Consider the following 71,219-nt stretch of genomic DNA (forward strand, 5'->3'; position numbering starts at 1 on the left):
GGCCTAGTCGTATGCTTGGCATCTTTTAGTAGAGGTGCCATATGGGGAGCACCTGCGATGCTGCTGCCATTATTTTGGGTGGTAATTTTTGCTATCTTAAGTTGTTATATAACAATCCCATGAAATAGCCTTCGTCAACAGAGGATAAAACTTGGAGAGGGAAAATGACTTACTTAAGGTCATGCAGCTTGTGCTAGAGCAAGCATTGCTACAGGGATCTGCTACCAAGCTTACATCACTTCCATGCAGACTCAGTGGGTAAGGCAAGTTCTAGTTCCCCTCTGGGCAACCCTTTCCGTTGCATTGCCTACAAAGCAGGAGATGCAGCATTTCCCTTCCTCACCCCTAGAGGGCGGTGGAGGGCAGACCAATGGTTGGCTCCCCACTCAGGGCGTTTCTCTTAAACAACATAATTTAAGGTGCCTGGAGGGATGACAGTGGGTGTTGCTAAGGCATTTCACTGAGAGCATTCATTTGCTTCTTGGGGTTCTTAGAAGCTTGACATTTTAAGGTAGGAGTTAGAATGTCCACCCAGAATAACTGGTGGAATAAGTATTTTACCAAAATCATTGGCTGGAGAATTCACCCATCTGGCCTCAGCAATCTGGCTTCCTAGACAACTGCAGAAATAAATAAAACCAAATAAGCGAATGAGAATAACAACCACTACTATTTATTGATCTCCATATGCTGAGCACTGCTGAGCAGATATATGTATACCTAAAACTAGACAGCATTCTCTCCCCGCTCTGCAGAGAAAGGGAATTGAGAGAGTGCTTCCCCCAGCCCCACAAGACCTTGAAGTCGTTTTGGTATAGAGGCAGATGAATAAGGTGGGCGATGGACCTGAATCACAGCTGTATTTATGCAAAAGGAAACAGATGACTTCAGAATAATGAGACCAATTTCCTATGTGCTTTAGAAACTAAATCTGAGGCGTGCTGAAGAGAAAGCTCTGGGAAATTTTGAACAGTGGCAGCCCTCCAAAAGAGTATTTGTAGTTAAGGAGGTGCTCCCCCCCCCCCCCGCACCTTTGCAAAATGCTGCCTTTGTTTGTTTTCTGAATTACAGAGGCTATTTATCCTTACTGTAGAAGGTAGAAAATAGAAAAAAAAATCAAAGCAAAAAAATTAATACTGTCCTCTCGCTGCAATTCTTGTGTCCAATTTTGTTGCGATTAAAATTAGGCTACAATGAATATTTTCTTAGTTATATATTTCTTGTAGACCTTTGAGTATTTCCTTAACACAAGGCTCAAGAAATAGAATGTCAAAGGGTATGTATATTTTTGGCAAAGCTTTGAAAATGCATCATCGATCTGGCTAGGTGACAAATCTTATCAAATTTTAAAGTGAGTATTTTGATTATTTATAAGCCAGAACTTGTAGTGTTTATGAATATTTTCTTGTTTATGGGTTGCTGGTTCATGATTTCTGCTTATTTCCATTAAAAATATTTTGGACTGGGCTGGAGAAATGGTTCAGAGGTTAAGAGCATTGCCTGCTCTTCCAAAGGTCCTGAGTTCAACTCCTAGCAACCACATGGTGGCTCATAACCATCTAGAATGGGGTCTGGTGCCCTCTTCTGGCCTGCAGGCATACACACAGACAGAATATTATATACATAATTAATAAATAAATATTAAAAAATATTTTGGACTGGGCTTAGTGGCATATGTCTTTAATCCCAGCACTTGGGAGGCAGACGAAGGTGGATCTCTCAGTTGAAGTCCAGCCTGATCTACAGAGAGAGTTTCAGGACAGCCAGGGCTACACAGAGACATACTGTCTTGAAAACATATATTTTTTTCATATATGCCTGATGTGGATATCTGGGAATTCAACTCAGGACCTCTGAAAGAGAAGAACGTGTTCTGTTGACCTCGGAGCCATCTCTCCAGTCCCCTTGTGCATTCTTCAGAGGCCTTTCCCACACAGAGATACATAGTCACTAGGGTGACTGTATTGTATGGAACGTGTTTTTGAGATGTAGAGTCTGAACAGTTACATTGTTTCTAAACTCTCATATGTTCAGGGTTATACTTTTCAGTTCATTCATTTGCTCTCCCCTGCCCCCATTCATTAAATCCTCATTGACATCTGGTGAGCCCCTGGTCCTAGTTCGGTGTCCATTGATGCCATAAACACCATAACCAAACACGACCTAGGGGAGAAAGGGTTTATTTCAGCTAACAGTTGTAACTCATCATAAAAGGAAGTCAAGGCAGAAACTGAAGCAGAGGTGGGTGGGTGGGTGGGTGAATGGGAGAGTGGGTAGATGGATACAGACCATGCTCTTTGTTCTCCATAACCATTGCTGTGGCCAATAAAAGCCCACACTATTCATTGCCTTACCATCACCCATTTGCTTACCTATGACCAGTTTATTAACCCTTCTCTCTTCCAAGACAAGAATGACTCATCCCTAGAAATCATTTGCTTATAGTTGAGACATGTGTTCTTTAATTGGTGCCCCAACTCCTAAGATGGAATCAGAAATGACAGATAACCTAAGAATAAATTGGTTTCATTTCTGATATCATTACAAACTAACCCATGCTTTCTGGGCATAGGAGATTTGAAAAGAAAGCAGCCTACATTTTTCTTTCCCTTTGTCTCCCTTTGTCCACTGTCTAAAGTGAAATTGCTTTTAGAAAATTGCAGACATTTTCCCCCTCAAGTGAAAGAGGAGGAGGAAGAGCTTGAAAGAATTCGGCCCAGAGGCTTGAGCCTGGGAAGGGTGTTTCTCAGCGGCAGAGCACTTGCCTAGCAGGTGCAAGATCCTGGGTTTAATCCCCAGCACTGCCAGAGAGAACAGAAGTCTCATAAATCCTATTCAAAGGCTCCCTTTTAGCCCTAGCATTGTTTTTTTTTAAATCAGGTTATAAAACAGTCAATATTATGAAACACGGCATTGCTTGTGACTTAGATTTTCTTCATTCTGTTTTTCTACATTTTCCAAATCTCTTCACGAACATGTGCTGCTTTTTAATCAGAAAGGAAACATTGCTGTTTTAAAAGTCAATCTGTACATTACAATCTCCTATTGGTAAAATCAAAGCTATAAAACATACAAGTGTATCTACACACACACACGCATGCATGCACACACATACACATCTTGTAAGTATGTTATATATGTCAACAGTTACATAACCACAAGAAAAACACTAAAATACTCAACACTAAAGTATTAGTAGGGATTGTCTTTGTGTCTAAATGGTGTTTGTATAACAGACACAGTTTAAGTGATGGCTAATGTCAGTTGTCAGCTTGAGAGTCACCTGGACATGGGCTGATGGGCGTGCCTGAGAGGAATTATCTGATTATGTTAACTGATGAAGACCCATGTTTACTATGGGTGGGACCATTCCCAGAGCAGGAATCCTCGAATCTCTAAAATGGAGAGGGCTTCTTAGGCAGTCACTTTCATTGTACTCTGCCTCCAAACTATGGATATATGTCACCAACTATGTCCAGTTCCTGTTGCTGTGACTTCCTGCCACGGTGGGCTGCAACTTAAAACGGTGAGTCAAAAAACAAGCAAACAAAAAGCCCTTTGTCCCTTGAGTTGATTCCATCAGGATAGTTTATCACCACAACAGGAAGGTGAGATTTTTAATAATCAGTATAATATTAGTTTTAGTAATTTAAGGATTTTTATCTTCAGCATCAGAATTATAGAAAACTGTCAGTGAGCTGGGCTGAGGTGGTGCATGGGAGCCACCACTTGGGAGGCAGAAGTAGGTGCATCTCTGTGAGTTCAAGGCCAGCCTGGTCTACAAAGCAAGTCCCAGGACAGCCAGGGCTGTTACAAAAAGAAACCCTGTCTCAACACACCGAGAGAGAGAGAGAGAGAGAGAGAGAGAGAGAGAGAGAGAGAGAGAGAGAACAGTCAGTGTTTTTTAAAGGCATATTTCTACTTTATTTCACACCACACAAAGCTACCCTTGTTTTTCTGTCGTGAGAGGCATACTAAATCACTCATGGAGGAGTGAAAGCTGGGGGGCTTCCTGAAGAACTGCCTGGTGAAGCCTCGGCTTCGGGGTTTGCCTGCAATCATGTTCTGAGTAAAGACTAGAAACATGTGCTCTTCTCTCTAAATTACCACTAAGTGCACTAGAACCTCTTCTCCTTCTTGGCTGCTATGGTTCAAATGTGAAAAGTCTCAAGGTCCCCAGCTCCTGGAAGTTATTTAGGGGGTGTTCTGGACACTTTAGGAGGTGGGGCCTGGCTGGAGGAACTAGGTCGTTAGGGACTGGTCCTTAGGGTATCATGTCCCTGGTTTCTTCTGTCTCCCTCTCTCTGCTTCCTGTCTTCCATAAGGTGAGGAAAATCTTTTGCCCACATGCTTGCTGCCACAGTGTTTTGCCAAAGTTCGTGGGGGCCAAGCATAGGAATTGGGGTGTCTGAAACTGGGAGCCAAACTGGTCAGTGTGAGAAGAAACCAATGAGAACTGGAGAGATGGCTAGGTGGTTAAGAACACCGACTGCTCTTCTAGAACAGCCCCAGGGTGTCTCACAACTGTCTGTAACCCCAGTTCCAGAGGTTCTGATGCCCTTTTCTGACCTCTGATGGCACTACCTGCCCATGGTGCACAGAGATACATTTGTAGAAAACACCCATACACATACAATAAGCATTTTAAAGGAGAACCGGTGAGGTGAAGCTGAGGAAAACTCCTGGGTAGTGAACACAAACACTTTCAGCACCAGCTCTTTCCTTCTCAGAGATCCGTGCTTTTAAAGGGTTATCCGCTGTTTAGCCTCCATTTCCTCATTTGTCCTGTGAGGGTGTATCCTCTCGCCTTCATGCTGACGTAGTGAATACGGAGATGAACGACCCAGATGCCCTTCAAGGAGAGGCCTGTCCCTGCTGCCAGCTCCTCTGCTTGGAGGCAAACCCTCACCAAAGACTGAACTAAGGAACTAAGGCTTAGCCTGCCCAGTCACTGCAGTGCACCTCGGCAGGCATCAGCCAAGGGTCTGTTTTGTCTGCATCATAGCAACTTCTCTCTCTTTCCAGCCCTCTCCCTCCCCAACTATTGATCTCTGATCAATATCCCACATAGGCAACTCCATCTCAGCAGCAGTTCAGAGAGCCTGACTGGTGATAGTTAGTGTTCAGATGAGTCTGATAAAGCAGGCAATGGGGAGAGAGGGGGCGCTTGAATCCGGGTGACTAACCATGAGGTGTGGATAGATAGGCCTAAGCATGAGAGGACCCTGGCTTGAGTGAGTGTCACACGCCCACCTGTGGGGACTTGGGGCCGGGTGTACGTGTGGAAAAGATTCACTAGCTGGCATGCTGTACAAAGCATGGGAGATATGCAGGCAAGCTGTTGCCATAGAGACAATACAGTTAGATGGAGGGTTAGTTTCCTGACTGCCATAATAAATTATCACAAAGTTGGCAGCTTATAAGAGCAGGAAAATGTTCTACAGACCAGAGTCCAAAGTCAAGGTACTACCACCCTGCCTGCTCTTCTGGGAGCTCTGAGACAGAGTCTGCTCAGAGCCTCTCTCCTCATGGCTCCCAAGAAAGCCTGGGGCTTCAGACTCTAGGTCTGAATCCAACTCCATTTGGGGTTGTTTCCAATATCCTCTGGGTCTCAGCACTTCTTCCTCCCTTCTCTGGTGAAGAAAGACATCGCCCACCTGAAAGAAAGCTCCCTTGGAGTATGCGCTCTTGCTGCAGGCTTGAGTCATATCTGCAACGCCCCCATTTTCACCCTCGGATGTCTGAGAGCCACGTGTGTTAGAGGAGCCACAGCTGAACCCACTGCAGATGCCTACTGAATAATATAGCACTATCAGCGCCTGCTACTCCAGTTACTCCAGAAGCTGAGGCAGGGGGATGGCTTGTGCTCAGGAGCTTAAGGCCAACCTGGGCAAAAGAGTGATGCTTTGCTGGGTAGAAAACTGACATTAACAGCTACCTGGGAAAGTCAAAGGACCCTCCCATCCCACCAGGAGCATACAAAAAGGCTGGACTAAGGAGCCAGGTGACATCCTGGCTTCATACTTAGAATGGCCACACTCCAGAGAACATGAAGTATCCAATCAAGGCAGATCCATATGCGTGGGCTTGGCCCTGGCTAGAAACCTGACACTTGAGCTGGGGCCGTCTGCTCTGGAGTGTCTGTCTGAGGAGTTCTAGGCCAGCAGCAGCAGCTGCCCAGCCTTTCCCCGCCAGCCCTTGCTTGACAAGAATGGAGTGACTTCTCCCCAACAGGACAAGAGCTGTCTGTCTCTCAGGATCTGATCCTTCTGCCTACCTGGCCATGAGGCCCACGTCTAGATGGGCATGGTGAGGAAAGACAGAGATGACACCCCAAAAGACAGACCTGGACAGCCTGCATCAATACTCAGATACAAGGATGTCTGTTTAGCAGGCCTGGGCGGGGAGAGGAGGGGGGAGATAAGACAGGATTCTGGAGGGTTTAGTAACTTCTAAGCACACTACCAAGAAACAAGAATTAACACCCTGGAAAGAACATCCAGGAATGGAGCAAAGTCCGTGGTATGTTTATCCCCAAAAGCACAGAGGAGCAGTGGCTCATGCTGAGTTGGCATTGCCAAGGAAGGCTGCAGACACGATGAGAACACTCAAAGGTGATCTGGGAAGATGGCTCAACGGTGTTCAGCATTTCCACAAATGCCAGGTGGGCGCTGTGGCCTGCCTGTAACCACAGTGTTTGGGGGATGGATACAGGACCATTGGGAGCAAGCTGGCTAGTTAGACCAGGCAAACCAGCAACGCTCTGGGTTCAAGTAAAAGTTCCTGCCTTAAAATATAAGGTGGAGAGTGATTGAGGAAGACACCCAATGTTAACCTCTGGCTCCATGTACGTGCACACTAATGCACACGTGGGCACACACATGTGAACATGTCTATGTGTGTGCACATATATCATGCACACATAGATAAACAAAATCATTATTTTGTTAATGCTCAAGGAAGATGATGTGTGTCCGAGTCGGCAGAGAAACAGAAGCAACAAAATACACACACCACGAACCGGCTCACAGCACTATGGAAGCTGACAGGCTCTAAGATCTGCACTTGGCAAGCAGAGGACCTAAGGGAGATGTTACTGTAGCAAGATCCAGGAAAAAAGCCTTTCGGTCTGAGTGTTAAGGCAGGAAAACCTGCCCGTGGTAACAGACAGAAAGCTGAGGCAGGTGGATTATGTGATGCTTGGGATTTGAGGCCAGGCGAGGCTCCAGAGTAAGACCCACAAAACAAAACTGCAAGAGCAGGTCTGCCCTGCAGCCAGCACTGCTGAGAGTCAGGGCTGTTAGCAGTCCGGATGACTGGACTCCAGAACAATGGCAGCCAGGTGGCGGAAACCATTGCCAGAAGCCAGGTGGAGATGATCACACCTGGAACGATGCCCAAAGAGGAATGACTCAGAGAACGGCTCGGCAGTGCACGACATCAGAAGGCAGCACAGACGACACAAGTCTGCTACCCGAGGAAAGAAAATAGAGATGATCTGCAGGCTTAGTACAAGGGACAGCACAGCCCTGGTCCCTCGTCCGAACGTGAGCCAGTTTGGAGACCTATAATTCCACAGATGGTGTCTGAGCTAGGATCCCTGCACCTCTACATTAACCAACACGGTGGTGACTACCTGCATCCTGCCCTGAATGTACCCATAGCAACCATTCCCATCACTGTTCTCTGGAGAAAGGTGGATGCTCTTAGAAGGCTTAGAAGACATGAGGACACATCTGCAATAATATCCTGGCCTCTGACAGCGTAGGGACATATGGGGACAAAGTCATAAAAGGATTCCTGGCTTCAGATACCAGGAAAGTTACTCTCCACTCTCTCCCCACTGCCCTTCGTCTCCACTTCCGCTCCCCATCTCTCTCCTCCTCTCTTCGAGCTTAAATCTCTACCCCTCTCCTTCCATCCATGTCTCCATGGTACTTCTGTCTATCAGCTTCACTTCTGGGAACTTAAAGCAGGAACGTGAAAGGTTTTCTGTTCACTATCTCCATCACAGGGCCGTTCACAGTGACCAAAGTGATCCAGCAATCCCCGTGTCTATCCCCTGAAGGGCTGTAAGATGTCCGTTCAGGCAAAGGAATGTTACCTGGTTCTTTTTATGACGCTTTATTTATTTGTTGTGTGTGCACAGGCACGCACAACATGATGCATGTGCGGAGAGGTCGGGGGACAGTTTGAAGGAGTCGCTTCTTTCCTTCCACCATGTGGGCTCCAGGGATTGAGTTCATGTTGTCAGACTTGGTGACAAACATCTTTACCTTCTAAGCCCACTTTGTCCCATACTAAGCCTTCAAAAGGAAGGGGAGGGGCTGGGGAGATGGCTCAGTGATGAAAGTACTTGTTACTCAAACATGAGGTCCCAAATTTGGATCCCAGAACCCATGCTGTGGGTGTGGAGGCCCATCTGCAATTCCAGCTTCAGAAAGTGGAGACAGAGGATACCCAGAGCAAGATGACGAGCAAGACTGGCCGTATCGATGAGATCTGGGTTTAATTCAAAAACAACAGTGGAATAACATGGAACAGGGCTAGAGGGCAATTCTCAGCATCAACCTCAGGCCCCTGAGGAACTTGCACACTTTCCTATGCAGCCGCACCCACATGTGGAAAACACACTTGCACAAAAAAAGAAGAAGAAGAAGAAGACGATTCTGGCACGGGCCACCACATGGATGAAATTTAAGGACACCATGCTGAGTAAAATAAGCCAACCAGGATAAAAGATAAATGCCAAATGGCTCCATGATAACAGCGCCTAACATCATAACACTGGTCAAGTAGGCAATTGCCCAGGCTGGCGGGGAGAGGATGGGGTATTCATAATCAATGGGTAAAGAATCGCGTTTAGGATGAAGTTGGTTTTGGCAATGGATGGCGACAGCTGAACAGCATCGTGAGTTTACTTTACGCCCCTCAATTGTGAGCTTAAAATGGAAACTTTTGTGTTAGATGTGTTCTGCTACAAAATTAAATGAAGAAATTTTATAGTTGCCTAACCTTAACCATGCCGTTCAAAACTAAAAGGGAGCCGGGGCGGTGGTGGCGCACGCCTTTAATCCCAGCACTTGGGAGGCAGAGGCAGGCAGATCTCTGTGAGTTCGAGGCCAGCCTGGTCTAGAAGAGCTAGTTCCAGGACAGGAACCAAAAAGCTACGGAGAAACCCTGTCTTGAAAATCAAAAAAAAAAAAAAAAAAAAAAAAACTAAAAGGGGCTGAGAGTAGGCTCAGAAGAGTAAACATGGAAAAAGCCTGGGATTTTATCCCCAGCATGCCCAACCCTGAGCATGTAAAATGCCTGGCAGGCCACCCCTACCTAGCATGCCCATCACTGTACTGCACATGACTAAAAGTCAAAAAAATGTGAAAATAATGGGAAGAGCCATGGATGGAGTCCTGCTCCCAGCTTGGAGTCTCGGGAAACTTGTGGCCTTCAAGTGTAATTTTAAAATGTCCTCTAATCACTTTAAATCCTTACAAACACAACCTGATAAAACATTTTCTTGCCTCTCAAAAGGCTGCCCAGAACAATAAAGAACATTGGTTTCTTCCCTGTGGACTGGGATTATATGACTTCAGGGTGGACCCGCAGTTATTAGTTATAATTTCTGTGGAGAAGGGAGGGATGAGCCCGCGTGCTTACATAACAAGCTGCTGTAAGAGACAGGAGCAGACCATGAGCCGTAGACATCCTGGGGAGGCGGGTAAGAGCCAGCAAAGGTACAGCAATTGGAGCTAAGGTCACTGCAGCCACAGCCTGAGGAGGTGAGGAAGGGTGTCACCCCTGAACAGGCAGAGTACCCGAGTTACAAAAATGTCCTCACAGTGGCACCAGTCCTATCACAGCCAGGAGAGGGATGAAGAAACAGCTCCTCCCACACAGCAGCTGAGACAGAGAGCTGTTCCCAGGACTGTCGATTCCCTGCCAGTGGCTCTCACAGGAGTAGTAAAAGCACAGAGCCCCCCAGAGATGCTGCTTAGCAGGCTGGAGCAGAGAGAGTGTGCACCCGGCAAGGTCCCAGGCAAGGCCCCTGGTGTTGCTGCGGTGAGGAGCACGGGCTGAAAACCCTGCCAGCCGTGTTGATGCAGACAGGGTGTGGTGTGCTACGGGAACAGAGTACCAAAGTCCAGAGGGTTGACAGACGCCGTGCAAGCTTATCTCGGACTCACATCACCGTCCAGTGCAGCCGGGAGGATCTTTCAGATTAGAAAAGAGAGTACTGGAAAAGAACGTGTGGAGTTTGGAAAGACAATGCCAGACAAAACTCAGAACTTCCTGCTTCCCACTGGTCAGACCTCAGCCTCCCTGGGATACAGTCTTCTGGAGGCCCAAGACAAAGGAAGCCGGTTGACCATGCAACGTTATCTTCACCACACTAACTCACGCTGCTCTCCAGCCATTGTTCCTTTCTCCTCCTACTTCTGCCTAACAGACTTCTAGACTATCTAGACTAAGATGAACACCCTAACAGCAATGCCACCGGGAACCCAGGTTCAAGCCAATCAGAGCCTGTTTCCCTCATCTGTCATTGGTCCGGGGGTGATCATGTGACTGAATTCAGCTATAGCTAGTCCATGAAGGAATAACCTAGTTACTTGAGTGAGGACGTTCCTGCTTTTGTTGTCACTAGCAACCATGTCTGGCCAACCCAGAGGATGGCGGGACCAAGAGAAGAGTGGAAAAAATGGAAGCAAAGCCCTGTTGTCTACCTGAAGCCTACCTGACCTCTGAGTTTATTTTAAGATATCAAAGTCCAGATCTGTTCCAGGCAGCAGGAAATGAGTATCCATTTCTTAAAGCATCAGGGCAAGAACAGTGATCACTCATTTCCCAAACCTATGCCTTAGTTTCTGCAGTCTCTTACAGATGAAGAAATGAAGTCATGTTCAGTAAAGAGCCAGCATTATTATGGGACCAGGATCTTGTGATAGCTATAGCGCTAAGAGAAAAACCTGTCAGGGCAGGAGAGATGACTCATTGGATAAAGGCACTGGCTACTCTTCAGAGGTCCTCAGTTCAATTCCCAGCACCCACACGGTGACTCACAACCATCTATAAAGGGTTCTGCTGCCCTCTTCTGTCTGATATCCTCCTCCATCATGCATGTATACATGTAACCAGAGCACTTATATACACAAAATACATAAGTAAACATTTAAAAATGGGGAAAACTGTCAATATAAAGTTTTATATGTGGCAAAAACAAAAAAAAAATCCCCAGAAATGAAGAAATCAAGACAACCTCAAGCAGAGGAACTTGATGAGAACTCATGACCAGCAGACCTGGGCTGAAGGAAGTACTTCAAGTGATTTCTTCAGCTGTAAAAATCAAGATGACACAGAGAGGAACTTTGAATTCAGGATGAGGAAAAAACATAATAAATGTATGGGGGGGGGTGTGTAACAAAATACAATATCCATTCATGACCTGAATTTTCAGCATCCTCAACCTGCTAATATTTACTCTAAAAACAGGGGAGGGGAGTAGTCTGTCCTTGATATCGTGTAGATGATGAAGGACAGCAGGACAAACCAAAGGATGTCCACTTTCAGCATTCCCACTCAGCTGAAGATCAGTGGACGCGATAAGACAAGCAAAGAAATAGAAATCAAAGATACCAGGAAAGAAGAAACTATATTGTCCACAGTTGCAGACAACATGGTTTTCTCTGGAGAAAAACTGCAAGGAATCTACAATAACTTATGGGACTAATAAATAAGTTTAGCAAGATTAGAGGCTATCAGACAAATATAAAAAATATTTTTGGTAGTTTTTTGAGACAAGGTTTGTAGGGTTTATTTATTGTTGTTTTGTTTTTTCTCTTTGCTTTTTGGGAGTTGCCACTCAGTTCCCAAATAAACACATGTGGACTTATTCTTACTTATGAATGCCCGGCCTTAGCTTGGCTTGTTTCCAGTCAGCTTTTCTTAAGTTATCCCATCTATCTTTGCCTCTCAGCTTTGGCCTTTCTCTATTCTGCATTCCTTTCTTTACTTCTTACTCTGTGTCTAGCTGTGTGGCTGGGGGGCCCTGGTGTCCACTCTCCTTCTCCTTCCTCCCTCCTCTTCTCTCCTGTTTATTCTCTCTGCATGGCAGCCCTGCCTTCCCTCTCTCTCCTGCCTTGCTATTGGCCATTCAGCTCTTTATTAGGCCAATCAGGTGTTTTAGGCAGGCACAGTAACACAGCTTCACAGATAAATGCAACATAAAAGAATGCAACACCTCTTTGCCTCATTAAACAAATATTCCACAGCATAAACAAATGTAACACATCTTCAACTAAATATCCCACAACAAGGGCTTCTCTTCATAGCACTGGCTGTCTTGGAACTTGCTTTGTAGACCAGGCTGGTCTCAAACTCATAGAGATCCGCCTGCTTCTGCTTCCTGAGTGCTGGGATTAAAGTCTTGTGCTACCACCACCTGGAGAATAAAAGTATTTTTAGACAGCAGTGAACAATTGAAAATGAAAACTTGTAAATATGTGCTATGTTCTAGAGCTCAAAAATCTCTGAGGTAGGACTGGAGAGATGGCTCAGAGGTTAAGAGCACTGACTGCTCTTCCAGAGGTCCTGAGTTCAATTCCCAGCAACCACATGGTGGCTTACAGCCATCTATAATGAGACCTGGCGCCCCCTTCTGGCTTGCAGGCACACGTGGAAGGAATGCTATACACATAATATAATAAATAAATAAATATTTAAAAAAATCTCTGAGGTAGTAATCTAACATACCACATACACAATCTATAGGCTGAAGATTACAAATGAGAATTCTGCTTCAGCTCCAGGTGGAAAGCTTGGATGCCATGGTGACCTTTCATAGAGGAAAAGGCTTGGCAGCTTGAAAAATGATGGCATTTTCTGAGCCCACTGAAGAAGGAGGAAAGAGCTTCTGCTCCCTGAGGTCTAGGGAGACACACAAATCCAGAGAAGCAACCCTGATCTACTTGCCTGAAGTAGAAGCTTCTGGAATTAGAAGACCACAGGATCCCGTTAAATGCTAACAACTGTTAGCATGTGTGAGGAGCCCCTGGGAGCACAGTCTAAGAGCTGGGTACTTTCGTGGAGCTCACCAGACGTTCTTAGCTATGAAACCTAACAGGCTCTGGTCCTGGTTTGATAAGGGAAAGGGGGAAGTGACCACTGTGAAAGAGCCCAAAGCACCCTCTGCTTCTAAGTACCACACTCCTGGACCCTTCAGAGTCCTGGTCCATCTGCGAAAGAGCATCTCCCTGATTCTGGCACCCCCTGGCCTTCCTGTGTCACTGTACTGCATCAGGGGACAAACGCAGAAGGTCACAGAGGTGTTCTCAGCTCTGAGACCTAGCGTTGATCAATTGATCCCCTTCCTACCTTCTCAGATTGACAGCAGTGCCCAGCAATGACAATAAGTGACAGCCATGGAGACTGGACCAGCAGTGCCCCAGGGCAATGACAGCAGGTGAAATAGGTGACAGCCACAGAGCTGGACCAGCAGTGTCTCAGTACAACAAAAGCAGGTGACAGCCACAGAGCCTGGACCAGCAGTGTGTCTCAGTGCAATGACAGGTGACAGCCACAGAGCCTGGACCAGCAGTGTGTCTCAGTGCAATGACAGGTGACAGCCACAGAGTCTCGACCAGCAGTGTGTCTCAGTGCAATGACAGGTGACAGCCACAGAGCCTGGACCAGCAGTGTGTCTCAGTGCAATGACAGGTGACAGCCACAGAGCCTGGACCAGCAGCGTCCCAGTACAACAAAAGCAGGTGACAGCCACAGAGCCTGGACCAGCAGTGTGTCTCAGTGCAATGACAGGTGACAGCCACAGAGCCTGGACCAGCAGTGTCCCAGTACAACAAAAGCAGGTGACAGCCACAGAGCCTGGACCAGCAGTGTGTCTCAGTGCAATGACAGGTGACAGCCACAGAGTCTGGACCAGCAGAGCCCCAGTACAACAACAGCAGGTGACAGCCACAGAGCCTAGAAAGGCACAGACTTGGTCTGAGGAGGAAAAGCTAGGGAGGTCAAGACAACAAGAAAGACAGAAAAAAAGACTTTAGAGGAGCAAGAAGCTTCAGCCCATTCTGCTTTAGCAAACATTATAAGACCTAAACCCAGAGAAACCCTGTCTCGAAATAAAACAAACAAAAAAAAAAAGACCTAAACCACAGCTGGGTCAACATGGAAACCTCACTCTGAAGAGCTACACACTTGGCACTCAGAGGGTAGAGATGAGTGAATCTGAGTTCAAGGCCAGTCTGGAATATATAGTGAGTTCCAAGCCAGTCAAGGCTAGAGAGTGATAACCTGTCTTAAGAGAAAAAAAGGAAAGAAAGAAAGAGAGAAAGAGAAAAGAAATAGAAAGACATACTTCAGCTCCCATTTTCTGACACCCGTGTACCACTTTCAGCAAACTATTGCAAGGCATGCTAATAAGCAAGAGAAAGCAACAGTCCAGGGGCTGGGGGATGGCTCCATCAAGCATTCTCCGCATGAACACAAAGACCTCAGTTTGGATCCCAAAAACCATAAACACAGGGGTGTGTGAATCCCAAAGCTCTTACTGTGAGATGGGAGGTAGAGAGAGGGGAATCCTGGGAAACTGTTGCCAGCTACAATAGTGTGTGAGAAGAGACCCTGACTCAAATAAAGTGGAAGGCAAGGATATCTGAGGTTGACCTCTGAGCTCTATATATGTGACATGGCATTCTCTCTCTCTCTCTCTCTCTCTCTCTCTCTCTCTCTCTCTCTCTCTCTCACACACACACACACACACACACACACACACGGAGAGAGAGAGAGGGGGGGGGGGATTCAGACTCAGATGTCTCAGATGCGACACCAATGGTGGAATTAGCACAGAGGAAACTTAAAGGGCTCATCATTAATGTGCCAAGGGCTCTAATGGAAAACAGAGGCTACAGGCAAGAAGAGGCAGACCATGTAAGTACAATGGCAGAAATTCTAAGAATCAAAAGGAATTACAAGAAAAAAAATATTTAATGCAGCAAAGAAGAAAAAGAAATGCTTTTGATGGGGCTCGCCATACTGTGGATGTGGCTAACAAAAGTCCCTGACTTGAACACAAGTCAACAGAGACTCCAAGACTGAAGTGTGAGGACAGAAATGAGTGTGGAGAAAATAGAATAGTGGGATGGGGAGGAACAAGGGACAGAGGACAAGGAGGGTACCCTGAGCTTCTGTGCACTCCTGGGCATGTCCTCCTCCCCGCATCCTGATGTGTTCATTGACCAAGAAACTCATCAAATATGCTCTGTCAGAGGGGTTTTTAATGATTTATTTCTTTTTAATTTGATGTGTGTTGCTGTCTGCCTGCATCTATATCTGTGTGCGTGTGTTGGATCCCCTGGACCTGGAGTTACAAACAGTTGTGAGCTGCCTTGTGTGTACTAGGAATCAAACCTGGTGCCTCTGGAAGAGCAGCCAGTGCTCTTTACTGCTGAGCTGTCTCTCCAACCCCCTATGTCAGAGTTTTAATATCACTTATTCTCCAGTCTCTGCGTCACCTTTGTAGATCTGGCCCCAAGGATGGAGCTGAGGGGTTCAACCCTTCAGTCATCTCGTCTTTCCAGTGACCAGTTTCATCCCCAATCTATCTGAGATCCCTATCCTGAATCTCCTCAGGTGTGATCAAAAGGGAGCTCTTTGCTTTGTTTGGTTTGTGTGTATATATGGGTGAAGGGTGTGTGTGTGTGTTCTGCATATGTGTGTGTGTAGGTGTAGATGTGTGTACGCGAGTGTGTGCTACATATGTGTGTTTAGGTGTAGTTGTGTACACTCGTGTATGGAGGCCTGATGCTGATATGGGTGTCTACCTTGACGACTTCACTGTTTTAATTGAGTCAGAGTCTCTCACTGGAGCCAGAGCTACCTGCTTCAGGATGGTTTAACTAGTAAGCTTGAAGGGCTCTTTCTGAGTGGTAAAAGATACTCAAATCTCTGAGGAAACCACAAGGATTTTAGAAATCCTATGCCAGAAACCAAAGAAAAGAGCAAACTGACTTCTTACAGCTACCAATTATGAGTGCTGAGTGAAAATGCCAGGAGGCCCTGTTTTGGATGGGCCAAAGCTGAAAATCAAAATGGAGTCACTGGTGCTAAGTCACCCATCACTGACTGGAAGCTGTTTACCAACCTGGTTAGACAGAAGAGAGAACCCACAGTCAACTCCCCAGACATGACAACTCCAGCTGCCATAACAAAATTCCCTCAGCCTTAACTGTCACACCGAAATGGAACGTAAAGTTGCGTCGTGATAACTCCTCAGATGTCTGCCTGTTCTGTCTCCCTGTCCCCGACTGACCCAGAACTAAATTTGAAATGACCAGTATACATTTGTTCTTAGGTCTGCTCTGTTCACATCTTTCCCAATCTGTAGAGCTTATTCCTGCTTGGCTCGTGGGCATGCTGACTCTGTTTTATAAAATGAAGTATTACCCGATGCTAGAATAAAGCAATGAGGCTGATTGAGAACTTTTGAGTAAACTCTTGTCATTTTGTTCTCTGACAACAGTAATCAATGTGCCGGGAAGCTATCCAATTTCCTTCCAGGCCACAGGATGCTCCAGTGCCTTCAGGCAGAAGAAGTTTGTGCAAATGGGCCTTGATTGGTTTCACTGAGATAGTTCTGTAACTAGGGAGAGACTAGCACCAACCCAAATGATGCCACAGAATATGAACCCAAAGGCAAGAAAGGAGCAGGGAGAGGGAGGAAGACAGGAGGAAATCAGTCTTAGAAATCTCCAAGTGATACCTTCTCAATTTTCCTCATGAAACTCCCCAGTGCCGGCTGACACTGGAATGCGCTGAGAACTCCATAGCAAAGTGGCCCATTTTTCCCTATTTAACCCAGAATTTCCAAATGTCAGTTGACTTTGGAAGTTTTTAATTTTTTCAAACTGTCAAATAAGAAAGAGTTCGGGTAAACCCATTTGAGGACAGACTACAGATCTGATTGCAGACCTTGGTGTCTGGGGTGGATTTCATATGTAGCAGTTAGTTCTTTTCTTCAGACCAGATGCTTTGCCATCTCATTTTCTCCCAAACTGTAGGCCGGTTTTAGGGACATAAAGTAGCTAGCCGTTACTAGCTTGAAGATCAGGGACAGTAGAGAGTAACAACAACCACATCCATAGGGCCCACGACACATCAGGCCTTGTCAGCACTCCCTGGATGTTAGCCATTTTAGTTGTCATGACAACGAAATTATGTCATGTACACATATGAAGATGGGGGCAGAGTCACTTGTCAAGTCAAAAGTCAAACACACACAGAGAGAAGTTTTTAATGTTACCCTTTTTCCTCCGAAGTTTTAATGACTTCAGTTCAGTCCATAAAATTAACTGACATTCAAAAAAAAACCCAGCAAAAAGAATGCATAGATTTTATTCCATGTTTAAATATGAGAGCCACACATATCTGGTAAATGTCTCACAGAGGGACAAGTGGCTGAACTTCCTGCAGAAGTTTACAAAAGAAAGCTTTTAGGCTGTGGGAGGCCAGGGGGAGAAGGAGGGCAACAAGCAAGGGTTACCTTTTTTGTTTTGTTGTGGAATATTTGTTTAACCAGGTAAAGATGTGTTACCTTTGTTTATGCTGCATTTGTTTAGTAATGGAAGGATGTGTGTTTAATTCTGTAAAGATGTGTTGCATTTGTTTCATCCTGGCTGCCTAAAGCATCTGATTGGTCTTTTATTAAAAGCTGAATGGCCGGGGCTGGAGAGATGGATCAGAGGTTAAGAGCATTGCCTGCTCTTCCAAAGGTCCTGAGTTGAATTCCCAGCAACCACATGGTGGCTCACAACCATCTGTAATGAGGTCTGGTGCCCTCTTCTGGCCTGCAGGAATACACACAGACAGAATATTATATACATAATAGATAAATAAATAAATAATAAGCTGAATTGGCGGGGCTGGCAGGCAGAGAGAATAAGTAGGAGGACAAATCTAGGCTGAAGAAGAGAGGAATGAGAGAAGAAGAGAGAACAAAGGATAAATCACCCGGGTCAAGAAGCCAGCCTGTTGCCAGACAGACAGACAGACATAGAGAAGCAGTGAAAGTAAGATATATGGAAAGAAAACAAAACAAAACAACAACAACAAAACGAAAACCTGAAGCAAAAGGTAAATGAAGACACACAGGGTAATTTAAGTTAAAAGAGCTAGCCAGATAAGTGCCTAAGCTAGGCCGAGCATCCCAAACTAACAATGAATCTCCATGTTCTGATTTGGGATCTGGTTGGTGGCCCTAAAGAAAAAGCCTGGTACACCCTTGTCTTTTAGCTCAGTGCTCAGGGATTAAACCCAGGTCCTCACACAACTAAACACTCTACTACTAAACCCCAGCTTAGTAGTATTAACACACCGATGAAGTCTCCCAGTTCATCCAGCTGGGCTGCATGTGACAAATCCCTTCTCCTCAGCACCCCCACTCTCTCACACTGTTCATGTAAAAATATCCTTCTGAAGCAAAAGAACCTCAGGAGAGTCTCACAGAAAAGTCTAGCAAACCTACTGTTTACTGTTGTAGAAAGATGCAAATTCCATTCTTCAGGGCCTGGGATACAGCGTAATAGAAGAACATAAAGATGAAGACCTGGGTTAGGTCCACAGCGCCACAAACAGAACTCGATTAAGATGTTTGGAGAAGTTCCATGTATACATTCTAAGTGCCACGAGCACTAGATATGATTACATCGAATTCCTTTCATACATTGTCTCTTAAGAGTTCAGGAATCGGGGTGTGACTCGGTGGTGGGGTGCTGAGGCCCTGGGTTTGGTCTCTACCACTGAGAGAACCGAATAAGATGGAGAGCTCTTGTTGAGACCTTATTTTACGGCAGGCACCAGGCTACGGCCTTTGTAGGTGGCATTTTATTTACTCAGTCCTCTGAGATAGGTGTTATTACTAGCCCCATTTTACAAGCCAGGGCTAAAAGGTGTGGGGGGGGGGGGGGAGACACAGAAGTTGGGCATTGTGGCACACACCTTTAATCCCAGCACTCGGGAAGAAGAGGTAGGCAGATTTATGTGAGTTCAAGGCCAGCTTGGACTACGTAGAGTGTTCCAGTACAGCCAGGGTTGTTACATAGAGAAATCCTGTCTTGAAAAAAAGGAAGAATAAAAATAAAAAAAAAAATGGAGAGGTTTAATTTTTTTGTTCAAGGTCACACAGCTATTATTATTAAATCCTGGGGTCTGGACTCAAATTCGAATGGTAGCTTAGCGCCGCTGGCCGGAAACTAAAGCTTTGTTAAGAGAAGTTCAGGTGAGGACCACACTTCAGAGGTTGAGTAGTTTCCTAGGGTGGCTCAGGCTCTGGGTTTGATTCCCAGCACTGCAGAGACAGGAAACCGCTCTGTTGTTCTGACCTAGCTGTGGCTCATCTATGGGACAAATGACAGCATGGGACCCTTTGATGAGACAGGGATCAAGGGCCTGGAGAGCCATCTTGCTTCTCTTGCAGAAGACCTGGGTTTGTTTCCCAGCACCCACTTGGCAGCTCACAGCCTCTGTTACCCCAATTCCAGGGTATCTGATGCCCTCTTCTGGCCTCCTTGCATCCCTAGCGCTCATGGGTTACACAAATACATGCAGGCAAACACCACAAATAAAATAAATAGTTTATTTTTAAAGTACACACATTTAAGGACTGGAGAGCTGGCTCAGTGTTTAAGATCACATGCTATTCTTCCAGAGGACATAGGTTCACAATCCATTACCCACATGAGACAGCTCACAGCTGCCTATGACTCCAGCTCCTGGGGCTCCAAAGCACCTTCTGGCCTCCAAGGACACATGTTTATGTACATACATATACACGAACACACACATGTACGATTTTTAAAAATAAAAAATAAAATTAGAGTATACACTGTTATTTAAAAATAAAAGGACACTCGGGAGGCAGAGGCAGGCGGATCTCTGTGAGTTCGAGGCCAGCCTGGTCTACAAGAGCTAGTTCCAGGACAGGAACCAAAAGCTACGGAGAAACCCTGTCTCAAAAAATCCAAAAATAATAATAATAATAATAATAAAAGGACAGATCAAGACCCCTCTCTGCTTTTGTCATCAGATGGCTAAATAAGTGGTTCAACTGTAAAGCAGCCCAGGCCCTAGATTTGGGGGTACATCTCAACAGCAGAGTATGAGGCCCTGGGTAACAACCCCAACATCACAGAACAAGTGAAGGAGTAATATAATCAGAATTTTGTCCACAATTATTTTTCCTGTTCTTTTAAAACACTGATGAAAAGGAAAACCAAGGCTTCTAAGGTACAGGCATTATCCAGAGCACTAACACACAGTCTGGATGACTCTTCCAGGCAAATCCTAGTCTGGCAACATCCTTGTTAAGGAACACAGAGACACCTGCTAGATAAGCTGGATAGCGCGGCCCAGCACTCGCCAAAATCAAGTGGCGTTTATCTTTTGAAATGGCTCTCAAACATTTTTATCTCATCGGCATGAGCTTTCCAACAGAACCTTGGAGCTATTAGCTAGAACACGAGGGCTTTTTAATAGCTCCTAACGCAGTGAGCCTCGGTAATTTAGAAGAGAGCGGATGAGCTGACGGGAGCAGGGGGATTTCTGCTGAAGAAAACAAATGTGTTCTCTGCTGCCCTGCTTCTGCTTCTGCCTGGGCAGAGGCAGACACACACACACGGGAGTGGGATGGAACTTTCCAGCGGGTGGTTTTGCGATAGCAGGAGGGAGTGTGTTGTGAAAATGAAAATTACTGATAATTAGCTGTAAGCGCCTGTAAGGGAGAAAAATGGTGACACATTACAGACTCTGTTTCTATCGGGGACTGAGTCTTACCAGGGGCTGGGGGACTGGGTGAATTCATGTGTCTTTTGGAGGGGGGTTTAGCAATGTGTCGACACTGAGACCCAGCAATCCCACTTCTAGGCAACAAAATGTTTAGAGATGATTTATTATTGTTTGTGTGTGTGTGTGTTAGGCATACGGGGGTGCACTGTGACAGCCTGTGTGGGAAGGTCAGAGGGCAACTTCTGGGGAGAGGGTTCTCTCCCTCCATCCTTCTGTGGTTCCAGGAATTGGACACAGATATTTCGGCTTTCATAGCAAGCACCTTTACCTGCTGAGTCATCCTGCCATCCTGGGAATCAATTTTATATCAATATAATACTTGCCATGTACAAAAAGGAATACCCAGAGGGCTGGAGAGGTGGCTCAGCAGACAGGAGTACTTGCCACTAAGCTTGATGACCTGAGTCCGAGTCCTGGAAGCCACTTGGGAGAAGAGAGAACCAGCAGCTCCTCCAAATTGTCCTCTGACCTCCACAAGCGTGCTGTAGCATGTATGTGCCCACACAATACACATAAATGTAAACACATCGTTAAAGGAATAGCTGAAAAGATGTTCACCGTGGTACCAGTTTCGTGTGTGAAAGCTAGAAGTGGAGGGGGGTTTGGCTCGGTGTTACAGCCTTGGCTGGTCCATGCAAGGCCATGGGCCACCACACTCCCAGGACTGCAAGGACGAAAGACGAGACGTAACCTATGTCCATCAATACGGTATCGCCATAGTTTAGACTAATTCTTTGCTAGTAAATGGAATGAAATAAATCTGTATACTCTGACAAGATGCCCTTGATATGTGAGGTGGTGAAAAAATGCAAATTGAAAAATAATATCCATCATCCAATTCCATTTAAAAATGTCTTTAATGTTAATATATTCATAAGCCTATCTGGGAGAATATATCCTGACGATTACCAGTGGTTACTTCAGGGGGGATGAGAAACATTGTTCGTAATGTTTACATTTTTATGAGCACGCATAACTCTTGCCAAGGAAGGGGAGGGGGGAGTTGAATTACTTCCTCAAGAGGAGAAAGAAGATGAGAAACGACTGGAAACATTCTTCGTTCCGTTTCTAGGTAGAAGGATTCTGTGTCCTTCCACAGCGAGTGTATCTCAGATCCAAGCCATCCGGGCAAGGGTGAGGGTTTTTCAGCATGAATCAAAATGCTGTTGGCACACAGGGAGCCTGACGCCCCACGTCTGCACTCGGCCTTTCTCCCGACTCTCTCTCCACGCTGCGATTACCATGATGCAATTACACTCATGGTTCCCACCCAGCTCACTTCCCATTCCTGTGTGCCAAACACGTCATCGGCCATTCCAAGCCCTGGCTTTGTGGTCTGCACTGCCTCTCTGCCCCTCTGCTCCCCAAAAGCCTATTCATGTCTCCTTCTTGGAAGGATCTGCTAATCCTTAGAGTGCTAGGTGCCTGCTGCATTACTGCACATTTGTTGCTTAACTGTCTGTCTGCCCCAGACTTTGGGTTTCTGCACAGCAGCACCACTGGGGGAAAATCTCGGCGCCAATCTCACTGCAGTGTGGAGAGCGTGAACCCAAGTAACCGTTCTTCCAGTTGAATGAGTCTGAGCTATTCCTGCCTCTATCCCCAGCCCTGCTGGGCCTGGGAATTTTTTATTTCCATCATGGTGACCCTGTGGCAAGAGCTTGGTCTTTAATTTCCTACGAGGCCTCTTCTCTTCACAGGCTGTTTGACTCCACTGGGTCCCTGCTCATAACCCTTCAAGGATGGACTAGAATGAGGAGACCTTGATGTGTGGCCAGGCCGGAAACCACATGCTTACGTGAATTCGAGCAGGTTGCTCTCTCCTGAGCTTCACCTGTAAAATGGAGATGATGCTCAAGCTATTCTCCTGTTCCTGCCCCCACCCCCATCTCACCACAGGAGTTCGGAGGTTACAGACTCGGGCCACCGCATCTGTTTTTCCGTGGTTCAGGTGATCTAAACTTAGGTCTTCACATTTGCACAAGTAAGCGCTCTTCTACCTGGATTCTCTCCACAGCCCCTTAGTCGGGGTTGTTGTTGTTTTAAATGTTTATTTTATGTGTATGAATGATCACATACATGTATGTATGTATGTAATGTGCATGCCTGGTGCCCTCAGAGCTCAGAAGGAGGCATCAGATATGAGAGCTCCTGGAGCTGGAGTTACAGATGGTTGTGAGCCACCAGGTGGGTGCTGGGAACTTGACCGCCGAGCCACACTCCCAGCCCCATTGGTTGGTATGGTGTCATTTACTGTGATTGGGAGGCAGCTCAGGGTTTTGAACATGCTAGACAGTCTCCCTAGCGCTGAGTCTCCCCACCCAACCCTACTAGTTCGTTGCCATTTTCTTTCTACAGCAAGATCTTTCAGAATTTCTCAGTTCAACTTAACACTCACTATGCAGTCAAAGCTTGCTGAGACTCACCAACCACCCTCCAGTCTCGGCTCCACAAGTAGCTTGGAATGCAGGAGGTCGAGCTGATCTTTGAGAGGCAAGGTAAAGAAGAAAGCACAGTTTTCAAATGGTCTGCGAGCTCAGCCGTGTCCTGAAGGCTCCTGCCGTCTTGAGTAAATTTCTCTCATGGTGTAAAGAAATCCCATTTTCTGCAGAAAAGACATGTAAATTAAAGAGCCCTTTGTGAGACCATCCCCAAAGGTGCACGGACTATTCTCTGATCCTAAAATTGAACGTAAAGAGGAGGGAATGTTTGCCCAATGCGTTTCCTTTTGTGAAGCATTTTATCTGTTATCAGACTTGAAAGGTCTTTTCATGTGAAGAAACCATGGCCAGTTTGTAACTATCACAATATCCTGGTAGTGGAGTGGGCGTGTTTTAATTTTTTTTTCTAAATCTTAAAAATCTCCTACAACTTAGAGTTAGAGATGATAGCTGCAAAATATTGTGAATGTGGTAGCCCGTGTCTTTATCCCAACTCTTGGGAGACAGAGGCAGGTGAATGGCTGTGAGTTAGAGGCCAGCCTGGGCAAATGGCAAATTCCAGGCCAGTTGCACAGTTTGACCGTCTCAAAAAGAAAAAACAAAACAAAACAACAACAACAACAAAACCACTTATGTAATATACTCATGATTTAAAAATCATTCGTGGAAAATACAAAAAAAAAAGGTGGACGGGGTGTGGGGGGAAGCTGGAGAGATGACTCAGGTTAAGAGCACTGGCAGCTCTCCCAAAATCCTGACTTCAATTTCCAGCAGCTAGGCCGTGATTCACAGGCATCTATAGTGAGATTTGGTGCCCTCTTCTGGCGTGCAGGCAGAAGACTGTATACATATAAATAGGTAGGTAGATAGATAGATAGATAGATAGATAGATGATAGATAGATAGATAGATAGATAGATAGATAGATAGATAGATAGATAGATAGATAGATAGATAGATAGATAGATAGATAGATAGATAGATAGATAGATAGATAGATAGATAGATAGAGAAATCGTTCCTAGTTTGAATCTACAAAGGATTTGCAAGGCTTTATAGCAGGTTAGTTTGCAGTCCCAGGGTGGGACTGTAGCGTGCTCCTCCAACCGCCAGGGGGAGCGACGGAGCCCCGGCCTCTCCGAAGGCCGCCAGTCGCCGGCTCTGAAGCGTGCGTGCGTGAAGGGGCGTGGCTCAGGCGGAAGCGCGGTCCTCACGACCCGGAGTTGCGAGCTTGGTGTAGGTGCTGCACGCTCTGCCCTACCGGCGTGCTAGCCAGCCGGCCCGCCCGCCCATGGCGGTGCAGGCGCTGCAGAGCTCGGGCGTGGGCCTGCGCAGGATCCTGGCTCACTTCCCCGAGAACCTGAGCCTGGCCTTCGCCTACGGCTCCGCGGTGTACCGCCAGGCGGGACCCAATGCACACCAGGAGGTGAGTCCCCAGACCAGCGCCTTTCCAACCAGCCTCAGGCCTGGCATCTGCTCGCCCTAGCCGGTTCCCGGGTCTGCCTTCCGACCCAGCGGACCCCAGACACGCCAAGCACCAACTAATAAAATGTTCATCCTATCAAAGTGACCTCTCGGCATGAGGGTTTTCCAGGTCGGAGCTGGCTGGAACTCACCATGTATTCCAGGCTGGCCTCGAACTTACAGTGCTGGCATTAAAGGCTCTTGCTGCCACGCCCAGTAAATATATTTGTTAGCGTTTACGTTTACTTACTTGCTGGTTATGTGGCAAGCACACAAGTGTAACCAGCGTACACTTGAAGGTCAGAGGACAGCTTGAGGAAGTTGGCTCTTTCCTTGCACCACGTGGGTCCTGGGGAGATTGAGCTCAGTTTATTCGGTTTGGCAGCAAGGGCCACTATCTGCTGAGCCGTCCCACTGGCCTGAACTGATAGGATCAGTGAAGGATAAGTAGTCTGTCTACTTCCATCCAAACCGGGAGCTGTTAGGAAGAGATGGTGGAGAAAAGAAGCCGATTCAACATAAGTGTCTTCAGCCTTTGTCATTGGAGTTTCCCAGCGCTTTTTTAGAAATACAAAATGGTTTTGTCTCCAGGTTGATTTCGTTGGCCTAGGATGAGGCTTGGACTTGATCAGTGTGTAAAACATCTCACGGCCAAGTTTGAAAGCCACAACTGAAGATAAGAAAATTTGAAATGATTCCTGGGCTTCAAGAAAGATGATGGACTGGGTGTAGGACCGGGGCAGGTGACAGTGCATTTCTTCCGCTCAGCACACTAACAAGACTGTAGTTAGGACTGAGCCTTGTTGCTTTCCAGAGTTGACGGAGAAGAGCAGCCTAAGTCTTCATGTGGCCTGCAGAAATCCGTGCACAGATTACAGTTGGGCACCCCGGGTCTAGCACCTGGCCAGATCTGTCTCCTGGTATTGCTTGCATTTCTCCTGTCTCCCACCTGTTTTCTCTCACTTGGCTGCATATGTATTATCATAATTACTTTTTTACAATTCTCCATCAGCCAGGCAGTGTGGTGCACACTTGTAATCCTAGTCTTAGGGAGGTAGACACAGATCACTGGGGCCCACTGGCTCCCAGCCTAGACTGGTGAGCTCCAGGCCAGTGAGAAATGGTCTCAGAAAAAGTGGATGGCGCCTGAGAGCAAAACTCAGCATCCTCCTGCCTGCAAACACACGGACTCATGCATCTGTACACACAGACGCACACATACACACACTAGTGCCCTATCCAAACCCAGCATCCTCCTGCCTGCAAACACGTGAACTTGTACATCTGTGTACACACACACACTCACTAGTGCCCTATCCAAACCCAGCATCCTCCTGCCTGCAAACACGTGAACTTGTACATCTGTGTACACGCTCACACTTACTAGTGCCCTATCCAAACCCAGCATCCTCCTGCCTGCAAACACGTGAACTTGTACATCTGTGTACACACACACACTCACTAGTGCCCTATCCAAACCCAGCATCCTCCTGCCTGCAAACACACGGACTTGTGCATCTATACACACATACACACACAATAGTGCCCTATCCATGACCTCCAAATCTTAATATCACCAATGGTTTGAGGTTACCATGGGAAACCCATAGCATCCCTCATCCTCCTGATAGCCATCCTGTACTCACTCCGTGAGGTTTTCCTTTGAGCTGACCTAGGATTCTCTCATAGAAAGTGTGCTTCTTTCTCCTTAATTTCCATTCTCTACGTTTGTGCTAAGAAGTCTGGTATTCTCCCACTCTATCAGTGCCTTACTTAATAATGCCATTTTGTTTCTTGGGTGGAATCTTCCAGTTGCTCTCTCAGATTTTCCTCCTCGAGATCTCTCCTCCCTCTGGAAGATTCTTTAGTGTGTATTCTTTAGAGGATACTGGTCTCATTCAGTACCACAAGAGTATGTTTTCTTACCCTAGCTTCAGACTGCAAGTCCTGGAGCACGCCTGGCTGAGCAGCCTTGGGGAGCAGTTTCCTCTAACCCGACTGCCGTTTCCATGCTTCCTGGGTTACTTCTCCAGCCTGTGCGCCTCTTACATTCTTCAGAACTAATGTGTCATGTCTAAGAAAAGTCCTTTCTCCCTGTTCCTTTGTTCCAGTTGCTATATTAGATGTTTCTATATAGAGTCAATTTAGGCATAATTTGTCTATCTTCAGTGCTAGGCTCTTGAGAGCTCCAGAGCTTGGTAAGATTTATTTATGTGTATACGTGCTTTAACCCATGTGATTGTATGTGGACCACATGCATGCCTTGTGCCCACAGAAGTCAGAAGAGGGCATCAGTCCTCTGGAACTAGAGTCACAGATGGTTGTGAGCCACCATGTGGATGCTGGGAATAAAACTCAGGTCCTCTGCAAGAGAAACCATCTCTCCTTGGTTCTGCCACACTTGGGTTCTACACCCTTAGGCAAAGTGCTTTCCCTGGCCTGTCTCCTTTCCTATATAGTTGGAATAGCAAACCTGCCTTGTGAGATATTGTAGAAGTAAATTGATCCATCGTATGTCAACCCACAGTGAGTGAGTGTGTGATCTCATCACTCGCATGGCTGAAAGCCAGGTTAGCATTGCTCTGTGGGACCTGCTCAGGTTTCTGATGATAGCCCTGGGTCTTCTGACCATGACATGTACTTTTGTGGCACTTTTTTTTTTTACTATTTCTCTAGTGTTTTCTTTGCATGTTAGTGCTGAACCCTTTCTTGTCCCTTCGCCTTCCAGAGTCCCATGCTAGACTTGGTGTTCACTGTAGATGACCCTGTCGCCTGGCACGCCAAGAACCTGAAGAGGAATTGGAGCCACTATTCCTTCCTCAAACTCTTGGGGCCCAGGATCATCTCTTATGTCCAGAATAACTATGGTGCCGGCGTCTACTTCAACCCACTGATCATGTGTGATGGGAAGGTAAGTGCCTTGAGGCCGTGGCCCTAACTGGGCAGTTGTAATTTGGCAGGAGAATCCTGGTGTGAAATCGTGTGTCTGCATTCTGAGGAAACCGTCACACCTCGTCCAGCTTTCTTAAATCCAGGGACAGACAGAGCTAGAGTCTTGGTCTGTCAGGCTATGGCTGGGGTATAAGAAACGGCTGTCAGTGACTGGACTTAACTTATCTTTTGAACCTTGGCCAAGTAGTTCCCAAGTTTTAATCTGTTGGTTGCACTGAGTAGGGTCCTGGGTGGGGATTCACATTTTGAGGACCACTGTCTGGGAGGTATGGAGAAGCAGCAGGGCCACTGTGGAGCAGGATAGAGTGATGTCATCTAGGAGGAGTGGGGACTGCCAGGAAGTGAAGAAGCTCTCCAGTGCTGGGAGCATGTGGCGTCAGGTGACTGAAGGGAAGTTCTTGGTGTCACCAGGTGGGTAGGATTTGAGAGTTGCATGTTAGAGGATAAGTAAGATGTTTAGATCACCCCCACCTCCCAGATTGTCTTATGTCAGGAACCCTACACACATGTAACACTTCCAGTCTAACTGCTCTATGCAGTCAAGGCCCTGGCCATACAGCTTAGTGGCTGGACACTTTCCTTGGTCCTGGGTCTGTTCCCCAGCATGGAGAGGGGTCTAACTCAGTGAAGCATTCTAGTTTCCCAGAGGGCTGCGGGGGAGATGGGAGAGAGAGAGGGAGTCGGGTTTGCCTGTGCTGATGCCAATGCCAATTGCTTAGGGCAGTCTAACCTTTACAGGTGTGTGAGTCTCCTGGGGATCGTGTTAAAATGCAGGTCCAGATTCAGTTGGTCTGGGATGGAACCTGAGATTCTGCATATTTGACAAGCCCCCAGGTAATGATCCTATAATTGGTCAAAGGACCAGGCTGTAAAGGGCAGGAGGTTAGCGTAATGACATGAGAAGGGTTTGAAGACCTGTCTGAACTTGGCAGAGAAGTGATTGGCTGTGCAGTCATGTCTTCATAATCTTGAGGCCATCCCTTTTTTCTTTTTATTATTTTGTTATTGTTGTTTTCTTTCTTTTCTTTTCTTTTCTTTTTTTGAGACAAGGTTTCTCTGTGTAGCTCTGGCTGTCCTGGAACTCATACTGTAGATCAGACTGGACTTGAACTCAGAGATCTGCCTCTCTCTTCCTCTCGAGTGCTGGGAATAAAAGCATGTAATACCATGCCCAGATATGCATGGGTTTTCCGATCTGCCTGCTCTATGCAGTCAAGGAAACCTCAGTTTGGAGAGGGAAAGTGACTTTCTAAGGTCCTGCCGCTACTTGGTGGCAAGTCCCTAGACTCCCAGGACTACAGTGGCCCTGGGGCGGCCGAGCTGTCACTTGTCTGAAGCAGTACAGCGTATCGTTTGGTTCTTCCTTCATAATTAGTACTCTGCCAAGCCTGTCTTTGATTAGTAATCTCCAAACAACAGCATAAGCGCCAGTAAACGAATGTTTGCACACGCTTGTGTGCCATAGTTCTGTTTGTGCACACTTGTGTGCCGTAGTTCTGTACTCCTTAGTTGTAATTTGTTAGCTACTTTTTCAATATTTGCAGCCTGAGAAGACTACTTAAATAGTTGTTGACACATGTAAGAGGAAGTAAGCTTGGAAATCCACATCGGAGGTTTATACGAATTATTGTGGAAATGGCCTCCTCTGTGATTCCGCGTGCTTAACACTGATAAGAGGATTTTCATCTTTGGATGTTCATTTGTAATTGTCGCCATTTGAAAGAGTCGGCAACAGCACTGAATGCCACCGTAGGGAAAAGGCCAGTAAGCACTTTTAATTAAAGAATTTCTAATATTTTGTGATGCAAAGAATGTGGGAAGACCAGGCAGCAATTCTAAGTATTAAGCCCTTAGGGTTTTCTGTTATTTGAGACTCTTTGCTATCCAGGCTGGCCCCAAACTACACTGCAGCTCAAGCAATACAGCTTTCCCCTGGGTTCTGGGACAGCAGGCCTGTGGGCATGCTTTACTGGGCCAGCTGCAGGACCTAGGAGGCATGCATTACTATGCCCAGCTGTAGGACCTAGGAGGCATGCATTACTGTGCCCAGCTGTGGGACTTAGGAGGCATGCATTACTGTGCCCAGCTGTAGGACCTAGGAGGCATGCATTTCTATGCCCAGCTGTAAGACCTAGGCAGCATGCATTGCTATGCCCAAATGCAGGACCTAGGAGGCATGCATTACTGTGCCCAGCTGTAGGACCTAGGAGGCATGCATTACTGTGCCCAGCTGTGGGACCTAGGCAGCATGAATTGCTATGCCCAAATGCAGGACCTAGGAGGCATGCATTGCTGTGCCCAGCTGCAGAACCAAACTCTCAATCTGCTGGTGCGGCGCCACTGTGACATGTCATTTACTGTTGCTGGATCTCACATTTCTTTTTAAGATTTGCAGTGTGTGTGTGTGTCTGTTTCAGTCAGGACACAACTGGCAGGATTCAGTTCTCTCTTTCCATCTTACGGGTTCTAGGGTCAAACTCAAGTCATCAGGATTGGCCGCAAGCAGCTTTACCTACTGAGCCCTTTTACTGGCCCCTGACACTCAGTTTTTATTTCTCAAATGAAGAACGTTACCTAAATCATCGTTTCTGAAATTAGAAGAATCTAGCCTTGAGGACTGATAGCAGATGCTGTCTGAGAGCCGTTCTGCCTTTAACAATCACACATCAAATATTGGCCACCTCACTCCCTGTACCTTGGGAACCAAGTCAGTCTTGACGCTAAATCTCTGGGCAGTTTTGATAGAGATAATGGGTTTTCTTTTTTAGTATTTTTATTTTGTTTTCTTTGTTTTGGGGTTGTTTATTTGTTTTTGAAACAGGGTTTTTCCGTGTAGTCCTGTCTCTCCTAGAACTTGCTCTGTAGACCAGGTTTAGAGATCGATTTGCCTCTGCCTCCCAAGTGCAGGGATTAAAGGTGTGTGCTACCACCGCCCAGCAGGATGCGGGGTTTCGAAGGATAGGTATTTAAGTTAGTTAGATCAGCATTCTGTTCCCGACAAGACCTCAGCCCTTCTCGCTTCTGCCTGTGGAAGCAGCAGCCTGGTGCTTTGCCCTTTGTCATGCTCATGTCTTCTCTTGCAGCTTATCAAATACGGGGTTATTTCCACTGGCACCCTAATTGATGACCTCCTGAACTGGAATAACCTGTATATCGCTGGGCGCCTCCAAAAGCCGGTGAGTCTGTGCCCTTCACACCACCACAGTTAGCACAGCCTCGATTTGATCTTTGTGAGCTGAAAGATAGGAAATTCCAGGAAATGGAAATGTCAGTAGTCCTCTTACCCTCCGTGTAGGTCATCACCCCACAGTATACAGAGATTACTCTGTGATGTTGTGCAATAAGAGGAGCTTTTTATGCATAACATGTACGTATGCATCTGTGTGTTTGTAATGTATGTGTAAGGCATACAGTGTGCTTTGTCCTGGGTCCTGGCAGAGAGGTCCTAAAACCCATAGAATTCATAGATAGAACAAAGGGGCAAGGACTGCCACCACTGAGCCACAGTCCCAGCCCCTGAGACGCTGGATGAGCATCTGCTTAGCTTCAGGACAGGGCTAATTAACAGAGAAATCAGCTACAGGGCGAGAGGGCTCCCCAGCTTCAGGAAGGTGAGGGGTACTGGAGATTGAGTTACTCAGAAAAGACTGAATTAATCGATCATGCTCAGATAGTAGGGCTGCCTTAAACAGGAAGCTGGAGAGATGACTCAGTGGCTAAGAGCTCTTCTACAGGGTTCAAATTCAGTTCCCAGCACGCACATTGTGACTCACGGCCATCTGTAACTCCAGTTGCAGGGAACCCGAAGCCTTACATGTATATGCAGCCAAAACACGCATGCACATAAAATAAATGTATCTTCAAAAACAAAATAAAACAAAATCCTAAACAGCAAGGTCCAAAGAGTCATGTTGGTGAACACAGTGAGGTGCTGAGGGTGGTGTCTTTCTTTTTATTTTATTTATTTTCTCATTTGGGGAGAGGGGGAGAGAGAGCACAAACACTCTTTGTGATGGATGTGAAGTGAACTCTCAGCTGTCTCCCGTCTCATAACCCGAACTTTAAATGTGGTAGTGCAGCTCATTAACGTGACCAGGATTGTGTGTTTGAAGCAGTGTGACACATCTGTGTGCCATTTGCACATGTGTATGCGTACTACACATGTATGTGCTCAGGTAAACATGCACGGGATGCCATCCCCGTGTGTGCTGTTGTCTCTACTTCAGTTACAACAGGTGGGTGTCTCGGGGGTGGAGCCCAGGGCCTGGTGCACACTGGCTGAAGCACCCTCCAGCTGAGCCTCATCCTTATCCCTGGAGAAGCATTTGTAAATATCCAGGATAACATTTTCTTTCAGACCAGCACAGTGAACAAATCCTGTCAAGGTCCTATAACCAGTAAAACCCGACACTAAGCAACTTACCGCAGTTGAAAGTTTGTAAATACACATTTTCTGTCCCAGATTTTCCTCCTGTCCTGAGTCATGTTCCCCAGAGGAGCTGGGGCTACAGGTGTGTGCCAGCATGCCCAGTCCCAAGAGTGTAATCAGAGGTGCTCTGCCACTGGGGTGACATTCCCAGGCCTGTGGCAGGGGTTGGGGTTTTGTTTTGGAGATTTTTTTATTGGGGGTGTTTTATTTTTGTTTGTTTTTGCAAAATCTGTAGCTTGGTGGGAAAGTAGTGACTATAAAAGGAGAAGCCTTGGGTCCTGCTCTTTTCTGCACTGTTAGCTGTTTATATGAACTTGCACAATTGGGTTTTGTCTCTAAATCCCAGTTAGCCCATCTGCAGAGTGGCGGTGACAGTCCTGCCCTGCCTGGAAACTGGAAGGGTTGCCTACTCAAAAGAACACAGCATTTTAGAATACAGCGCACCTGGTCTCCGGTGTCTGCTTCTCATCTAACTGCATGTCCCGCACTGATGGCTGGGTCTACCTCCCCTCAGGATAGTCCGTCTGTGGGCAGGTATTCGAAAGCGTTTGATTTAGTGGACACTCAGAAAATGCTGTTTCCTTCCCAGTATTCTTGGCTGTCTGTAATTTTCAAATTTAAAGAGATTGAATCAAAATGTCTCTGTACTATACTTTTGCCTGGACTACTTTAAAGCTTTTTTTCAAGATTTATCTTTTATATAAATGGGTGTTTTGCCCTCATGTATGTCTGTGTACCGTGTGCATACAGTGCCTATTGAGTCCAGGAGAGGGCATCTGATCCCCTCAAACTGGAGTTATAGACAGTTGTGAGCTGCCATGTGGGTGCTAGGAATCAAACCTGGGCACTCTGGAAGAGCAGCCAGTGCCCTCAACTGCTTAACTGACTTCAGCCCTTTTTTTTTTTTTTTTTGATTTTCGAGATAGGGTTTCTCCATAGCTTTTTGGTTCCTGTCTTGGAACTAGCTCTTCTAGACCAGGCTGGCCTCGAACTCACAGAGATCCGCCTGCCTTTGCCTCCTGAGTGCTGGGATTAAAGGCGTGTGCCACCACCGCCCGGCTCTTCAGCCCTTTAAAGAAAGTTATTTTTTTGTTTTTTTTTGTTTTCTGTTTTTGTTTTTTGAGACAGGGTTTCTCTGTGGTTTTGGAGCCTGTCCTGGAACTAGCTCTTGTAGACCAGGCTGGTCTCGAACTCATAGAGATCCGCCTGCCTCTGCCTCCCAATTGCTGGGATTAAAGGCGTGCGCCACCACTGCCCGGCTTAAAGAAAGTTTTTTAAACTAGCCTTTAGAAATCAAAAATGCTAGCGAGGCGATGGTGCACGCCTTTAATCCAGCACTTGGGAGTCTGAGGCAGGTAGATCTCTGAGTTTGAGGCCAGCCTGGTCTACAGAGTGAGTTCAAGGAAGCCAGGACTACACAAAGAAACCCCGTCCCTCTTCTGGCCTCTTTGGGCACTGCGCATGTGGTTCATGTACATAAATGGACACAAAATTTACTCATACACATTAAAATTAAATCTTTCGAATAAATCATTGAAGACAATAAGTGAGCACCATTAACACCCACCCCACCCCCACCTTGGCACCCACTTCTGTAGGAGTAAATCTGCCAGCCTCTCCCCATTAGGAGCAGCAGATAAACTTTTGACCTGTAGGTGGCAGTAAATACTTGTGATGCTTGAGCAAAGCTGATGGGTTGGTGGCGTCTTGTACAAGAAAATGAGCTAATGTCTCAAGAAAGAATCCTCCTCATCTTTTATGTTTTAAAAGGCATTGCATCAAATTATACCTTCTAAAGCTTACATAGTATCTGTGTCTTGCAAATTGAAAAGGGATTTCTCACCCACCAGCAAGCTAAATGTTCAAAAGGAAGATAAAGGATTTGAAAAGAAGAACTTTTCTAGAAAGGGTTGACTGTAAATTATACTTCTATCACACGTTCATTGAGCAAGGTTGTACATGCTTTAGCCCTGCTCTCGGGAGGTGGGGCAGGTGGATAGCCATACGTTCCAGGACAGCCAGAAGCACATAAGACCTTGCCTCAAAAATAGAAAAACAAATTAAATAAAAAATGTATTTCATACTTTCTGTCAGCTTGCCTTATGGTTTAAAAGCTACCTGTTTTTATATCCTGAACAACTTTAAGTTCTGAGTCACTTGCTGTCTATGTATGCGTTGGTGTAGATGTGTGCGTGCCTGTCTACCCATGCACAGTGCAGGGCAAGGAACCCAGAAGGCCAGCAGAGAGCTGTATCCAAAGTCCTACAACAGATGTTTTTTCAGTAAAAAATCGTGGAATTTGAGGGCTGGAGAGATGACTCAGCCGTTAAAGGCTAGGCTCACAACCAAAAATATAAAAATCATGGAATTGGAAATATTTAGTGGAGCTAGGCATGGTGATACGAGCTTTTAATCCCAGCTTTCAGGAGGCAGAAACAGGTGGATCTCTGATTCCAGGCCAACCTTCTGTGAGATACTCAAAAAAATTTTTTTAAAAATTTAAAAAAAAAATAGCTAAAAATAACAGCTTTCTTGAGAAAGAATTCATATGCATATGGTCCATCTGTATAAAGCATAAAATCGAGTGGTTTTCAGTATGTTCACACTAAGGTGATTTTCTCCATATTGTAGTTTTATTGATTTACATTCTGAATCCCAGTGGTATAGGAGAGGCCTGGCCGAGGAGTCGGGAGACCTGGCTCTGCACTGCTGTGAGCTGGCCTAGCTCACCTTTGAAATGCAAAGATTGAACTGTCCATTTAGTGACTCAGAGGCAGCCAAGTTTCTCCTCTGTGCATGCTGAGGATTAAAAAATAAGACCCCCATATCAGTTGTCCTAAGAGCCCCCAGTCCCAGCAGGTAGACCAAGCTCCAGCCAGTCTCATGGCTCCGAGCAGTGACCACTTAGAGCAGCCATCTCCCCTGAGGTTTGGATGGGGAGGTTCTGGTGGGAGCCTAAAGTCATAGGACTACACGGGTCTGGGTTTTTGGAGGCTGCAAGCTGTCCCCGCCTATCGCTGTGTTATACGGGAGCCCCTCGTGTGAGTCTTTTTCCTGGCTTGGGAAGCACTCACAAATCTCCCCTTTAAAAGACCCTTCAAGCATCGCCCCTCCTCCCTGCAGTTCAGATTGCTAATGCCGTCTGTGCGGTCCAGGTCGGAGCATTCCCAGTAGGTACAAACAGCTATTCACAAATCTGAGGACTTTTTTCTTTTCCCAGGCCTCTCTGGCAAGGCCCCAAGCTTTCACTGGCTTTTCACTCTGAACAACAAATAACAGAGCTGCGGAGACGAGGTCCTAGTTCACCTTTCGTTGGAGAATCAGATCCACACATTTTCCCTTTGAGTAAGGGTGCTTTTATTTTCCCTCTCTCAACCTTAAATAGCAAGCAGACTGCTCTCTGACAGGCTAGTAGAGGGCTTCTTAGAAAACAAGTGGCATTTCTTAACCAGGAAAAGACACCCAAGCTTGTGCGTTTCTTTGCATCTTTTAGCTATTCACATCCCCAAATAGCTCCTGATTTCACTGGGTTTCTGTGAAAGCCACAGAAACGTACACAAAAGGGGGTTGTGGCACTGTTAAGGACCTGGTAGATAAGGGTGAGAATAGGAATGTGGTTGTCGAAGGCCTCTGGACAAATCAGGAGTTTCCCCACCAGTGAGGTGAGGAGGTTGCCTTCCTGCATCCATGATTTCACGTGGAATGAAAGGTTATAAGAGGCCAATGAGGTAGCAGCGGGTGAAGGACGAATGTGATTCCTGGAACCTGTATGATGGTTGTCCCCTGAGAGCCACACGCACACTGTGGCACGTGAGCATGCATACGTGTGTGGGCACACGTGCACACACTCTCTAAATGAAAATGTTTAAAGGAAGGTTAGGGGATGAGCATGGACGTTATTTTAGAAGCTTAAAATTGGGCCAGGGAAGCCTAGCTGAAGGGAAGGTGCCTTTCATGTGGAAGACCCTGGGCTTGATCCATCGTTAGCACTGGAAAAAAATGGGGTTTTTGTTTGTTTGTTCATTTTGTTTTAACCATCTGTCGAGACGAGAAGTGCCTCCCTGAATCCATGAGGGAAACTCCGAACACTTAGAACGTGATTGTCTAGCGTAGGCTTCACTCTGTTTCTGCTGCTGCTTCATCGCCAGCCTTTGGCTGTCCTAGACTCTTTTACTCAGTGAATGCAGCAATTCTAAACTCATCTGGAACTGAAAGGCTTAATTACGGGCCCGTCATGTTCTCATCATGAGGGTGGAAGGGGTGATGTTGGATCAAGTGGATTTGCCTTACCTGCCGTATACGAGGCTTGAATGTTAGGAATACTCCAACCTTGGGTAATCTCACCACGTACAAGACAGAGAGTGGAGTATTACCACAAGTTCAAGATTAGTCTGGGCTACACAACAAAACTATTTCTAAAATCAGAACCGAGCACAGTGGTACATCCCTTTAATCCAGTACTCAGAGGCAGGGGCAAGAGGATCTCCAAATTTGAGGCCAGCCAAGGTTACATAGTGAGACCCTGTCTTTAAAAAAGAAAACAGAAGGAAGGAATGGGCGTGGTTTGGCTTATTTTCAGGGTTCTTGTCACCCTGTCTAAGTAAAACATGACGATAAACTGTAGTTAATGCCAGCTCCCCCCAAAAAAAGCCAAAACAAAAGAACAAACCCCCAAAAAGATAAAATAAGAGAAAGTTATTCTGTGCCTAAGAAATCCAAAGAGGCTCCATCCGCCTGGGGCTGTGTGCAGTGTCTCTTTTCCTTTTTCCAGCAAACTTGTGGGATTGGTTGTTGAGACCATTTTATTGCTGAGGATTTTGCCTGTTGCCATGGAGCTGGAAGCCACAGAGCTGGCACTGGGAAGTCCTGCTAACCATAGTGCAGACTTTAAACTGAGCACTTGGGAGTCAGGGAGCAGCTCCTGCTGCATCGGAAGGAAAAGGCCCTTCAATTGAGCCAGGCGATTGTCGTACAGGGTACTGTGGGCTTGTATGATACTCAGCCTTTGTGACAATTCTGGGTAGATTTGGGTCTGGCATGAGTCCAGAAGAGGGAGTCAGATCCCCTGGAGCTGGAGCTATAGGCAACTGTGAGCCACCTGATGTGGGTGCTGGGAACTGAATCCTGGTCCTCTGGAAGAGCAGCAAGTGCTCACAACCACCTGTAACTCCAGTTCCACATGCTGCACATACTTACATGCAGGCAAAACACTCATGAACATAAAAACTAATTTTAATAAGAATATAGCTTTTGTTTTTCTTGAAATCATGATCTTTTCTTTGTCACAATTTCTCTGACTTTGTCATTTGACAGGAGGTTCAGTAATTTCTTGTTAGAGTCATGATGGCTTCGTGTCTCTAGGCTTGCATTCTTAGCTCTTCAGTGGTCCACAGAGGGGGCAGTCAGCATTTGAGCAACACCCGCCTCTGCAGTGCTGCCTCTCAATAGTCTGCCTTTTCCAGGTGAAGATTGTATCGATGAATGAGAATGCGGCTCTTAGATCGGCCCTGGATAAGAACCTGAAGAGCGCGGTGACCACTGCCTGCCTCATGCTCCCGGAAAGCTTCTCCGAGCAAGACCTCTTCATAGAGATTGCTGGGCTCTCCTACTCAGGTTTGTACAGTGTGTGTCCAGACCTTCCCCAGGGAGACTTCTGGAGAGTTTACGGTACCAGCTCCACCCCCAGACAGCTGTTAATATATTTGGGGTGTGGCCCAAGCACATGTATTTCCAGCCAATTTGTGGATGACTGGTGCCCCTCCAGGGGTCCCAGTTTGAGAACCTCTGTCTCTGGTGTTCACCATACTGCCCCGCCCCGCCCGCTATTTGGAACTATGTCCCACTACCATGTCCCCTTGAGGCCGCACATCCCACTTTGTTTCCCAAGAGTAGGAGATTGTCTTCATGCCGGCCATGCTCTCTGCCTTGTGCGTGGTTTGTATGCATGAAGTGTGGGCACAGAACCTGCTGCTTCTCACGCCATCCCCGACTTCACACACCCTTCACACTGTTCTTCACTGTGCCAGGGACAGTGTGGCAGGTCCTCGAGTCCTCTTCTTCCTGGACGTAAACTAAGGGCTTTTCTTTCTGCTCATTGATTTATTTGTGTTATTTGTCTAAATGCTCACTTAGGTTTTTTTTCAACCAGCTGTGTCTCTCAGTCTTGGCAAAGCTTCCCTGCCCCACCCCACCAAGAAGGCAAGAGGGTAGCAGAGAGAGCAGAGCCCCTGAGCCTCACCCTAGCTATTGAGCACAGCAAGCTTCCGTGCAAGCTTTCCTTTATAGGAACAATAGAGAGGCCCCAGCATGTGCTCCGCTCGGGTTCATCCCAGCACTGCATGCATACACAGATCTTATTGACAAACTGATGCTTTCAAAAAAGGCTTTGTGGCCAGTGGATGACTCAGTGGGTAAGTGCGTCTGCCACGGAGCTTGATGATATAAGACCTACATGGTGGGAAGAGAGAACCAATTCTGGTGAGTTGTTTCCTTGTCTCTCTTTCTACACACACACACACACACACACACACACACTACATAAGTTGAAAATGTAATTATTTATTATTTTCTTGAGGGCCAAGAGTATAGCTGGAAGCAGAGTGCTTGATTCACACCGCAAGGCCTGGGTTCAATCCCCAGAACCACAAAAAAAAAAAAAGACTTGAAAATGACTCTCTTAAATAAATACCGTTTCCTGGTGTTTAAGGAACCCTGCCTGCACAGCAGTGGTGCGATCATTCTCTGAAGCCCTGTGCAGATAAGGTTTCCTGGAAATGTAATGCCTAGAGGGGCTCCGGAGGCCTCGTCTCCAGCCCTCTTCTGAAGCCTCGTCCATCACAGCACAACTGTAATTGCAGCTGGAGAGAAAGGAAATGGGCTTGGTTCTGCCTTGGCTGCCTCTCACTTTACCTGGCAGTATCCCACCCCCCTACCCCCACCCCCACACACCCCATGAGCGTGCAGAGGCAGAGTGGTCTGGTCGTACACCACATGCAGGGGCCTGGAGCGCTGAGTGGGAGAGCCTCTGGTTAGCACAGTTTCCTTGTCCAAACTGCTGGGAAGAAAAAGGGCCAAAGTCCTCTGTGCCTGGCTGACTGTGTCTGATGCAGGACTCCTGTCTTTGGCCCACAACATTGCAATCACTCATTTGTTCCCATAAAATCAGTGTCACCGTCATGCTGGGTGGATTCTAGGAGTAGTTATATATAAATGTTGAAACTTGACTGAATTTATCAAATTATATAAAAATTTTCATCTATCTATGGGCTTTTTTTTTTTTTTTTGCCCCTGGGAATAGAGCTTAGGGCCTCCTGCATGCTGAACGACATACTCTTGACACTGAACTAAACCCTGGTTCTGACTTTTTCAAATATGTGTGTATGTATGTATGTATATAGGGATTTTGGGTTTTTTTTTGGGCGGGGGGTATTTTTTTTCAAGACAAAGTTTCTCTGTAGCTTTGGTGCCTGTCCTGGAACTAGCTCTTGTAGACCAGACTGGCCTCGAACTCACAGAGATCTGCCTGCTTCCACCTCCCGAGTGCTGTGATTAAAAGCTCCACTGCCCTGCAAATATATATATATATATTGTTTTGAGACAAGGTCTCCTGTAACACCAGCTGGCCTTGAACTTGCCTTGCAGCTGAGGATGACCTTTAACTTTTGCACCACCTGCCTCTACCTCCTAGGATTACAGGTGGGTACCATCATCCCTGAACAGCCATTTTCTTGAGTGAATATTCAAACTGCCTTGAACCTGCAGCTGGCTTTTCTTTTGGAAGTAAAGGATCCAGCTGTCCATGAAAACCTCACCATGGATCCCCTCGGGCAGTGTGGTAAAAGGCTCCACTTCCTCCTGGCTCTTCAGAGCTCATTTTGAGAACCCAGTGTTCTTGAGTTGCTCAGATTCTATTCTCTGGGCAAATACCCAAATCTCCCAAGATTTCAGATTGTTCCAGCATTTATATTGCTGTATTTTATAGTCTTCCAAGTTGAAAGCTGTGAAATTTAATGTTTTTCAGGAAGTGGGGGGTGGGGGCAGGGGACGACCTGTCTGTAGTTGCACAGGTTTCTGCCAGTACTTATTGGCAAGGGCAAGTTCTGCCAGTATTGGCAGGAATAGTAATAAGCTTGTACATTTTAAGTAAAACTGATGACTACTTTGCTGGCAACATTCATGTAAATGGAAGGTAAGGAAGGAGTAGGTAGAGAGAGACGCCTGGCCTTAAGTTGTTCTGAGAAGTGACAGAAGAGTTCTCGTGAATGGTGGGATCACCTTGAACTTCCTTATGTAGGCTTAAAATATTAAAATGACTAGTTTCAAAAATGGAGTTTCTGGCCTGCCTGGTCCCACAGCCAGTTCAGTAATAATAAAACAATTATAAACTGTTTGACCTATTAGCTCAGGCTTATTATTAACTAGCTCTTACAACTTAAATTAACTCATAATTCTTGTCTATGTTAGTCACGTGTCTTAGTATCTTTTATCAGTGAGGCATTCTGATCTGGCTTCTTCTGCATCTGGCTGGTGACTCACCCTGCCTTTCCTCTTCCCTGAATTCTCTTACTCTGTTTGCCCAGCACCCCCAGCCTGGGTACAGGTCTCTCACCTATGCCAGCACCCCCAGCATCTCCCCACTTTCTGATCAGACCTGGGCGTGGGTCTTAATTTTTTATCTTTAGCCTTCATTCCAACAACTAGGATGAGATTTAAAAAAAAAAAACAGCCTTTTTGTCGTGTGTGTGTGTTTGTGTGTTTGCGTGTGCGTGCGTGCGTGCGTGCGTGCGTGCGTGCGTGTGTGTGTGTGTGTGTGTGTGTGTGTGTGTGCGCGCGCGCACGCGCGCGCTATGGGATCTGAACCCAGGTCTCTGCAAATGCTGGACCCTTGTGTGTCTGCCAGCACACCAGGTGCTCAGTCAGTGTCTGAGGATGGACAGAAGCCATTTTGTGGTGAGTTGGCCTGAACTGTAGAGGAGCCTGGGTCTTTGTTCCTGCTGTGCTCAGCTGTGTTGCGTTTGTCTGAAGTGTGAAGGGGAAACATGCCTGTCGGCAGCCCCTCAGCGTTCCCTGCTCGTTTTTCATATCAGCCAAGGTAGTGTCTTTTCTGCAGCTGAGGAAAAACCTTCCAGAGTGGCATTTGGGCCACCTCCTGAAACACTGCTTTAGTTATTTCTGTTAAACCTGTGTCCACTTGTAGCAGAATGAAATTGGGTCCCTAAGTCGCACCGTATACAAAATTAATTCAAACTGGATCTTTGACCTAAGAATTAATGTACAAGGTAAAACTGTAAAACTCTTAAATTTGGGATTAGGAAATGGTTTCTGAGATTACACCAAGAGCTGAAATAGCAAAGAAGAAAAACAAACAAAAATATTATACCCTTAATCCCAGCACTCAGGAGGCAGAAGCAGGTGGGGTCCCTTAGAGTTTGAGATCAGCCTGGTCTACAGAGTGAGTTCCAGGCCAACCAAGATATGTGATGAGAGTTTGTCACAAAAAAAGGAACCATATTAAGAAATTTAATGCACTGTAAATAATAGTATCATCCCAAGAGGTGAAAAGACAAATGAAATTGGACGCTGTTTCAAAAATCACGTTTTTGAAAACAGACCAGTGTCTTTAAAATTCCAGCAAAAAAATAATCCAAATTAAAAGCAGGCCAAGTCTCAGAATGGGCATGTCCTTGGGGGAAGAAGTGTGAAGTTTCAGCAGGCCCACGGGTGGTCAGCCATCACCATGAGGGACCAGCAGAGCCAGGCACTGCCTTCAACCTTAAGACAGTGCAATTGAAAGGAGGCTGCCAGTTATGGGTTGTGGGGGCACATGCGAGTAGGATTTGCTGAAGGAGGCAGGAAACAGGAAGATCACAAGTTCAAGGCCAGCCTGGGCTACACAGTTTAAAAATCAGGCAGTGGTGGCACAGGCCTTTAATCCCAGCACTGAGAGGCAGAGGCAGGCAGATCTCTGTGAGTTCAAGGTCAACCTGGTCTATAGAGCAAGGTCAGGACAGCCAAGGCTGTTACACAGAGAAACCCTGTCTCAAGAAAGAGAAGGGGGATGCAGGAAGAAAAAGGAGGCAAGAATGAGTGCTAATGAGTGGAAACTGGCACCTTCCTGGTTGCTGATGGGAGTGTAAAATGGTACAGAGTGCACTTCTCCAGAATACTGAGTGTGTTAACAGGACCCCAAGTCTACTCCCAAGTGTGTAACTAGAGATAAATAAAAACACGCTTAGCTGAAAATTTCTCTGAATGTCACAACATGCTTCATAATGAATAGTCTAAAAGTTGAGATAACCCCCGACATCCATCGACTAAAATGGGTAGATAAAATTGGTACATCTTCACAATAGAGTTAGCACCATAAACAGGCATTAAGGACTGACCCATGGTACGGACAACTTGTATCATGAAACATTTTGCTGAAGTTTGTGTAAGACCACAGGCAGTGGTTCCATGTGAGCCAGAAGGACTGAGAATGCAGCTCAGTAGAATAGCAGTTGCCTAGCGTGCATAAATCCTGGGTTTGTTCCTAAAGGTGGGAGGAGCCAGGAATGGAGGGGCACAAATGGAACCCCAGAAATTGACAGGCCAAGGCAGGGGGATCATGAGTTCCAGGCTGGTCTGAGCTGGGTAGGGAAAGCTGTGGAGACAGTCAGCCTCTGCCTGAGGCTTGCATAGGGACGACAGGACATGGTGGGTGGTTATTAATGGCATGGGATTTTTGTGGGGTGTTTGTTGTGATGGTTTCATTATGCCTAGACATATTAAAAACATTTGCTTCATGTACCTTAAATGGATGAATTGTCTGGCATGTGAGCTCAGAAACTTTGAAAAGTGGGCATTTTATTTTTGCCACGGCAGATCCAGTTTGAGCTGCAATCCTTAGACACAGCCACACAGACACAACCTGCACTGAAACCTGTGCATGTTGCTTGCTGCATGGAGTAGAGTCTGTGTGTCTCTTCAGGGCTCAGTGTGGCTTCTGATACTTGGTAGCACCCAAATATTCATTGTACTGAAATGACATTGGTCCTGTGGTTAGTTTAAAAAGGCAAAAGTAACCAGTAGTTGTGACTTTAGACTAAGGACTTTGTCTACCCACTGTCCTTTCCCTACCAATAGTATCTACTATGAGGCCACCGGCATACAGTCCTGGAGACTCCACCATGAAGACCCGGCCTAGTCTTGGTCACTCCAAAGGCCATGCTCAGATAATTTTGATCCTTTTTCCTCACAGTAAAGATTACACCCCAACATGAGCCTGGTAGGGGTCACACCGCACTCTGTCTATTGCAGACAGTTTTGCACTTTTACTTTTTCCCAACAAGCCAACAGTTTACTCAAGGAAATTCCACTATGCAGGCCATAGCCTCTTAGAATCCTTCTTCCCCCAAGAAAAGGAATTGGCAAAGGTAATATAGGTTCTGATATAATTGTCACAGTGCTCTCATTAACCCCAGAAGTGACCTTTTGAATGACAGGTTCTCTCCCATCCTACTCTTGAGGGGCCTCCTTAGCAAATGTGGCGTCTGTCTGCCCCATGTGGGCTTCAGCGCATCCCTGTCATGGCACTTCACCTGGAAGCCCTACTGTTCTGTCCTGGCAACACCAGGATGTAGCCCAGAGCCTTGTGCCAACCAGGATTATGCTCTATCCCTGAGGCGCATACCCTCCCCACCCCACCAGCCTCTTGCATTCACCCAGATGCTCCGTTTTACTGCCCTTCCCTCTAGGGCTGCCCAATCATCCTCAGTGGCAGAGGAGTCACTTCTCGTTAGCTTCAAAAGCTGTGGCAGTGGGTATGGTGGCATGTGCCTAGAACCCCCAGCAAACCAGGAGGGTCAAGAGTTGAAGGCCAACTCGGGCTACATAACAAGTTCTAGGCCAGCCTGGGCTTATTGAGGCCTTGACTCAAAAAGTCAAAAGTAAAGAAAGTAGAAGTTGCTCTTTCTCCTTCAGAGTAATTTTTTTGCCCAAAATTCATCCTGTTGCACATATTGCATCCTTTATTTCTTTCCACTTAAAATTTTTAAAGATTTGCTTTCTGTGAAGGAGTTGTTTTGCCTGCATGTGTGTCTTCTGTGTTCATGCAGTGCTCTCAGAGGCCAGAGATGGTGTTGAATCCGCCAGATCTGGAGCTACAGGTTATGAACAGTCTGTCACCTGGGTGCTGGGAACCTAAAGTCCACAACTGGCCACAGGCGGGGTTTCCACGTTTGCCAGCACAAAGGTTTCCTTAGTGGAAAAACAAGCTTTGATGGCCAGGCCGGTGACCCCATCTGAGAGGATCACTGGACGGCAGCTGATATACAGGACTCTGTGACTTCAGACTCTCAAATTCCTTGTGTACTGTGATGGCCATTTTTCAAAAGAAGGTGTTCTGCTGAGGGATCCTGCCATGCTGTCCAGTGAGCCCCAGTTGTTCGTGGATCAGGACTGGAATTCTTCTTGAGGCTTGACTCTTCTGGTTCTTTTGACTAGGTGACTTTCGCATGGTGATTGGCGAAGAAAAAGCAAAAGTCTTGAACATCGTGCAGCCCAACGTAGCCCACTTCCGAGAGCTCTACGGGAACATATTACAGGAGGACCCCCAGGTGGTGTACAAAATGCAGCAGGGCCGACTAGAGGTGAGCTGTGCGCCCTGACGCCTACAGGACCAGAGGAAGAGCCAGGATTCGTTTATTCGTTCATTGTTTACTGATGTTTCCTGGGATGGTAGTGACTGAACCTGTGCCTCACACCCCTAGACAAGTAGTCTGCCACTGAACTACATCCAGCCTTCTTGGGACTTCTTGAGGCAGAGTCTTTCCAAATCGCTCTGGGTGGTTTTGAACTCACTCCACCATCAGGAAGCCTTGAACCTGGCAATCTTCTACCTTAGCCCCCCAAGAAGCCAGAGTTACAGGCCAGCTCACAAGGCTGGTGGCAAGAACTACCTTTTTTTCCTGTTACTACTTTGTTTACGCTAACGAAAGGAACGTGTTCATTGATACTTTCATGCATGTCCGTCCTTAGGCTTGTTCTCTTCACACCTCAACCCTCTGAGTGCCCTGGCCACTCTGGCCTCTTCTCTTTGGTCACTCGGTCAGTCACCATGCTGCTTTTGATTGAATGCGTTCCATTACCCTCCCTACTTCTTCCTCTTGTCTAGAGAGGCTGCCTTATTTCCCTTATGTCCAGCCCTGTCCATTTTCCTGCAGTTACCATGGTTTCATTTTTCTTTACAGTTCCATTGTATATCTGTGCCACATTTTCTTTTCTTTTGAATTATTTTGGACAGTCAGTGGGAGCCCATGCTGTTTACTTCAACTCCCTATGTAACTAAGGATGACCCTAAGTTCCCAATTCTCCTGAGAGTCAGAATTCAGGCATGTGCCACCGTGCCCCGTTTATAGAGGGCTAGAGCTTGAACCCGGGACTTGCTGCATGCTGGGTCTGCATCCCAGCCCTGCACCATACTCTCTCCATCCATTCATTTGTGAACAACAAACCTGGTTCTGTTTCCTGGCTGTTAGGAATAGTGCCGCAATGAGACAGCTAAGCCAGAGGCTCCTGTGGCGTATTTACTTAGACCCCCTTTAGGTCACGCCCAGGAGTTTTGAGACCCAGGTCTTTTGAGAGCAGTATATGAATTCATTAGACCATTTGTGACTATTCTGTCACCATGTTTGCTTACCAGGTGACATTAATGCCATTTAATTGACTGGGCTGGCAAGATGGCTCCGAGAGTAAAGATCTCCTCCTGACTCCACCAGTTATCTCTGGCCCCTGCGCACCCAACGTGGCATGTTTGCCCATACCCATAAATAACGAAATGTAATTTTTTTTTAAAGAAAAAGAAGGGAGGGACATTCTGCCTTTGGTGTTGTAGACAGATGTAACATACAGAATGTCCAGGTTTTTGGCTTCCTTCAAATGTCTCATCAGGAGGGTTGTAAACATGAGTCCGTCCCTGAGGCAAACCCCAAGGTATAACTCGTTTCTTTGAAAGTAACTGTGAACTGATTCTTATCCTCCTTCCCAGCAGGAATGGAGAACAGTCCATTGGTCCCTGTCAGTCACCACACCTGGTGCCGAGAGCCCTCAGTCATGCGCTGTAACCCACTAGGATTCATTTAGTTCTTGTAAAGGCCAGACTTCCTGGGGACCTGACAGAGGCCATCAACACTTTTTTCTTTCCTGGGGCCTTCTAGAGAGATGGCACTGTTAGGGTGTTGGGGGTGGGGTAGGAAAGAGAACAGCTTATTAGTTCGTGAATCTGGGGGGCAGCAGATTTCCGATCAGTAGGGCAGGCTAGTGGGCTGGAGACCCAGGGAAGAGTTGGTGCCACAGCCTTGAGTCTAGAGGCAGACTACCTGCTTCAAGGGACCTTGGGCATTTCTCTTGTAGCCTTCAGCTGACAGAGGAGCCTGCCCCACTATGATCAGCTGTATTTATACTCACCTGATCTAAATGTTAATTGAATCTTAAAAATGCCTTCTCAACATCCGGGCTGGTGTTTGACCGAGTAGCTGAGCACTGTAGATTAATCAAGGAACACAAAACAGCCACCATACCCCACATTTTCTGTGTGTACAGATAGCACCCGTCTCTCTTTCCAGAAGTGTGATTATACTTTTTCTCACTGCTTTGGCCAGGGGGAAAGAGTGACAGCCTCCGCCCAGGCTTCTCCAGTGGCAGCTCTGATGTCCCTCCATGGGGTTTGCTCATGGCACTCCTAGTGCCAACCTCAGGTCAGGTGCTTCTGCACCCGAGGGCTCTGGCTCTGTGAGGCTGCTGGGAGCTGAAGGGCCTCAGGGTTCTTCCAACGCAGGGAATATGCCAGGTCTTTACCTCTGACCAACCTACCCAAACAGCAAGTCAGATGAATGCCTTCATCTTTTTTGTTTGATGCTATTGTTTGGGACAGGGTCTCACTGGGTCCTAGCTGGCCTGGAACTCACTGTGTAGACCAAGATGTCGATGTGAGTGTGGCCCCACATGACTTTGTGGAGTTGATTCTCTCCTTGACATGGATCCTGGGGATGGGGCTCAGGTCACCAGGCTGCCCCTGAAGCTGTTCTTTTCCTCAGTGCTGTAGGTGCTGCTGAGGAGGTGGTGCTGCTTCTGCGTGGAGCAGGCAGCTGCGCTCACGTGTAGCTTTCATGTTGTTTATTTTTAATTCTGAGACAAAATACACTGTATTAGGGAACTGGTCTGGTCTCAGCAGTGGGGCTAACTTTTGATTCACCGGTCCCCAGGCAATACATAGTTTTATATCTGTCTTTGTCCTAGAACAACTTAATGTATTTAGACTACATTAGAGCAGAACCAGCTGGGTGGCTCAGTCATTTGTAACAAGTCATGACAACTAAGTTAACCACTTACCTTCTGTGTTCTGGAGGGCTCAGAGGGAGGCAGGCCTCTGTCGTCAGTGTGTCCCTGCAGTCACTTGTGAAGTACAGCGCTGGGGAGACGCGCCCAGAGCAGGGGCACGAATTCAGATCCCATGGTCTCATACTCACGACCCCTCACAGCATTCAGAGTGAGGAGGAAACGCTGAGCCCTGCGTTTGATCTGGACTTGTTAGCTGCAGCCCACCTCCCTTAGCTGCTGGTTTAAGACAAGTCAGAAACTGATCCTCCAAAGAGGTTTCTCTTGGAGCTGGAGAGATGGCTTCGTGGTTAAGAGCTGTTCTTGCAGAGAACCTGGGTTTAATTCCCAGCACCTCCATGGTGGCTCAATTCTGTCTGTAACTCTGATTCTGAGGGATCTGACACCCAGTTCTGGGCTCTTCAGGAACTAGGTACACACGTGGTGCACAGAAATATGTGCAATCAAAACACCAATGCATAAAATAAAATAATTTTTTAAAAGATTTTTTTTTTTTTTTTGGTTTTTTTGAGACAGGGTTTCTCTGTAGCTTTGGAGCCTGTCCTGGAACTCCCTTTGTAGACCAGGCTGGCCTCGAACTCACAGAGATCCGCCTGTCTCTGCCTCCCGAGTGCTGGGATTAAAGGCGTGCGCCACCACTGCCCGGCTAGATGTTTAAGAGGCTTCTTTTCTCACAAAGAAGTGGGATATTCTAAAACCAGGGCTGTCCTTTTTAAAGGGACCTGTAATCCTGACCTTGTAAATACTCAGTTTCTTACGCCACCTGGGGAGGGGTGGTGCTTATGTTAGAGGAAGGAAAACCTTATTTGATACAGATGTGTGCATGGGAGTCCTGTATAGCACGAGACTCTTGTTTGCAGGATTTTTAAATAGAAGCCATGTGTCTGACAGTGTCTAGACTTCAGAGCATTTGCAAAGACGTCATCTCTCTCTCTCTCTCCCTTTTTCCCAGATAGATAAAAGCCCGGAAGGACAGTTCACCCAGCTAATGACATTGCCCAGAACCTTACAGCAGCACATCAATCACATCATGGACCCTCCTGGGAGAAACAGGGACGTGGAGGAGACCTTACTGCAAGTGGCTCAAGACCCCGACTGTGCCAGTGTGGTGCGGCTAGGTGTGTCCACAAGAATGGTGTTAGGCAAGGGCTGGCTGTGGAAAGCCGCCTCTGCCTTTCTGATGCAGTCATTGTTCCTTCTTCCTTGGCTAAGGAGATCAAGAGAGAGAGTATGTCTGGGGAGAGGAAAACCATGAACAATTCGGGGTTTTCAGGATCCTGGGCTCTAAAGCACTTCAGTGATTGAAGTGCAATTCTTTAGGTTTCAGGAACATAGCTTGTAGATGTCGTTTGAAAGATGTGTCTGTCCCTGTGGTGTGAGAAGGAAAGAGACCGATGGCATCGGCAGCTTCTCTCTGACTGGCACCAGGTTCTGTCAACCGCCCTGAGGGCTGTCAGGCTCTGTTTCTCCCCATTCCCCCCAGGACCTTCCTAATGCTCATCAGAATATTCAGATCTGGGTGGTGGGGCTGACCTGTGATTTCAGTGCTCGCCAGTAGTTCATAACCAACCGAGACTACACAGTGAGTTCAGGACCAACCTAGGCTGTAGCAAGGTGAGGCTCTGTCTGTAAAGACAACAGAAAACTCTCACCCTTTTCTCGAGAGATCCACTTCTCCCTAGGGTAGCAAAGGACAGTAGGAAAGATGTAACTGTGAAACTGAAAATGACCCATGTCTCAAACGAGTCCATCTTCCTGCTCTCCCTCGGTAAATATTGATTGGTTGGAAATGCGGTTTACAGTAGGAATTTGGAGGGTGACTCACAGCTAACCCGAGACTGGCTCCTCCCTCCCTCTCTCAGGAACCTGCACCAGGTTTCTAAGTGTGTCCATGTGCTCGCTCTTGTGTGGCCAGGACAGGCCGTCACTGGGTTGCTGCTGTCCTGAGGCGATGGAAGACTTGGACCATGTGTCTTAGCGTATTCTCTTCATTTACTTTTACACTGAACACTTTTCCCCTAGATAAAAAAGAAACTTTTCTTTAACTCTTCTGCATCTTGGAACGCAGAACTAGAAGACACAAGCAGCTTTAAATTCCTAAGATGACCTTTGAGGATCTCCTGGCGTGCCTCTTGTTTTAAGGTGTCCCAGTTGCCCCACAGCCTTTGCCAGTGGTCACGCAGCTGGGCCTGACCCCCGCTGGTTCCTCAGTGCCCAGCTGTTCTAACACCCTCCTCAGTCACTCCTCCACTAGTTCTGTTGAATAGCTGCAAATGTCTAGTTTTAGGTTCTTGAAGACTGCTACGATGGCAGCCATCTGTCTGGGCTTCTCTTGGTATCCTTTTTGTTTTTGTGTTTTGCAGGGGTCTCATCAATCGTCAGACCTTCAAGCATCAGGCAGAGCACCAAAGGCCTCTTTACTGCTGGTAAGAGCTTTGGAAATAGGCGCCTGTGGTATACCTGCTGTGTACCCACTGGCCAGAGTGGCTTCAGCGCTATTGGCTGAATGCGCATGCATCTCCCCTGGTGACTGATGGTGCTGGTGCAGGCCCTCACACTTCACCCCCATCCCCCTGGACACTGCGGTGCCGTAGACACAGCTTGTAACTGCAGTGTGACCTGGACATCTGCCGGCTCACTGTCTGAGGTGCCTCTCCTCAGTCCCGCCGACAGCTCCTGTGTGGGGTTTGCCCTCACATTTCCATAGCGAAGTCATACTGCAAAGCAGCACTGCCAAAGCCGCGGTGCAGGGAGCTCCCTCCCCAGCACCCCTCACCGACGCCGCGAGGGAAGCAGTGGATTTATGTTGCCGGTCCTCTGCCCTTTTGCTTTAGGTGCCATCCCCCGTGGGTGATCTGAAGGCAGTACTTGGACCACCCAGCTATGTCTCCTTGCTGTCAGGCGCGCCCACTCGCGTCCTCCCTCCTGTCTCAGAACTGCTCTCATACTTGCAGTTTGGGCTAAGTCACTACTGAAGGTTTGACGCTGAGGGGAGGCACATGGTGTGCTCTTCCTCCTCGGCTGCCCTGCGGGTCTCTGTCTGGTCCCTTTGGTCTGTGCCTTTCACTCTCTCTGTGCACAGACTCCTTTTGATGAGCAGGCTCCTGGAAAAGAATGAACTTGGAGACTGTGTTTGAAACCTTTTTTCTCTATCTTTACACATAGTTAGCATTTAGGCCAGGTAGAAAATAAAAATAATTTCCCTTCAGACCTTGAGGTCACTGGTTCTGGTGGTGCCCACCTATAATTCCAGCACCCAGGAACTCACAGTTCAAAGTCTGCATAGCAAGACCCTATCTCTGAGCAAAATAGAGAAGGAAGAGAGAGACAGAATTTTGAAATAATTACTGCAATTATTCTCTCACTTTCCAGACTACTGTTGAAGTTCAAAGCCATGCTGCTCCTTAATCCATCGTGTGTGTTCTCCCTGGAAGCTTGTGGTCTTCCTCCTCTGGGGCTCTGGAGGCTAGTGATGCTGTGGTCTTCCTCTGGGGCTCTGGAGGCTAGTGATGCTGTGGTCCTCCTCTGGGGCTCTGGAGGCTAGTGATGCTGTGATCCTCTTCCTCTGGGGCCCTGGAGGCTATTGATGCTGTGGTCCTCCTCCTCTGGGGCTCTGGAGGCTATTGATGCTGTGGTCCTCCTCTGGGGCTCTGGAGGCTAGTGATGCTGTGGTCTTCCTCTGGGGCTCTGGAGGCTAGTGATGCTGTGGTCTTCCTCTGGGGCTCTGGAAGCTAGTGATGCTGTGGTCCTCCTCTGGGGCTCTGGAGGCTAGTGATGCTGTGGTCCTCCTGTGGGGCTCTGGAGGCTAGTGATGCTGTGGTCCTCCTCTGGGGCTCTGGAGGCTAGTGATGCTGTGGTGTAATTGTTCTGATCTCTTCTCCTGGCCATTCTCTCAGTGGGGAAACCCAGAATAGTCTCTCATTCCCCATTTGTTTTCTCAGTTCTCTTTTTCCTCAGAGTCCTTTATCCCGATGCTGGGCTCCTAGGCCAGGGGTTGCTTTTTCTTTTGTCTCCCATGTGTTAGCCTTGTGGTCTTTTCCCTTTGCTCTCTAGGAGGTTTTCTCAGCTTTAGCTGTGAGCCTGCAGGTCTGTCTGTGTGTAGGGGGTATTGGGTGTCACATCCTATACAAGCCCTTTCCCACTGGTTGTAGTCCTGGCCCCTGCTCCTTCGTCTTTTATCCCCAGCACTTTTGTCAAATAAAGTGGCTCTGTTGATGAGTAGGGTTTGGGAACCCTTCCTCCTCCCCCTTTCCAGCACTTGGCATCATCACTTTAGTTAGAGACCCATGTGTTAAGCGTCTGTCCTGTGCTAGCTGCTCAGCATATGAAAGTGGGCTTTGGCCATCTTGCCTCCTGAGCTGGAAAGAGAGACAGACACGCATGTCAATGGAAATGGGACAGAAGTGGCTCCCAAACCAAGTGATCTTTCACCCTGTACCCGCTCCTTGGATGTGAGACTGCCTGAGCTGGTGTGGCCACACGTCTTAGAGTCCCACAGCCCAGTGCATGCCCATTGGAATATTTGTTCCCAGGATATGGCATTGCCTTCCTGAGTCTGTGGAAAGGTCTGGCCGGGTTTCAGCAGCACTAAACACTAAGTCAGCTGCAGAAAAGATCTCCCACAACTCAGTGAGTAGCCTTGTCTTTCTAACTAAGGTAGCCATTTATTCTGCGCTCCTGCTGGTGTGTCCTGGCAAAGCTGACATGGAGGTGCTATTGTTTGCTTGGGTAAATCAGGCTCTCGATTTGTGCTGTGCCTGTTGCTGGCTGCTCCTTGCCGTGCTCAACCTTGAGTGAGACCTACAGATTCTTGAGCGGGGACTTCCTGGAAGGAACACTTAATGCTTTTAGTTGTGATAATGGTGTTATTTGGGTTGCTTTTTTTTTTTAAATCTTGTTCCTTCAGAAAAACATGCCAAAATATTTGTGGATTAAAATAATATGATGCCTGGGATTTGCTTTATAATAAATGGTGTAAGGTAGTGGATTCTGGACTGTTTCTGAGCTGGTGTGTTATTGAAACCCAGGAAAGATAAGTTGGGTTCTATCAGTATTCTATATTCTATCAGTATTTGTATATTTTTATTTAAGACAGGGCATCCTATAACCCCGGCCAGCCCCAAACTACTATGTAGCCAAGGATGTCCTCAAACTCTTGATCCTCGTGTCTCTACCTCTCATAGCAGGTTTGCACCACCGCACCAGGGCCTCATTCATGCTGGGCACGTGTTCCCACTGAGCCACACCCAGACAGTGTATTGCTGTGTAGTACAGGTTGACCCTGCCGCCTTAGCCTCTGGATGCCGGAATTTCTCTCTGTCAATGTCAGGTTGTATGTGAGTGTTGGGGACGGGGATTTTAGGAAAACCAAGCTGTTTTCTTTACAGGACTCCTTTGGCCAATGAGAGGCTTCACTGCTCCATGCTTGTACACTGTGGGGTAGAACTAAACTGTCACTTAAGACCTTTTTGACACTTTGTATCCAAACAACAGAGAAACTGAAGGATTTTGTCCCATTCTGTGCCTGATTTTAATAAAAGTAACTTCGGTTGTAGCGATATCTTACTGAGAGAAGCAGCCTCTGTGAAACTGAATAGCAGTGCTGTCGTGAGACATACCAAAATAAACCCAAAAACTACTTCTTCTATTTGAATACTGAAGATAGGACAGGAGCTGGGAAGGCGGGGGGGGGGGGGGGGGGGGGGAGGGGGGATCAGTGAATCTCCACCCTTCCTCCTGATAACCTCCAACCTGAGCCAGGCCCCAGTCTTTCCGCTCACTCCTTCTGTTTGCCAGCAGAGGGCAGTGCTAGCAGAACCTGCCGTTCTGGTTCCTGCTTCCCCTGAACAATGACTTGTTCCACTTTCCTTTCCAAGGAGGAGTTCATAGGCTGCATAAACTGTAGAAAATGATGACCCCGTAGTTCTCTGGGGCTTCTGGTCTCTGTGTATGGCTGTGGCTTATGACATCTGTAACCAGCCCCTTGGGAAGCATGGCTAGTGTGGTGTGCAGCCTGACCCCTCTGTCTTCGTGGCTTCCCTTGGCGATTCTCACCAACAGACACACTTGTAGTTTCAGTACAGAAGTATTGTGTTCCTTCTCTCCAGAAGTTTCTGCTTTAGGAGCTGATCTCATCTCTTAGACTCATTGCTAGCAGAGCAGCAGGGCTCTCATCAAGTTTTGTGGGTCATAGAGAACCGAGGCCAGCAGGGTGCCCCTAAGAAAGCGCTCTGCTCTTGAGGTATCACATCTCTGCTAACAAAAGACCAGCTCGGCCAGGTGTCTTTGTCTGAGCTGCAGCAGTGTGAGTAAGCTGGTGTGGGGAAGTCGGCAGCCAGCCTGAGAGACAGGCCAGAGCCCCACAAAGGATGGCCCCAAAGCTGCATTCACCATTCAGAAGTACTTGAAGACAGAGGGAGCCACTGGCCGGTGTAAGACTACAGCAGCAGCAGATGCCAGAGACCAGCAGATAGGGTGCCAGCCAGCTAGCCAGCTGAGGGACCTCTGTAGCCTGAACCCGGTCCAGGGCAGCACAGGCAGAGAACCTGTGGATGGTACCTGGGCCACATGAGTGGGACGCAAACAGTCAAACTCAGCTCAAAAAGTTTCGCCTTGGGAGGCAGTGGGGCCACCCTCTGAGGTGCTGGGGCCTGGGGAGACTGTTTTCTAATTTTCCCCACCTGTCTTTATGGTCAATCAATTAACTCTAGGGACAGATCCCTCTCCCAACTTCAAAAGATTTGGCTGAATTAATAAGACAGGTTTAGTCTTGTCCCTAAAAAAATATCCCAGCATACCTCACTGCCTCTCAGCCCTTTCCTGAAACACCGGGGAGCCAGTCGTTATTTTTTTCTTACATCATCTTTCTAATAATGTGTTTATCACTGAATCCTGAACATCCATCCTCTTCCTCCTTCCTTCCCTTCCAGCAGGGTCTGCATCTGAGGCTGCAGTGAACTCAGTTCTGGCTCTGGGCCCTGAGTTCTAGGACTGTAGATGTGTACAGATGTGTACTGCCACACCCAGCTAAGTCTGAAGCTTGTCAGATTCTGCTGTAGCTCTGCCTCAGATGCCCTTTCCCGTGTGGCTAGGTCTTCATTCGGAAACTCACTGCAAGCCTCTGGAGTCTCATTGACTTTCTCCTCAAAAGAGTGGATTTGAATTAGAATTGTAGGTTAGAGTCCTGAACAGCAGAGTCACACCCCTGTCTTAGAGCGTTTTCTGGAGAGTTTGTTGCACTAATGGCCCCTTCTTGTTGATACTTTTTCTTTTTGAATTGAATGTGTGCTCTAAATGGATTTTTTTCCCCTTCTTTCGATCTGTCTTTGTTTATTTGACCAGAGTTCCTTGCATGCTGAGCACTAAACACATACCTCGTAGCCCCAGCAGCCCCGGACCCCAGTCCTGATGGATGTGAGGATATACAAACAGCTCCACCCTGGAGCTGCACTCTGCCCTTTCCATAGTCTTCATGGGGCTTCCCACTTCCTGAGTCAGGTTCCCAACCTGTTTGTTCCCCGTGCTTTGCAGCCCTTGCTGTCATTTGAAGGACACTTTGCCTGTTTCAGTTTTATGAACTTGCTGGTTGAAATTTTTAAAACCTTTGTTGAAGTTAATCTGTGTGTTCTTAACCTTGTGCAAGCCTCAGAGCCTATGTAAACCTGTCAGGATTGAGCACTTTCAGAGTGGTAAAGCTATGGACAGAGCCCCTGGAAACCTAACTCTGTGGAAGTGCACATAAACAGTGCACAGCAAACTTCCCTGCAGCTCTAAGAAGCTCAGAGTGTCTCGTGGACAGACCCTCTATTGCCTAGGCTAGCATCCTACCGATGAGAAACTGGAGGAAGGCTCAGAAAGGGAGAGTCACCATCACACCCATCCTCGTCTAGCCGGGCCCATAACCCGAGCCTCTGTGTTCTTTGTAGCACAGTTCCCTGCTACAGTCTGACAGAGCCGAAGAAGGAAGTGTGCTCAGTCAAGGGAGGCTCTAAGCAGGGGCTCAGCTGTTTTCAGTATTTACCTGCTCTTCCAACTCTGAGAAGCTAGCTCCTTGCTAAGTTTTCTGAAGGCCTCCAGCCATGACTCAGCAACCTTGGCTGCTGCGCTGAGTCTTGCCTGTGTGACGGCCTGACTTCCGCTCAGTCTTCTGGTTGGTTCCACTGGAATTTGAAGCAGCACCTTATGTAATGATCTTCCAGCCCTAGTGTTCAGGTGGGTGAGGCCGGCTAGAGTCGTTGCTCCAGGGAGAAAATGAAGAGGGGTGGAGGCAGTGAAAAGGCTGTGTTTCTCAACGAGATCACGTCAAGCCAGGAGCACATCCAGATTCATCACTAATGATTTTGGGAACTCTGCCTTTCTCTGTCATTGCTTGCAGTAGCCACAGGTTCCAAGCAGGCGAGGCAGCTTCCAAGTAACAGGGTCAGGTAGTTTAAAAGATCACTTCCTGGAATGAATTGTGCCCCTTGCCGACATGTTCAGCAAGCCCACAGCCAGGAGCGTGCACTTCCAACCACAGCACAGATCACCGTGTACAACTCAAAAGACCACACCCTAAAGCACTGAGTGCCCTCACCCATAACACGAGGAAGTCAGATCCATAGTAACGTCCAGGGCTAATAACTAATAATTGGCAGGGCTGGAGAACACTAGCATACCATCATTGTATGTTTCCCATCATCCCTAGCGAGCCTCTTCTCTGGGGTCTTGTGGTTGGGATGAAGTCAGGGCTGTGCGGGCCAGCCCTCCCTCCCTCAGCCACTTCAGAAGACTCAGCTGTGTACCTGTTCTGTGTTGCTAGGTACCAGGTACTGCCCTGGTGAAAGGGAACAAGGTCCCTGTCCCGGGGGAGCTGTCAGTCTAGGCAGAGAGACAGGAGAGTCGGCTGCAAACACTGCACAGTGCGGTACATGCTGTGCGAGAGATGAGCCCCAGGCACGAGAGCAGCCTAGCATGTGCACTGAGCAGGAACTAGTGAGAGCAGCCTTTGTTCTGGGCAGGCAGGGGGAGTGTGGGGCACTGCAGCAACCAGCTGCTGGCTGGGGTGCAGGTGCTCCTCTCTTCTGTGACCTGCGAAACTCTGGCTGCCGGGACCCCATACCTCAAAGGTTTGCTATCCGAGGGAGTCTAGTTCCAGAGCTGCATGGGATGCTCTGCTAAAGTTCAGCTCCAGGTCCTCCAGACGCCCAGTCAGCCCGTCACAGCCCCATCCGCTCAGAGTGACACCGCCAGTCACTGTCCACTCAGCAGGACTCACTTTCTCACCCACGCTTCTTTTCTCTTGCAGGTGTGAAGAAGTCAGTGATTTACAGTTCACGGAAACTCAACAAAATGTGGAGAGGCTGGTTGAGAAAAACACCCTGACTTGCTGCTTATGTGTGTTGTGTAGATTATGAATAAATGGCTCCGTGCTTTTTGATGGAGCTTTGTTTATCACTCTGACTAGCTGCTTGAAATTGAGGAGACCAAGGTTTGCATCATACTTGGTAGGGTTTGGCTTTGTTTTGTATTTTACTTTTAGACAGTGTCTCACTTTGTAGTCCTGTCTGGCCTCAAACTCGCCAAGATCCACCTGGCTTTCCAGGCTGCAAGTTTGGGTGCCTCCTGAGTGCCAGGATTAAAGGCATGCATCACCATGCCTGGTTCACATGTCAGACACTAACTCAGGTGCAACCCAAGCATGTAAAAGGACTTTGCATCCCAAGAAAATTCTTCTATGTACAGAACTGAAAAGGTGTTTTGTGATCAGGTTGGGGAAGGGGTTCTGACTTTGAGGACACAGAGTCGAAGTCATGACAAGTGCTACTGTGCTTTTGAACTTGAAGCCTGGAAAGACTATAAACCGCATAAGCTGGCCTCTCTTCCTAGTGTTCCGCCCCCCATCATTGACTTGAAGGTTTGGTTTTTTTGTTAGTTTTGTTTTGGCTTTTCTTTTTGCTTGCTTGTTAGTTTTATGTGAATGTTTGTACCATGTTTGTGCAGTACCTGCAGAGACCAAAAGAGGGGGTCATGTTCCTGGACTAGGTTATAGAGGTTGGAAACAATGTGGGTGACAGGAACTGAACCTGGGTTCTCTGCTAGAGCAGCTAGGGCTCTTAACCACTGAGCCATCTCCCCAGCCCCTTCTCTTGTTTTTTGCCATCAAGGGCTCACATGTGTCTCAAGAGTTTTCTGGATTCGTTTTTTACATTTGTATTTATTCTCCATGAAAGTGTGTAGCAGAAAAAAACACCAATGATAGCCTTTGCTGGAGAGGTTGTGGAGAAAGGGGGACACTCACCCATTGCTGGTGGGAATGCAAACTTGTGCAACCACTCTGGAAAGCAGTGTTTCGGTTTCTCAGGAAATTCGGAATCAACCTACCCCTGGATCCAGCAATACCACTCTTGGGAATATACCCAAGAGAGGCCCTATCATACAACAAAAGTATATGCTCAACTATGTTCATGGCAGCATTGTTTGTAATAGCCAGAACCTGGAAACAACCTAGATGCCCTTCAACGGAAGAATGGATGAAGAAAGTATGGAATATATACATATTAGAGTATTACTCAGCAGTAAAAAACAAGGACTTCTTGAATTTTGCATACAAATGGATGGAAATAGAAAACACTATCCTGAGTGAGGTAAGCCAGACCCAAAAAGAGGAACATGGGATGTACTCACTCATATTTGGTTTCTAGCCATAAATAAAGGACATTGGGCTTATAATGCATGTTCCTAGAGAAGCTAAGTAAGAAGGTGAACCCAAAGACAAACACATAGGCATCCTCATGAATATTAACCTTCATCAGGCGATGAAAGGAGACAGAGACAGAGGAGCACGGGACAGAAATCTCAAGGTCCAAATCAGGAGCAGAAGGAGACGGAGCACGAGCAAGGAACTCAGGACCGCGAGGGGTGCACCCACACACTGAGACAATGGGGATGTTCTATCGGGAACTCACCAAGGCCAGCTGGCCTGGGTCTGAAAAAGCATGGGATAAATCCGGACTGGCTGAACATAGAGGACAATGAGGAATACTGAGAACTCAAGAATAATCGCAGAGGGTTTTTGATCCTACTGCACGTACTGGCTTTGGGGGAGCCTAGGCAGTTTGGATGCTCACCTTAGGAGACCTGGATAGAGGTGGGCGGTCCTTGGGCTTCCCACAGGTCAGGGAACCCTGATTGCTCTTCGAGCAGATTAGGGAGGGTGACTTGATCGGGGGAGGGGGAGGGAAATGGGAGGCGGTTGCGGGGAGGAGGCAGAAATCCTTAATAAATAAATAAATTAATTAAAAAAAAAAAAAGTGTGTAGCAGAATGCCCAAGTTGACATTCTGCCCCGCTATAACAAGACATGTTGGGTCACCAGAAACACAGGACAAACTATTTCACCTGCTTTTCTCTCATCTCTCTGCCCTTTGTCATGTTGGCGTCCTACTAAGGGTGCTCCCACCTGACTAGGAGACTGCTAACAACAACTCAAGGGCCATCCCCATCAGGGAAGACAGACTCTCTGGGAACTCTCTCAGAAAAGCAGACATACTAGCCAGTTGTGGCGTCAACCTGTTGTTATTCTAGGAGGGTGGAGCAGGGGGTTCAAGGCCGTCCTGAGCTCTGTAGTAAGAACTTGACTCTGTCTAAAAGGCAGAGAGGAGGGCTGGCTTTCCAAGAGCCCTGTAATCCTCTGTTGGTACTGCTATGACTGATCGGCCAAAAGATGGAACCAGCTTGATGAGTTCACTCCTGAGCTGCTTACCTGACCACAGGAGGCAGCTTCCTCCCGAGCTCAGATAGCAGAAGAGGGGCTAACTAGTGTGAACCGTGGAGGAAGGACACCGGCAAGCAGTTACATCATCCACCACAGGTGTCTTATCTGTCCCATCAAACCTCAGGGTCTTTGTAGCCTCGCGTCCTCTCTGTCCACCTCAGACTGTTTCCATTGCTTGGTACTTCTTTGCTGACCGTTTGATTCTGTTGTGAATTCTGACAACATAGGCGTTCCGCCTTAGAATTCATCCCATTCCAACCTAAATTAGCATTAGTGTCTCAGCTTGGCTTTCTATAACTTGGGGAGGAAAGGGTTTATTGCAGCTTGTAGTATTATCCAGGGAAGTCAGAACAGGAACCGGAAGCAGGATCTGAAAAAGAGGCCATGGAGGAGTGCTGCTTCCTGTATTGCTCCCCGTGGCTTACGCAGCTGCTTTCTCACGGCACCCAGGACTGCCTGCCCACAGGTGGCACTGCCCTTCAGTCGAGAAAATACCTCACAGGCTGGCCTGCAGCCTAGTCTACCGGAAGCACTTTCTCAGTTGAGGTTTTCTCTTCCCAGATGACCTTGACTTGGGTCAGGTTGATGGAATTAACCAGTGTCCTTAGCACTTGAGTAAACTTGGTTGAACAAGGCTCCACCATCAACTGTAAGACTTTAGGAAAGTTGTTCAGTCTCTGAGCAGTGTTTCCCGCTGAAACAAGATGGCGTTACACAGCTCCTTCAGGTGGTCGCCAGTGCTCCTGCAGGCGCTGTAAGCCCGCCTTTTCTTTCTTTCAGTGGTGGTCACTGCCATTGTTTTTTTGTGTCATGACATGAGTGATTTTTTTTCCCATAGGAAGCTAATAGGATCCCTGCTGTTTATAAGACACAGTGGGAACCTCCCCTCAGGCTCATCAGCATCCGCTGCCTGAGCTCGGTTGCACCTTCTGTCCCATATTCGGTAAAGCCTTTCTGTCCCACGGTAACTTCTGTGCACTCAGTAGAGCTTGGAAGGGCAAGTTCATTTTCCAGATGTGGAGCTGAGATCTCCTGAGAGGAGAATACAGCTTAGGGTCACAACAGAGCTAAGTAACAGCTGGGACACCGGCCCTGGCCTTTGGTCTTCTGTCCCCTGCCTTTTCCCATACAACCCGCAGGTTTTACAAGTCGTGAACGGGTGAGCCTTCCCTTCGTCCTGCCCTGGACTCCTGCCTGTCCCTCCATGAATTCCTGCAGCAGATGTGTATCTGAGTTGGAGCTCATCAAGCAGGTATGTAAGGATGAAAAATGAGGTGTCCTGTGAGGAAAACTTCTGGGCAGGAAGTTCTTTCTCAACCCAAAGACCTGAGGTAGGTTCAGCTCCGCCTGCTCACAGATGTCTCCCTGCTGTTCAACCAGAGGAGCCCCAGTTGCATCCATAATATTGACAGCCCATACCAGTATTCCAGATGGTGTCAGAATTAAATGAGATGGCACCTAACGTGTTTCATAGCACACAGTATTCAAGCGTCTGCTAGAAGTATCAGACTATATCTGATACTTCTAGATGTATCTGTCAAAGTCTTGTCAAGAGAAGAAAAACTCCCCCAGTGTGTCGGACAGAAAGTGTGTAATACTAGTTCCCAAACATTGGAGGGGCCAGTAAACAAAAGAGATGGTACTTCAGAGGAGCAGAGGGGTGACTTGCAGAAGACGAGGAAGCTGCTGGCACCCCTGGGCTGGAACCGACAGGCCCATACCTGCTGCTGTGTTGCTAAAGTTACTGCCTGTGATGATTTCAAAATATGCGTCAATGTTGGCCCTCCTCCCACCAGTGGGCGAAGTCTTACTCTTCCTTGAATATCAGCTGGCGTTAGTGACTTGCTTCTAACAGAATGCAGTGAACAAGATCTGAACGTGATTTCAGAGGCCAGCTCCTAAAAGACTAGCTTCCACTTGGCTCTCTACCAAGTGGTAGAGACTTAGAACCAACCTGCTATGTCTCGAGGCACAGGCCACCATTTAGAGAGCCCAGTGTATTTGATCTGGTAGGTGAGTGAGTAACCAAAGCTTTGTGATACCCCTGCCTGGCCTCTGCTACCCGCACGTGAATGCTGTTCAAAGTAAGTTTGCGTGAGACCCGTATGCCAAGTTAGGCAAAGAGGATAGGGTCCTGCCACTGCCAGATGCTGCTTGGCAGTCCCCACGATTACTGCTGCTGCAAAGTGAGGCCAGGCGCCTCTCTCTCCCTCCTGCCTCATCTCCCACACCGCGTCCCCAGTGGTCAAGACTAAATGGAAAGCTGGTGGCCGAGATAGCCTGAAGAATGTAGTTCACAGGCTCAGGTCCCCAGCAGAAGAGAATGGAGCCGAGAGAATGGGTATGAACAGGCTCACCTGAAGCACCTGGCCTGGTCCCCTCCTGGGGTGACTTAGCATCTGTTGTGCCCTTCATTCCACATGGAGGTATCTCTCTGGCAACAGCTGCAGCCAACAACTTCAAGGAGCAACAAGCAAGGAAAGGAGGCTCAAGCTGGGCCAAAAGGATAGACATGTGGTTCTTAAAGCTGTCCCATTCTGATCTGGACAGTGGTGATCCTCTTAAAATTACAACCCTAGATGTATACTGCTTATTCTAGAGACTATCGTCCACACTCGCTGTAGAGAAGGGCAGGCGTTTGGGTGAAACCGTGGTAACAAGAACCCATTCCTTCATTCTGCAGCTGTGTTCCTGCTGTCCTTAGCCTGTGCTTCAGTGGGGCAGAGTCCCTGTCCTCTGTAGTCCAGCCACTAAACATGCCATCAGGATCTACTACTGAAGCTGGGCGGTGGTGGCGCACACTTTTAATCCCAGCATTTGGGAGACAGAAGCAGGCAGAACCCTATAAAATTTGAGGCCAGTCTGGTCTACAGAGTGAGTTTGAGGACAGCTAGGGTAACCCAGAAAGATCCTGTCTCGCAAAACAAATGAAAAAGAGCAGTGAGCCTGGTGAGTGCTTAGCGTTTCAAAGGCTTCCCATGTTAACCCTCCCAGCAGCCCTGGAAGGCAAGAGCTGGTTTATTCTAACCTGGCGGTTGAGGAACTAAGACTCAGCTGTTCAGTAATTCACACTCAGAGCCACTCAGTGAAGTGACCGAGACTGGGTTCAGAGCCAGCTCGTTTGAATGGTGTTTCAGTCAGTGCCTTAGCTGCCACAGTGTGGCTCTTGGTGCTGTTTCACCAGGTACCACCTCTCTTGGCTTCACAGGTCTAAAAACAGTCCGCTAAACAGTCCTATTTCTAAAACACTGCTTTAGAACTCACAATTGGAGCCGGGCGGTGGTGGCGCAAGCCTGTAATCCCAGCACTTGGGAGGCAGAGACAGGCGGATCTCTGTGAGTTCGAGGCCAGCCTGGTCTACCAAGGGAGTTCCAGGACGGGCTCCAAAGCTACAGAGAAACCCTGTCTCGAAAAACCAAAAAAAAAAAAAACAAAAACTAGAACTCACAGTTGCCATGGCAAGTAGTCTCCATCCCAAGAGACTGAGCCTTTCCATAATAACCCTGGGGATGGAGAGATGGCTCAGTGGTTAAGAGCACTGGCTGCTTGTTCTAGGAATTGCATTTGGTTCCCAGCACCCACATGACAGCTCGCAACCATCTGTAACTCCAGTTCCAGGGGATCCGACACCCTTTTCTGTCCTCTACAGGCATCTCTCACACACATGCAGGGAAGAAAATTTTTTTAAGATTTATTTTTAGGTCAGGCAGTGGTGGTGCATGCCTTTAATCCCAGCACGTGAGAGGCAGAGACAGATGGATCTATGAGTTTGAGGCCAGCATGGTCTATCTACAGAGTGAGTTCCAGGACAGGCTCTATAGCTACTGTGAAACCCTGTCAAAAAAAAAAGATTTATTTTTAAGTGTGTGTGTGTGTTTGTGTGTGTGTTTCTGAGGAGGCCAGAGGTATTGGATCCTCATGTATTCATGAGCCACCTTACGTGGTGCTGGGAATTGAACTCGGGTCCCCTAGAAGAGTAATAAATAGTCTTAAACACGGAGCCATCTCTCTAGCCCATCAGAAAATAAATTTAAAAAAGGGGAAAAGTATAGAATAGAATTGAGGAAGACACCTGGCATTACTGGCCTCCCCACATGCATACATAAGCATGCACATGTATACATGCAGACAAAATGTGGCCGCAGAGGTGGCTCAGCAGGTAAGAGCACTTGTGGCTTCTGCAGAGGATCTAGGTTCAGTTCTCAACATTGACAAGATGACTCACAGCCACCTGTAACTCCAGCTCCCGTGGATCCAATGACCTAGACTCCACAGACACTGCATGTACACAGTGCATATACATACTTTCAGGCATGTGCAGTGAATAGATAGGTTTTTAAATAGGGAAGATGACCTAGCACTAAGGGGAGACCGATAACATAACGTATAAATGGCCTCATTGATCCTACAACAAAGATAGGACTTTCTCTTTTCTTTCCTCGGCCATCAGGGAAACAGGACTGTAAAAAGTCAAGTAGCAGGTGTGGTGTCAAAGCAAGGCTCTGAATTCAGTTCATCTGCTTCAAAAGTCTTCATCCCCAGCACACGGGGCCTTTGGAACTCAGCTTCAGGGTGTGGTCCCTGCTCTCTGAGTTCACCCAGATGAAGTCCCTTGCTCTCCACTGGTGGCCACAATATAAAGACACCTGTGTTCCTTCCATTTTCTGTTTCCTTCTGATATCAAATCAGGCTGCGGAACATTCTCTCCTCAGGTGGCTTAGGGTGGAATTCAGTGGCCGAGCACTTAGCAGTGTGAAGATGCCTGTGCCTTGGGTTCCATCCCCAGCATTTTGTCCCCCACAAAAACCTACGTAGAATGAGTCACCTTGGAGAGATGGTGTGTGACCTGACAGAATAGACCAGGGAAATGCTCTCCCTTTGCAGGTAAGGCAGGCCAGTCACCAGGTGTGACCCAGGGGCACAGCTGCTTGGTGACTGCCTGTACCAAATCCATGTCTCTTCATTCCCCTTTCCCCTCCCACCATCTGCTTTACCCCCTCAGCACAGGGGGAGACTGTTTTATAGCTCAAGGCCTCTACATTTATTAGTCTGGAAGAACAGTCAATGGGCTCAGTATTTTTAAACATTACAGGACATTCATAAATGTAAGTCCTCCCTTTAGCTTAGCTTGTGTTCATTGTCCTTACCCAATCCCTGTATAACTAATCTGGGTGAGTTTACCAGGGGTTGTGGAGAAGTAGATGGATGTAGGCTGTGGAAGAGTAAAGGCTGTTCCTGGGAGAGTGTGTTCCACCTGGTTTCAGTTCAGTGCTGATAATAGAGCCACTAGTCAGTGTTGGGCTGGGGAGAGGGGTGTGGCATGGTAGCTGTTGTTGAGATCTTGTCTAAATAAACAGGAGAGGTTGAGACTCCACCCTCACAAGACAACGTGAGGAGTCGTGACGGTCAGTCATTCGTTTAGTCAAATAGGCAACAAAAATCTAACAAATTTAAAACATTTGAAAAATTCAACCAGGTGAGGTGGCACGGGCCTTTAATCTCAGCACTCTAGAGGAAGGCAGATCTCTGTGAGTTCACTGATTGAACTCGAGTTCCAGGCCAGCTAGAGCTGCATAGGGACACCCTGTCTAAAAAAAAGAAAAAAAAGAAAGGAAAAGAAATTTTATAGTGTTAGGATCTGGAGCCCTGGAGCCCTGTCCCAACTCTGATGATCTTACAATGCAGAAAGTAGTCACGTGGGTAAATTATGGATTCTGTTTCTCTGTAAGTGCTTAATTATAGGGGTAACTATAATGTGCTCTGGAGTTTCATCAAAGCCATGGCAAACCTTGGTCGAGCCATTACGGTGTGTCAGGTACTGTCCTAAGGACCTTCTACATAGTTACTCATTTAATCCTCACCACAGCCTTATGTAATAAGACTCCTTTTATCTCTGTTTTCTGCATGAGGCAACAGAGGCTCAGAGATGTAAGATCTTGTGTACAGTGTTACAGGCAATACATGGAAGCCAGGATTCAAAACCGGGCCATCCAGTTCCAAAGCCCTTTCTCTTTCACCCTCTTGGTTAAAGCACTTTTAATTACTTACTGTTTTAATCGGGATGCCTGGCTGTTACCCTAAGGAGAAGTTGCCCAGAGGAGAGAGCAGTGTCTCAGGCATAGGGTGTGGATATTTAGAAGTTCTGAGTATAGAAAGTGAGGGATTTAGGGAGCAATTGGCCAAAGATGGATAACATAGCAGGCCGATTCTGTTCAAGAGTGGGCCCACTCCAGAAAGGCCTCACAGGGCCTGTTAGAACAGTCCTAATCCCCAGAGCTGTGTTGGCCAGCAGAGACGTCTGTGTTGGTGTCAAAGCATGGTTCACATTTTGTAAGAAAGACTAGTCAAGGGCAGAATCATCGAGAATAGGTGGCAAGGGAATGATCTGGGTGGTGGTAAAGAAGTAGACTCAGTATACACAGTGGCTGACTGGGAAGTAGACTCAGTACACACAGTGGCTGACTGGGAAGAAGGTGGCACCAAGGTTCTGGCTGGGGGTGCGGGGCAAGGAGCACAGAGTTGTCTGGAGCTGGGGACCCAGAATAGATTTGGGGATGTATGGGGACAGTGATAAGTTCATGTCTGAGCATCACCTGAGATGTTCAGTAAATCATTGTGTACCCATGTCCGGAGCTGGAGATGTCGGTGTGAGTCTTGGCTGTTACTGACACCATGACAGTGGATGAGATATCTCCAGGAAGCCTGCAGAAAGCAGAGAGAAGATAGTCCAGGCTGTACCCGTCAGACAGCAGGAAGGGAGCAGGCAAAGTCAGAGTGGTGCCTGGAGGTCACAGGGGACCTGTGCGGTGAAGATGTGTTTGTGCCTGGCGCTTTTCCTAAACAGCCTGTTGCCTCTTGCAATGGCCGCGTCCCTGAGAGAGGACTAATTTTCCTCCCTGGCTGCCAGCAGGCTTGGCACCGTGACTTACGTTAACCAATGAAGTGAGAGTGGGAATGGTTCTTGTCAGCCCTGAGTTTGCTCCTTGTCCCTCAGCCACAGACTGGGGGATGGGGAATCCCAGATAAATGCTGCTCTAGCAGCTGGAGCCTGGTGTAATGACCACACGGAGCAGGGTCACAACTGACCTATGATCCCCCCCATAATTTGAGAGAGAATTATCTGCTGTCGTCTGTGTGGTTTGGAAACCACTGTTGCTGCCATTACACCTAACCTGACCTGCCTGACAAAGAAGTCAGACTTAGCTAGAAAGGGGCACCTTTGATGATTTTTTGACAAGGGCACCAACACATAAATGGGGGAGGAATAACATTTTCAATGACTAGTACTGGAGAACTGGATACCCACAGCCAAGAAAATGACACTGAACCCTCATCACATCCTATCTACCATACTAATTCAGTAGATGAAAGACGGAAATATAATAGCTAAACTACAAAATTCAGAGGCAAAGGGATGAGTTGGCTTCTCAGGCACAACTCCAAAGTGTAATCAGTAAGTAGTTACACTGGAGTATCACAGGGATAGGGATGATCTCATTTGGTAGAACGCTGGCCTAGCATGTGCAAAGGCCTAGCTCCAGTCCCCAGCACTGCACAAAGTAGGTGTGGTGGGGCCTGCCTGTCATCCCAACCTATGGAGAGGGAGACGGAAGCAGTTCAGGTCATCCTCAGCTGTGTGTATATTGAGTTGGAGTGCAGCCTAGACTATGTTGAGGCATTGTCTATAAATAAGTATGTGTGTGTGTGTGCGTGTGTGCGTGCATGCGTGTGGGGGGTGGGGGTGTATACAGGGTCTCATCCCAAGGTAGCCTCAAACTGGTTTTGTTACTGAGAATGACTTTGAATTTCTGGTCTTCTTGCCTCTACCTCCAGATTACAGTTGTATACGACCTGGTTTGAAAATCTAAAACTTAGGTTTCAAAGAGCACCATCAAGAAAGTAAGGTGTGTGCTTGCTTTTGATCCCCAGTAGTGGAGTCAGGGCAGATGGATTTCTGTGAACTTAAGGCCAGTCTGGCCTACATAGTCTACACTGTCTAAATAAATAAACAAACCACAGTGAGATACAGTTCTACAGCCGCTAGGAAGGCTAAAGTGAGAAAACATTCTAACAAATATGAAGAAATTGGACCCCGTTTGTGCTGCTGCTGGGAACATAAAGAAGTGAGGCCAGTTTGGAAAACATTTGGGCAGTTCCTTACCAAGTTAAACACACAGTTATCATATGACCTGGCGATTCCACTCCTGGATCTGCATCCAAGAGAAATGAGTACATACATCCATACAAAACCTGAACATGGCTGTGCACAGTACCCTCATCCACAGTGGTTAAATGAAAACAATCCTGTTTTTATCAACTGACAAGCGAAAAAATTAACAAGCGCCCCATAATGCACTATTTGTCAGCAATAACCACAAAGACTAAAGAGGCCGAGAAGATGACTCAGCTGGTAGAGTGCTTGCCATACAAGCCTGAGACTTGAGTTCGATCCCCAGCACTCATGTAAAAATGCTGGGCACCTTAGCATGTGCCTGTAATCCTAGCACTGCGGAGGAAGAGCAGGGTGATCCTGGGGCTTACAGCCGGCCAGTCTTGCTGAATTGGTGAGCCTATTGCAGCGGGATAGTCTCTCTCAACAAAGTGGAGGGCGTCTCTCTGACTCTGCTCTCTCTCTTGCAGCCTGACTATATTCAGGTCTGCCATAGGCCAAAGCAGCTCTACTCATTAACCAATAAAAATAGCACATATACAGAAGGACATCCCATATAACCTCATCAGTTGACCTCAAGAATGTTGAGGCACAGCAGACAGCCTTGTATGGTACTATCCAGACTATCAGAGATGAAGGCTTAAGCCTGGCAGGAGACTTTTTCTTCAGTGTTACCATGTTCACAGTAGGACTCAGCTGTGAACCATCAGAGTCAAGAGTCTTGGCAGCTGAAGGGATGTCTGCCCCTTTCTAGAGAGGAAATCTCAATGATCCTGAAGTCAGAAAACTGCCGCTTTCTTCTTCTTCTTCTTCTTCTTCTTCTTCTTCTTCTTCTTCTTCTTCTTCTTCTTCTTCTTCTTCTTCTTCTTCTTCTTCTTCCTCTTCCTCTTCCTCTTCCTCTTCCTCCTCTTCCCTTTTTTTTTTTTTTTTTTTTTTTGGTTTTTCGAGATAGGGTTTCTCTGTGGTTTTGGAGCCTGTCCTGGAACTATCTCTTGTAGACCAGGCTGGTCTCGAACTCACAGAGATCCGCCTGCCTCTGCCTTCCAATTGCTGGGAATAAAGGCGTGCGCCACCACCGCCCGGCAAAACTTGGTGTTTCTGTAATGCTGGAGAAACATCCAGAGAGCTCTTTCCCACCAAACCTTCTTTCCTAGACATCATAAAACAGTCTAGCATTGAAGCAAGCCAGTAAGCCAGTAAGCAGTGTTCCTCTATGTTCTCTGCTTCAAGCTCCTGTGACGAGCGTCTGCCCTGGCTTCCCTCTATGACGGACTGTAACCTGTAAGGTGAATAAACCTTTTCCTCTCAAGTTGCTTTTGGTCTGTGTTGTCACAACAGAGAAGTGAACTATAACATCTGTTCTAGTTGTTTCTTTGAGTGGTGTAGGTAGCTCTTTTAACTCAAGGATTATTTTTAAGTTTCCTTTTTGGGAGTAGCAGCTGTGCGTTTCAAATTTTGGAACTATTTGCAAATATGAAAGTAATGGAAGCAGAAAACTGAATTCGCTGCGAGGTAGACCATGCCAGTTCAGCAGGCTGGGAAGGGTGGGAGCTTGTGTTTGCGATGCTTTTATTAGGACCACAGTCAGAGCTCGCACAAGTGCAGAGATAGCAGTGGTTTGATTTAACTAGAACAACAAGCATATGTTTTGCAGATATTTTTACTCAAGTAAAAAAATAAAAGCATCTGGCTTTTCTTCCAATAAAGTGAAGGCTTAACTTGAGGCTTAACTTGTTTATAAGTGTGAAATGCGCTTAAAGAATATAGTCATTCCGGGAGGACTAGATGACATCTGTACGAGATGCCGTCATGGAGCCCATGGATTTTTATGTTAGCTTAAAACAGGTTTTAAGGCTGGGCAAATGGTGAACACCTTTAGTTCCAGCTTAGGAGGCAGAGGCAGATGGGTCTCTGAGTTCAAGGCCAGTCTGGGCTATAGAACTAGTTTAAGGACAACTGTGACACAGAGAAGCTCTGTCTGGAAAAGCAAAAAACAAAACCACAACAAAAAAATTCGGGTGTGTGTCAGTACACACTTGCTATGTAAGTACACGTACTAACTGATTAGGCCACTGAACACACATACACGAGAGAGTCCCCGGGTTTGCCCTGTGGCTCCACTTGCTAGTTATCTCACCTCTAGCAGGTCACTTAAACTGTTTGTGAGCTTCAGTTACACCATCCTTATAAAAGAACACATTGCTCTTTTATTATCTATAAGTGATTGTTTCTAGCGCCTCAAAGGTACCAAAAATCTGTAGGCGCTCCTGTGGCCAATGGTGTCATGTTTACATAGAACCTATGAGCATTTTTTCCACATATTTTATATCTTCTAGGTTGCTTTATAATACCTGACTCAATATGTAGGCTATGTAAATAACTGTGACATATTGTTTAGGGAATAGGTAGAGGAAAGAAGTCACAGATCTTCAGCACAGAGACAACCATCTCTTAGGCTTCACTGTGTACATGTGACGGATAGTCCATGGTTGGGTGTTTCTGGAAGCAGGTGGTCTCACGAGGCGTGAACGTGGCTATTTTGCAGATGGTTACATCATAGGTACACAGGATCCCACAGCCTCGCTTTCAGCTTCTCCTTCCTCGTTATTCACAGGACAACACATTTCTACTATAGCAGTTGAAAAGAGCATCTGCGTGCAGTCCTTCCTCTCCACCTGGTCCCAGCAAATCCACAGCCTTTCGCATCTGCGTGCAGTCCTCCCTCTCCACCTGGTCCCAGCAAATCCACAGCCTTTCACATCTGCGTGCGGTCCTCCCTCTCCACCTGGTCCCAGCAAATCCACAGCCTTTCACATCTGCGTGCAGTCCTCCCTCTCCATCCCGGTCCCAGCAAATCCACAGCCTTTCACATCTGCGTGCGGTCCTCCCTCTCCACCTGGTCCCAGCAAATCCACAGCCTTTCACATCTGCGTGCAGTCCTCCCTCTCCATCCCGGTCCCAGCAAATCCACAGCCTTTCACATCTGCGTGCGGTCCTCCCTCTCCACCTGGTCCCAGCAAATCCACAGCCTTTCACATCTGCGTGCGGTCCTCCCTCTCCACCCGGTCCCAGCAAATCCACAGCCTGTCTATGCTACTGCAGCTCAAGGCTCACTTTTCGCCCCAGAAAATGACTGTAGGTTTCACAGGCCTAAGTGGGTATTCAGGACTCAGTTCAAACCCAGAGTATTGCTCCTGAGTAGAATGGCCCATTTATGCTTCAAGTTGTCTTTCTTCCTCTGGAAAACAAGGATAACATCTACCTCCCAGGGTTGGCTTGAGTCTCAAATTAAATAACTGGCATAGGGTTTTATCCATCCTTAAGCGTGCCAGTGTTGTCTTCTTGGATCAAGTTGGGTGGTTATGAGGTTGTGTCTTGTGGTGGAGAGAGGGAGAGAGGGCCTCATAGGTAAGTACCCACTACCATCCGGCACCTTCTGGAAGTCACATCACTCTCCTTCCGCAGCCCTGGGGGGAGGTTGTCGATATTTCCATTCTGTTGCAGTTGCCTCGCTGTGCCTCATAGGCTTAGGTTCAACTTTCCATTCACCCCTTACTGTGTGGCCTTGGGGATGTCATTTATTCTAATTACTATGCTCAGCTTTCTCTGTGAAGCTGTAGCCTCATTAATCCTGACACCACTTAGTAACCCCTCCACTCCCTTTTGAAAACTCAAACTCTTTAGAACTGCATTGACTCTGAAAAAAGCAAGGAGGCTCAAGTGGTTCTTTGCTTTCCTTCCAGCTTTATTAAGGTAAGCTTGGCAGGGTTGGAGAGACGGCTCAGTGG

The 71,219-nt window shown here is 47.2% G+C and overlaps 1 protein-coding gene across 2 annotated transcripts; it reads left to right on the forward strand.

The window, feature by feature from the left end:
- Positions 1-24,483: 24,483 nt before the first annotated feature.
- Tamm41 (TAM41 mitochondrial translocator assembly and maintenance homolog) lies at positions 24,484-56,942 on the forward strand. Of its 2 annotated transcripts, none has more exons than XM_075983119.1 (8): positions 24,484-24,716; positions 27,483-27,665; positions 30,790-30,882; positions 37,598-37,748; positions 44,619-44,764; positions 48,463-48,628; positions 49,874-49,936; positions 56,794-56,942. In XM_075983119.1, exons 1-8 carry the CDS (start codon positions 24,582-24,584, stop codon positions 56,868-56,870), a joined length of 1,014 nt encoding a protein of 337 aa, XP_075839234.1. In that variant the 5' UTR covers positions 24,484-24,581; the 3' UTR covers positions 56,871-56,942. The 2 variants fall into 2 exon arrangements, with proteins under 2 accessions (XP_075839234.1, XP_075839235.1); XM_075983120.1 differs by lacking the exon at positions 24,484-24,716 and adding an exon at positions 25,402-25,497.
- The last annotated feature ends 14,277 nt before the right edge of the window (positions 56,943-71,219 follow it).

Source organism: Microtus pennsylvanicus, chromosome 8, assembly GCF_037038515.1.
Source record: "Microtus pennsylvanicus isolate mMicPen1 chromosome 8, mMicPen1.hap1, whole genome shotgun sequence".
NCBI lineage: Eukaryota > Metazoa > Chordata > Mammalia > Rodentia > Cricetidae > Microtus > Microtus pennsylvanicus.

Bases quoted from the DNA above. Each gene is read 5' to 3' on its own strand.
- Tamm41 (XM_075983119.1), top strand. From the start codon at position 24,582: ATGGCGGTGCAGGCGCTGCAGAGCTCGGGCGTGGGCCTGCGCAGGATC. The intron at 27,666-30,789 runs GTAAGTGCCTTG...CTTCTCTTGCAG, and splicing joins TGATCATGTGTGATGGGAAG to CTTATCAAATACGGGGTTAT. The intron at 37,749-44,618 runs GTTTGTACAGTG...TCTTTTGACTAG, and splicing joins TGCTGGGCTCTCCTACTCAG to GTGACTTTCGCATGGTGATT.